The sequence below is a fragment of the Lathyrus oleraceus genome, chromosome 5 (assembly GCF_024323335.1).
Source record: "Lathyrus oleraceus cultivar Zhongwan6 chromosome 5, CAAS_Psat_ZW6_1.0, whole genome shotgun sequence".
In the NCBI taxonomy this organism is placed as follows: Eukaryota; Viridiplantae; Streptophyta; class Magnoliopsida; order Fabales; family Fabaceae; genus Lathyrus; species Lathyrus oleraceus.
The window spans coordinates 328,131,653-328,203,741 of record NC_066583.1 but is presented as its reverse complement, the minus strand read 5'-3'; positions in this window follow the sequence as shown (position 1 = coordinate 328,203,741).

The window sequence follows — 72,089 nt, the reverse complement described above, 5'->3', positions numbered from 1 at the left end:
CTGAAGATTTCATTATCACGTTCATTTCCACCCTGCTGGGTAAAGACAACCTTTGCTGGGGATGACCTTCATCGAACCCGAATTGCATGGGATTACTCTGCTAGAGGAGGCCACCAATCCTTACCTCTATTGGGGATAGCCCCGCCGAACCCGATCCTCTTGGGGACCTTGCTAGGGGAAAACCATCAACACAACCTCTGCTGGGAAGACAGCTTCAGACTTGGAAAACAATCACAACTCCGCTGGGGATATGGTAACTTTCAGGCTTGCTGAGGAGGCACCGATCTCGAATCTGCTAGGGAGATGACACTCTCAAACCCATTGGGGAAATATGGCCTATCAGACACGGGCCGCCCTTCGAATCGTCGAACACTGGCATTCATCATCCAATCGCAGTGTCGACTTTCCACTTTTGAGGACTCCCAGACTCATCTGGACTTTTCTGAGTCATCACCTTGTATTCCCGACCACTCTGTCCTTTACGGGGATCGACCCTCTGGGGTTCATACAAACTTTCAAGTCCTTAGGCTTCTTCTTGATTAGCTTTCAGGGATCGTCGTCATAACTCTGTCACGGGATTTTCACCGTTCGTCTGTCCATTGCCCCTGGTCGGGCTCTGCAGGGATCTCTTTTGTCAAAAGGTTTCATACCACTACCTGCGAGCGAATGAAGATATCTAACAGTACCTGCACAAGAGATTGTTAGATAAAAGCGTGCCCCAGGCGTGCCAACATTTCAACACCTAGATCACTCAAACTTCCGAATAAGATTTCACGCTTTCAATCTTATAAGCATGCATCGAAAGGGACCTCTATGTTTCAAAATGCAAATATTCTTATCAAAACGAACGGATGTTTTCGTAATCAAAGCGGTAATGAAAACAAAAACAAAACTATTTGACTGAACACGCATTTATTGACTGAAAAAAAGGTGGCTCTGAACTGAGCGACACACAGGAAGCAAACCCTGGAAAGAGGTGATTGCGCACAAAAGGAAAAAATCTATCCTAATGGCAATGTGAAACCGTGATCTCATCGGGTTCCAACTCGGTTACACCCCATATGTCCTCAAGACTTTCCGCACTTTCGGCCTTCTGAACCAGACGCTTCCGATCGATCTCTGTCGGAGATTAGCCGAGTCATCTAAAGCTCAAACGATCATGCTAGACGCAGTTGTTCGTTTCAATCCCTCTTTTGCCTGGACCGCCCCTTCGGGTTTCAGTCCACCGGGATACCCTTTTTTGCCCAAGTCGCCCTTGTGGGGTTTTCGACTTGTCGGGTGTACAGTTTTTTCCTTTTTTATTATCCCTAACTTTTGCCCGAACCTTTTCTCTTTTTTTTTCTTGGTTCGCCGGGATGCCCTTTTTTGCCTGGACTCTTTTTCTTTTTGTCCAGCGGGTCTCTTTATACGAAATATCTTCTAACTGCGTCCGCATCTGCAGGGGATGGAAAATCCTCGCCACTCATGGTCGTCAGCAATAAAGCTCTGTCGGAGAAAGCCTTCTTGACCATGCTGGGGATTCATGATTGGGTGTCCACTTGCCCCTACGATCGTTGAGGAGGAAGGATCCTCTTCAACACCACATCTCTCACATGGTACGCACGAGGTCACACTTCTCGGTTAACAACACGCTTCATTCACTGGGTACAACTGCCCCATGACAAGTAACTGTCAGCCCTTTTTGCAATCAGGCTCAACGCGTCATACTGAGTCCTTATCCACTCATCCTTTTTCAAGTTTACGTCCAACGGGAATCCATGACGAAACCAGAATCTCAAATGGTAGTACAGCCTTCATCCCATACCGGAGTGAGAAAGGCGTTGCCCCAGTAGATGCACGTACCGAAGTACGACACTCAGGATACCAACTTCGTACTCAGCCACCATCGTTGGTGCATTCAAATGTTATCGGGGAAGAACTAGCTCATTCACTTTAAACTCTCCCCATCAGACATCAGAATCCGTTCAGATTCAGGGTCAGGCCCCTCCTCCGGGATCGGTTCCTCACAATCCTTCGATTTGAGGACCTCGAGATGTCCTCATCAGGGAACTCAAACTTCCTTGGTTGGTAATCCTCAATGGTATACTGTATACCACGGATCGGTTAGAATTACTTTCCATCTTGCAACCCGTCCGGTCAATGCTGTCTTTTTCAAGCACATACTTGATCAGATTCATCTTAGAAATCGACAAAGTGGTATGAACCAGCATATATTGTCTCAGTCGGTGAGCAGCCTATGCCAAAGTACAGCAAGTTTTTTCGAGCAGTGAATGTATTGTTTCACAGTCGATAAACTTTTTGCTTAGGTAAATTGCATGCTCTTTTCAACCAGACCCGTCATGCTGACCCCATACGCACCTCATAGACCCCTCGAGGGCTGTCAATTACAGAATTAATGACCGTCTCTCTACCAGAGTCATCAGAATCAGAGGTTCCTGCAACTTATTTTTCTCAATGCCCCTTGGCAACCATTATCCACCTGACCGCTTGTTCTCTTTTTTCTTCGGTTCATGCATTTTTTGCATTTTTATTTTCTTTTCTTTTTTTTTCGCAGGATCAACCTCGATTCCTCTTTCGTTCACAATAAGCCTCGGCAACTTACCGGACGGCACTCCACAAGTGCACTGATTCGGACTCAACCTCAGTCTGAGTTGTCTTGATCTGGTCAAACGACTTGTCCTGAATCCACCCGATGCCCTCTTCTGCTTGGGACTTTGTCATCATGTCCTCAACATGGCATCTGATTCCACGATGAATCATATCATGAAACAAAGTCACTCTGATACGTGGCACTGGCGTTCTGCTTCACTCTTGACACTCGCCTCCAGGCGGAACCAACTTTCACTTCCTTTCTTACCTCTGCGATGCCTGGATTATCAATCTTGAATCGCTCCTCGTGCGGTTGAATCACCTTCTCCTCTTGTCTTGACATCCTCGCTAATTCCAGGAGATCACGATCTTCTTCGCCTTCTTCTTCAGCATGATAGATCGGATTGTCGAAGTCATACAGAGGTGTAACCGAATTGTTATCAATGAGATCAGGAGGATAATCACTTTTGAGGTTGGAACGAGACAAGTTCAAAAGAAGAGAGAATAAAAACATTGCCATTTTTATTTTTATTTTTTAAAACTGCAAAAAGTGAAAAACAGGGAACACCGCTTTAATCACAAAAACATCCATTTATTACTGATGCAAAATGTTGCACAATGAAACACATGAGATGGCCCTTACAATGGACCATTACGTTTCGGGCAAAACGTATGGCTATCATGCAAACAACAATTAAAACACAGAAATACTACCCTTCCGGATGAGTGACAGTGGTGATTTTGGAGGCCTTCCAGTTGCCTGGTACGCACGACTTTATCCACAACTCGAGCTCGCGGTCACGGTCGGTCTCTTCACTCACTGAACAAGCATGATCAGAATCCAACATTCCTGCACTGACAAAGATGTACGGCGGACGACGTCCTCTGTTTGGTCTAGACAACTCTTGATCTGGATAACCGATCCCGAACATGTCTGCCTTTACCACTATGTCAATGATCCTGCCCCAGCCTTGGGCCTCTTAGTTCTTCACCACCTCCAAAGCTTGTTTATAAGAAGAAATGGACAACTGTTTCTCCTTCTCAGTAACAACAACATTCTCCACCTTGACGGTTTCGATTGCTTGACTGGGTGTTTCAAATTTTTCACTGTCCATTTCTACTTCCTTCATCTTCTGGGTCATGTCTCTCATCAATACATGTTCCTCTATGGCGACGGCCACACAACAATTATCAACAGCAGGGAAAGCTCCATCCTGCATCAGAGGTTTTGGGACTGCAGGCATCGGACCCTTTAACTGATCTTCCTCAGTCACCTCCATTCCTTTCTTGACCCTTTTTACCATCTTTACTTTGACAGGACCCTGTCTGGGTACGGGGTTGACCTCGCCATTCATTATCTGTGTCAAGCTGATGGTCTTTGAGTCCACCATGTCCTGGACGACATGCTTGAAAGCCCGACAACCCTCAATACTGTGCCCGGGTGCCTCAGAATGGAACTCACACCTGGCATTCTCATCATAATGTGCAGGCCTCTTCTGCCGTTCTATGGGAATCAAAATCCTTGGTCGGACTAACCCCAAATCCCTCAATCTCCTGAACAACAGGGTATAAGTCACAGGTGGTTCCTCAAACTGACGATCCTCCTTCTTCTTCTTCACCTGGCTCCTAGCTCTCGGTGCTTTCTGTTGAGGTGGTGGTTGTTGCTGCGGTACAGGTGAATTACCAACAGGAGTGATTACAGCGGCAGCATAAGGGTGATAACGATCTTGACTGCGTTCCCTTTTTACCGGCATACCAACTGACTCAGCCTCCTTCTTGAACGGACCACTGTCAGAGGGTTTCTTGGCTACAGTGCCAGAGGGTTTATTCACTTTGGAGGACGGAGCCTTCCCCTGAACTTTCTCCTTGATTATCCAGCCTTCGATTCTTTCCAATCTCTCAGCCATGGCTTTCTGCCCCAGGGCAAGCCCTTGCACCGCACTGAACAATTCCCTTATCATCTCTTTCATCTCGAGAATATCGGCGCTGGGTGGATCCATCAGTTTGGATTTGTTGCCCCTAGCAGGAAATTTGAACCGACGAGCTATGCGTACCGGTTGACACCTACAAAACAACAAATGGGTTAGTATGACTCACACATGCAATGTCTACCCATACCAGGAATATTCTGTCCCTTGATTCTAGCGTCACTGAGACAAATAATTTTTCATCAACAACATTCTGACATCTGGCTGTCTCTCAACCAGAATCTTAATCAAAGATGGACCCCGAGTACGGGTAGACATGAGTTGAATGCAGGTGAATGCAGAATGGGAAGATGCAAATGCATGAATGCAGGTTACTGGGCCACCAAGTCATCTGAAGACCCATCAAGTCTCTGAACCAGTCACAGTCATCTGAGGGACTAAGTCACCATAAATCCGACTTGGGGAGTTCCGAAATAAACGGAACCGGAGATTACATCACTATCATCACAGGAACATCCACTGAACGGATGACGGCCAGATCCTCTGAACAGGTACTCTCAAATTCAACCCGAGGATCCGAAATAAACGGAACCCGCTGATAAACCACAGACAGAACTCCGGCGTCCCAGAAATAAATGTCCATAATTCACAGTCACCATCAGTACCAAGAATCACCAACAAGTCACCAACTGTACCTGTAATAATCATTCCCTCCCCACTCAAGGGTGTCATCTAGGTCAGGGTAAAGTCAAGAGAAACGCAGCATAAATAACCTTTCGCAGAATATCATCCGGTGCACACCCGATGTATGCACCGATAATATCCCACCAGGGTCTGAACTGCTCGTGATATCAATGTTCCGCTAAGTGGCGCATACCACCCGCTTCCCATGAATCACTCTATTCCTAGGTTTCCTAGATTTCACTCATAGCCTGGAAATTGGGCCTTTTACCTCGAGTAACTCCCACCCCAAACAGAGAAACACAGCACAGCCAGCAGATGAATATGAATGAATGCAAACATTAATGCAAACAATAAATGCAAACAATAAACAATGAATGCAATAAATAATAGCACAAAACAACCAAAGCCCTAACCTAGAGAGCGCTAGGAGAGACTCGCTCGGGGAAGATGGACCAGCAGAAGGTGAACTTCTCTTTATATCCCCAGCAGAGTCGCCAGCTGTCGCATTACGCGAAAAACCGGCGGGAATCAAGAACAATAGAGCCGCCGCCGTGCGTTATTTATCCCGAAAGAGGGAAAGGAAACGCTCAGAGTAAACCTGGATAAAGCATGGTCTCGCGACCAAAGAGAATGGGATCGGGAGTCGGTTATGCGAAGGGAAGGTATTAGCACCCCTACGCATCCGTCGTACTCGACGGGATCCATGCACAATAGGAAGGGAAATGGTTGCTAAAACACTGCTCACACACACACACACTGGCTGAAAGAGACACAAGAAAACAGACAAGACTGACTCGGCAGGACATCGCGTCCTGGGCCTACTTAGTCTATCAGGCATAGACATCAGAGTCAAAGTAGTTCGAACTAAGGGGGGAAACACATGCTCGCTAGGATGTCGCATCCTATGCATACGTATCTTCTTGGACGAAGAAGAATCAGAGCATCCGTAGCTCGTCTCACGCACACAAAACCACATAAACACGGGCAAACATGGAACCCGAATGCCAATCGCTGGACTTACATCAGCTTCCGAACCAAACACACCCACACTGGAAACCAGATGCCACTTGATGGACTTATACCGGACTCCAAGCACACAACAAGAGGATACGGAATGCCAATCGCTGGTCTTACATCCATCTCCTGACACACAAAACACAAAACAAAAAGAGCGCCTAGAGAGATCTGCTCATCTGCTGCCTACGTACCTCATCTGGTATGAGGATCAGGGCGACGTAGTTCCCCTACGAAGGGACACAGGGCTAGCCTAACCAGATAACAGAGGGAGACACAACTAGGGAGACTAACTCGAGCCTAGATGTTATCATGCAAAATCATCCCTAAGTCAAGGTTGCTACCTAACTTGCACAGGGAGCAAGCCTATCTTATTCAACACAAACAGCAAAGCAAACAATTACAGATAGCACACACTATATACACACCAAGTGGGGCTCAAACAAAGGTGAGGCTGCAAGAGCAAGCCAATTGGAAGGGTAATGTTAGCTCTTAACCTTGACATTGAGAGCCAAGGTGAAGCCAGATGAAAGGTGAGTGAAGATTAGACTTCACAGCTCTTATCCCTGGTCAGGGAGAGCTTCAGACAATGAAGTGTGGGTCCAGAAAGTGGGAACCCTTCTACACTTATGACACTGACTCAATGATCTTGGGTTAATGTCCACAAGGCATCAACATGTGATGTGAGCCAAGGGACGACTCAACAGAATAGCAGGAGGTGGACTACACACCTCTTGTGTCTGCCAATTGCCTTAACAAAGGTCTTTACCTGCTTGGGGACAAAAATAAACAAGCACAAACATTGCCTCTTAAGGAGGACTTCAGACAGGTGCCTGGCCAAGTAACAGGCAGGTCTTCCAGACTACATGGAGAAGAAGCTGCTATACCTCAATGTGATTGCTATCAAGCAAAGCAATGCAAGTTCTCAAAGAACTATTAGCAACTAATGTACCTGAAATCAATCAAATACAATCAGTATACCAATCACAAAGTCAAAACAAGCAAATAAGAACCAACAGTCAACACAATCAATCACATGTGAAAAGCACAAGCCCAAAGCAAGTGAGCTAAGCATCCTATAAAATAGAACAAGTTAGTTCATAACAATCAACCAAACTCAATCAACTTGCATTAATCTCCTTAAAGCATTGGCTTCTTAACCTGAAAAGGCAAACTCAAACATGAGAAACAAGACCACTAGGACAAGCCTAGGGTCAAAAGAAGGTCAAAAATCCAAAACAGCAAGTGAAAATTATCCAAAATCAAGATCAAACAATTAAGAATCCAACCCAAGTGGTTCCACTTTCATATCATTCATCATTATCATTTCATGAAAGAAAAAACACCAAACATGCAATTTAGAACCTCAAAGGACCAAACAGAATGATCACAACCAAATCAATACCAAAACATTTCAATAAATCCTCAAAAAATTCATGATCAAACAACATTCATAACATGTCAATCATACCAAATTTCAGCTCATTTGGATCAAGGGAAGCAGGTCAATGAAATTCAAGAAGTTCAGACAAGTTGAAACAAGTCAATACAAGGCATCAAAACATGCATTCACTTCAATCAATCATAAAACAGAGACAAATCATTATAAATGAATGGGACCAAAGCCAAGATGCACTTCAAGATGTCTACCATATACATGTCAAATTTCAAATCCATCCAATTAATAACCAGAATTTCACAAACCAAATACAAACATGTCTCACAAATGGTCAACAATTGGTCAAGCAGCAAATAAAATCCCAATCAAATAGGAAATGCCTTCAAATATTCCAGAAAAATTCACATGTATTCTCAACACTCACAAGTATTCTCATGCAAAAATCCAGCTCAATTCAAGTTCAAATGGCAAGGCAAATAAAATCAAGAAGATGCACAAGGAATGGCATGGCACAAAATGTAACACTCCAAAGATCATGTCATAACTCTCAATCCAGGAATTCAAAAATTACATACCACATATCAAAATGACCAGGAATGAGTCTAGGATATGCACAAAAAATTTCATGAATTTCTAATTAGGCATCAAGATTTTATGATCAAAAGAGTGAGCATGGTGCACAAAAGACACATTCAAACAAGCCCTAGCCAAATAATTTTTCCACACGTGAACAACATGATTAAAAATAACCAAAAAATAGAGCACATCACAAGGAGAATGGCACAAAATATTGCATCAAATTTGGATCAAAATTGAAGGAGTTATGATTTTTCTAAGATTGAAGATCAAAATGAAATAAAAAATTGAAAAGCAAATGAAATAAGTGAAATTAAATCTGATAATGGCAATTTCGTAAATATGCAGCAACAAGAGTGAAACGCTGCGTTTCACTTAATGCAGTGGCAGCACGCGATTGGCGCATGGGCGCGGTAAACACAAATTTGAAAATGAAAGCCAGGCAAACGGATCAAAACACGTTCTGGACGTGTTCTTGAGATTGTTCATCACATTCATCACCAGAAACTCAACAAGAACATTTGTTCACGAAACTTAGCAAATCATATATCAATGGAATCGTCTAATCAAGAACAACAACAATATCCACATGATTTAACCTAATTCGAACTACACAGCATGAATCAATCCAAAGAAGCTTTGACATCAAACATTCAATTCCAAATTTCTCACTCAAAACCTAATGAAATTCAATTCTACAAGTTGCAGCATGCTCTACAATCCACGATCTACATAAACCATATCACGATTTCATCAATTAAAGAATTCGAGATCTAACCTCTTGAAGTGGCAGTTGCTGAATTCGTGCGCCTCGAGCCTCCAATTGGTGAAACAGATGTTGATTGATGATGTGGAAGATGAATGAAGCAAGTAGTTCAGCTCAAATGTGCTCCAGATCCAAGAATGATCAAAATGCCATGGATGAACTTGATGATGACAGTCACGATTCTTCAAGTTTTTGGTCACAATTTCCTTCAACAGTCCTCTATTAGCATATGTAGGAGATGAATCACACGAGCACCAGCACAAAAGATGATGAATCTCAATGGAAATGGTGAAAAAAGCTTGAACACAATTGAGAGAATTTTGGTGATTTTCTGTTATGTCTGAGATTGTGATTGTGATTATGTGAAACAGTTATGATTAGAGACTTTATACCAAGTGCTTAATCCATTTGTTAAACAAGATTAGCAAGAATGATGTGAATTAGCAAAAGTGCAATTTTCATGTGATTTGGCAAAAATGACCTTTTCTAATTGCAGCCACTGTAACAGTGCAAATGCAATTGAGGCAAGTCCAATTTGCTGTTTATGATGTGTTAGAAGTGGTTTGGTATGCAAATGACATGTATTTCTCAAAATCACCTTCTTTCCCACCAAAATACAAATTAGTTCACTTGAAAAATGCCATTTTGATGTGTTGATTTTTGATGAAATGTAATGATGCAATATGAAAGTACATGTCAAATGTGACTTGCTCAAAAAAGAATCACCCAATTTGGCCTTTCCATTCAAAAGTTATGGCACTTTGAATTTCAACTTTTTCTGAAAATGATTTGATCATAACTTGCCAACCACACATGAGAAATGAGTGTTCTTGGACTTTTTGGAAAGGTGAGAGCAAGATCTTCAACTTTCATGTTGGACAAAATTCCATTTGAAGCTTTTATGATGATGTAAATTTGAGGAGAAGAACTTTCCATTTTTGGCAGTTTCCAATTACAGGTCACCTGCTATTTTAGGAAACTTTTGATCTGACTTTATTTTCTTCAACCTTGATCTTTGATATGTCAAATGAGACTTGTATGGACATGAATGAAGCCTTTCAAACCACCTCCCACCTTCAAATCCATGAAATCAGGCACAGTTGACCACAGTTGACCACAGTTGACCTCCTAGGGTTTCAGATGAAATTCAACCTGACTGATGACTTCTGAGCACCCAATCTTTGGCCAAACCACTTCACAATGGTCCCTAGGTCATGTGAACTTGATGAACCAACCATAGGGCTTTGTTTCCTTGAGAAATACACTTGCTTGCTTGCTTGACTGATTCTCCTGACCAGTTGACCTAATCTTGTCTGATGAACTTGCACTTGGGCAAAGGACAATGCAATGCTATGCAGTGGACTATGTTATGTTAATGACCTAATCATGAAAATGTATGTACAAAATGGGAGGTGCAAATTTGAGGTGCTACAACTAGCAGGCTTAATGATCAGAGCGGGAGAAGCCTTTTGCTTGCTACCATTGTACTTGATGATAACAGGCTCGGGTATCCGGAACACTAGGGAGATCACATTGAACTCAGGCTCATTTTCATCAACATTCCTGTTTTGAAGGATCTCAATGACTCCTTCGTCCAGCATTTCCTGAACATCCTTGCGCACCTGGCAACAACCCAATCGGTTAACAGAGCAGACTCGGCATCTATCATGGTCATGCTCATAATGACTGTAGTCACACAACAAACTATGCATCTGGACCAGAGACTGTCGAATATGACTGACATATTTGACCTTGTATTTTCCAGTGCAACCTTGGACCATGTTGACAGATTTCCCATGTTCGGGCAATGGGTTCTTCTTCACATTAGGGCCTACGTCCTCAAAACATAGAATACCACACCTCACAAGGTCTTGAACCTTGGTCTTCAAAGGGTAACAATTCTCCACGTCGTGGCCGGGAGCACCAGAATGGTAAACATAGTGCAATTCGGGCTTATACCACCACTGGGGGTTAACAGGTATAGTCGGTGGGTCTCTCGGAGTAATTAGCTTCCTTTCTATCAAAGAGGGATATAACTCTGCGTACGTCATAGGAATAGGATCGAAGGTGACCCTTTTCCTGTCGTAACTCGTGCTGGTTTAATTACTGTTTCGAGGCTGGTAGGTCTGTTGCTGCGGTCGGTGCTGTTGTTGCTGATATTGCGAATGTGGTTGCTGATTGTTACTATGTTGCTGATACTGTTGATTGTCTCTGAAAACAGGTGCTATATGAGCCACCTGGTGGTGGTTACTGGCGGGACGCACAGTCTTCCTCCTCACAGAGGGTCTTCTTGGTTTTTCATGGGAGATCACAACATGTGCCTCTCCATCTTTCTTCTTTGCAAACGCCCCATAACGTTTGGTAGAAGAGCCTTCTTCTCTATTTTACCGTCCTTCACGGACCCCTTCTTCTAGACGCATCCCCATATTCACCATCTCGGTGAAGTCAGAAGGAGCGCTAGCAATCATCCGCTCATAATAAAAAGAACTTAAATTCTTCAAAAAGATCTTAGTCATCTCTTTCTCTTCTAGCGGAGGCGCGATCTGTGCTGCCACCTCTCGCCACCTCTAGGCGTACTCCTTAAATGTTTCTTTATCCTTCTGGGACATGGCTCTCAATTGATCTCTATCAAGAGCCATATCCACGTTGTACTTGTACTGCTTGACGAAGGCTTCGCCGAGATCATTGAAGGATCGGATGTTCGCGCTGTCTAAACCCATGTACCAACGCAAAGCGACACCGGACAGACTGTCCTGAAAGTAGTGGATGAGTAGTTGGTCATTATCGGTTTGAGTCGACATCTTCCTGACATACATGACCAGGTGGCTGAGAGGACAAGTATTTCCTTTATACTTTTCAAAATCAGGGACCTTGAATTTCACAGGGATCTTCACATTTCGAACTAAGCAGAGTTCGGCAGCAGACTTGCCGAAAAGATCCTTCCCTCTGAGAGTTTTCAATTCCTTGCGAAGCTCAAGAAGTTGATCGTTCATATCATCCATCTTCTCATAAACATCTGGACCCTCAGTCGGCTCAGAATGATAGATGGTGTCGTCTACCCTGGGAAAAGTATGCACGACAGGAGGAGGAACGACAAGGACCGGGCTAGATGCCGGCAGAGAAGCAAAGGTAGGAACAGGACCCTCAGGCATGAAATTGGGAGGCATCCCCCACGGGAACCCGGTTGGCATGGTTGTTGGAACAAAGTGTGCACTGGCAGCGGGCACAATAGAGGAGACAATCTCGGAGATAATTGTCCTCTGGGGAGGAGTTGAAGGTGTCGGAGAAGACTGGCTCTGGGCAGCCATGAGTGACTCCATTAGGGCAGTCAATCTGGCCACTTCCTCTTTTAGCTCGCGGTTCTCTTGCTCTAAGTGATCCATCAGTCTTGAAATGTTGGCTCTAGTGTAGTACCGGTGGGTCAGCTTGTCTTCAAAATAAATGAAGGACACAGAGTTAGACCACAGGGCAAAGGACCGGAAACAAAACCTGTTTATGCATATGATGCATGCAATGCTTGTGCATATGATTTGTTTTTTTTTATTTCAAAGGAACTTTAGAGTTTTATTTGCAAATTCTGGAAATATTAAGCATTTTATCACATATGGAAATATCTCATCAAATAATATCAGGGAAAAGAAGTGTAGCATCGTCAATCATATACAAGAGAAAAGGAAAATAATCGTCTTATGGATCCCTAGAAACAATCATCTAAAGCTCGGGACACAGGAAGATAAGATGCGCGAAGCCTCTTTACCTCCCTCTCGTAGGCTTCCTCCATATCGGCCTTCTCTTTGGCGAGTCGATCATACCTCCTCTTCCAGAACTTAGAAGACTGAGGAAGTAGAGAAGTCCATACATCATTAGGGTCATCAATAAACTGATGCTCAAGAAACTCAATCAACGCATCCTTCTCCTTAATCTGCTGAAGAAACTCTTCACGTTCACGGATCCAGGCACGTGAACAGTCTTCGTCTCTCAACTCCTCTACTCCTTGATTAGGGAGGGTTGAAGGCCCAGCCATAATAATAAGTGTAGGTCTCGGATACTCGTAAGGCATGAGATACTCAGACGCCCTCTTCCTAACCCAAACAGTGTAAGGCTCCAAAGCGATGCAATTCTTAGGACCCAACTCTTTCCTTCCTTTCCTATGAATCTTGCGCCAAGCGCGGACCATCCTAGCTTTCAAGCCTTGGGGATCTTTACCATCCTGAAAGAATACACCTTCTAACAGAATGTTATTGGGTTTATCCTTTAGGGGGAACCCAAGATGCCGACGTGCCAAAACAGGATTGTAGTTAATCCCACCACATGTACCATGAAGAGGTACATTGGAGAATTCGCCGCAAGAATCAATAATCCGCACACCATCATACACACGGTTATACCAAGAGATATCATCATTAGTGAGAGACATAAGTCTCGTGTACCACCGTAGACATCCCTTGTTCTCCTTGAAAGCGACCGTCTGAGGTAAGTGAGAAATAAACCACTTATACAACAGAGGCAAACAACACACAATGGCGCCACCACCCTTTGCATTCCTCATATGCAAAGAGAAGTAGGTATCGCCCAACAGAGTTGGAACGGGATTAAGAGTAGAGAAGATCCTAATAGCGTTCACATCCACAAACTTGTCGATGTTGGGGAACAATATCAATCCATAGATGAGAAGTACAAATATGACTTCAAAAGCATCCTCACTCATGGCCTTCCCATATATAGTAGCTTGAGCAATGAGGAACTCAGAAGGGAGACCTTGAATTCCACCTTTGGTAGTCATATGAGCACCAACCAGAGATTCATCTATGTGTAACATATCAGCTATCTATTGAGAAGTAGGAATACTCTCCAAGCCACTAAACGGCAACTGGTCTAGAATAGGTATACCCACAAGGTAAGCATACTCCTCAAGGGTAGGCAAAAGCTGGAAATCCGGAAACGTGAAGCAACGGTACAAGGGATCATAAAACTGCACCAATACACTCACCAATCCTTCATCCACCTGAGTAGTCAGAAGAGGAAGAAGCTTCCCAAAATGAGCCTTGAAACCCAAAGGATCTAATACATAGGATGTCAGATTCCTTAACTCTTTCAAATCTGGTTGCCTGAAGCTGTACTTCTTTGTATTCCTTCTTTGTCTTTCCATGTCTGAAAATTTTGCAAATAAACCCCTTAAGTTCCTTGAAAATTTTCTTATTATTTTGATGATATGAATGCAAATGGGTGCATGAGTGCATGAATGCAACAATCACACTCAAGGATCAAGCAAAGTACACCAAACAAAGGTCATGGGATGGATCATGTTATCCTTAATATCAACCATCCATTTTGGTGGATTATGGTTTACACCTTATCAACACCCAAGTTCCATTGATATTAAGGATACCTGAACGGATCAACCATGAATCAAGGGTTTGTTGCAAGTCACGAGCATGGAGTTTAGGTTAAGAACCACCCAAAGGGAGTGTACTAAGGTTTAAACCTGCCAAACATGTTCTACAAGAGGTTCCCATAGTCATCATCCCATCTTTCGGATATTATTGGAGAAACGACTACTCGTATTCCAAAAATATTCTCAAGAGAGACTCTTATGAGTGTAGTATCGCGTAACAATCGTATCAAATCTTACACTTGAACGACTTTCGCACTACATCCTAAGAATAGGCCAAGATGGGCTTGGTAAACTAAGGTCCTTGGCTTCTAAGGTCTATATTGGAAAGAGTAATGTCTAACCACAACTTACTTGTGTGACATTATTGATCCCAACATAACCTCCACCAAGTGAATGGGCTTGTAAGTCAACTTGCTAAGGAATAACTCCACACAAGTCGACAAGACTATGCCATTCTCCTATCCTAAGTGCACTCGAGTTCGGGTATAGAACTCATCTCACAAAGATCACCAAGCATACAAGGAATTAATATTCAAGCAAATCAATCATTACAAACAATACAGTAATCCCAAATTGCACAAAAATATGTCACAAAACAAATACAATACAACAAGCATGAAAAGTCGGCAAAAACCCGCTAGGCAAATACACCGTCCCCAGCAGAGTCGCCACTTTTCTGTAGCGGGGTATTCGTTACCATTAGAGATATTGACTAAATCCAAGGTAAATCATACAAGTCGAGTCGCCACCGCACTTCTATTTATCCAAAGGAATGGTTAGAAAGCAAACAAAAACCTAAAAGTTTTATCGAATCAAAAACTAGTAAAAATGTCAGAGATCTGGGTAAGGGGGTTGGTTATGCAATGAGAAGGTGTTAGGCACCCAAAGCATCCTAGGTACTCCTAGGGAGCCCTTTTCACATTTGTTGCAAAGGTTGTTATTTTTTATGAAAATTTATTTGTGCAAACATGACTGAAGGGATGAAAAAAGCGTGTATGTTTATCTAATGTACTAATTACTAAAAGAAGGGTCAAAAGAAAATGACCCGCACGGACGTCGCATCCACTGCATACGTATCTCATTTGAATCTGAGAATCAGAGTCTTCGTAGCTCGGCTACCTATGGGTTAAAGAGGAGTGTGCTCGCTAAGACATCACGTCTTATGCCTACGTATCTCATCTGGGATGAAAATCAGAGCAAAACGTAGTTCGACCACCTATGGGGTAAGGGTTGTGTTTTGGGGTGAACGACGTTACTACGCAATCTACCGGATGCTCGACCTTTGGAGACTTACTCGCCTGTAGTAGAAGGAGATAACGTGTTCTTAGGAGAAGAAAAATCAATGAGTTTGGGGTGTTTAGGGATGCTCATGCAAAAAGGAAGTCCTAGATGAAGGAACCACGCTACCTTAAATGACATGCCACGAGAGGCTATACGAAACCTAAGAAATTGGTAACATGCGGGAAAAGTAAAGGGATCAGGAGATCTACCGTACGGATAAAGATCCGAAGTAACAGTAATTAAAGAGATAAGAAACCCAGAGATCTCTCAAGCTAGCACCATCAAAGAAAGTGAGTCAGTACAGGTAATCGGAATAAACCTCCAGGTGGTATCCCACAAATAAAGTGGAACACCAGGCAAGCCATCTCTGCAAGAGTCATATGAGCCCTCACAAAACAAAACTCAACAAACAGGTTAGAGAAACAAGATAGGGTAATCAAGAGTTGCCCCCAAATCAAAATGTAACCACATGAATCATGCCATTAAAATTCACAAAAAGCAACCAAGGGTAGGAGGCCTAAACCTCTTATCAAACACATGCATCAAAAGGGTATCAAATTCACCCATAATACCTCATACATTCAGAGCATTCAAATTAAAAGCATAAAGTAATGGGAATAAGGCAAACCTGACTGGAGAGATCGAATGAAATTGAATTGCCCGGTTGGGTTTGCAAAGCAATCTGAGGGTTTATATGAGAGGGAATTGGTTCTTTGCCGATGAGTTCCCTTCAGTCTCTGGAGGTTGCTCTGAACTCTGTTAGCTCTTCTCTCACTACCTTTTATTTCATTGAAACTCTGAATTTATAACCTGATTTTTGTGGACCTGTGGGCTCAAATGAGAGAGGCCTAAGTCCAAAAATTTTCTGTTATATTTTATTTATTTATATTTTTTTTTTGGTTTTTTTTTGTTTTGTTATTTATTTATTTATTTATTTTTTTCGTTTTTCGTTCTTTTTTTTCTTTTCGTTTTTCGTTTTTTTTAAACACGTGGGCTTCGCCTAGCGAGCATAACAGTTCAAGAAATTCCTCTGAGCGTAGGTGATTCTGGTGGCTTTTCTTTGGACTCGCTAGGCGACCCATTCTGCTCGCCTAGCGAGCATGACAACTCATGAACAAACTTTTGCTCCTCAAGATTAACGTTTTGACTGACGAATAGATCCCATTTGAACCTGTTGGAAGTATCTCAAGTCATTCCCTTGTGTTGACTGATCATCTAAATAGAACCCACAGAGTGTCTTGGATGATACTCAAGCTTCAAACAAAAGATGTTAGTGACACATTTTTGTGCTTTTGGTTAGTAAACAAAAGTAAGAGAAACAATGATGTATAATTCAAGCATGCTTGGTGAACTCAAACCAATCACAAGGAGTCCCACCCAAAGGCAAAGGCAACCAAGATGCTAAAGATCCTTGAGGCAATGCAAATGCAATGTTATGATGCCATGAGGGATCTTAGGGTCAAAATTGGGGTCTTACAAACTCTGCGGGGGATTTTAGGTCAACACCATATCAAATAGGGACAACCTTGCAGAGGATCGAAAATATTGCTCAAGAGTCGGGGCTAACAGAGGTTAGGGATAACTCTAATGGCGACTTGTGGGGAAACAAAATTCTGCTGAATTTGTAAGAACAAAGTTGGTTCTACAATATATCTCTAAGATTTTGATGATAACAAAGGATGAAAGAAAAATGGTACTCTAACGAGATTTTTTCTTAGTGTGCAAGACTCTGATCAAACATCAGATAGAGAATTACATCAGATACAAAATACTCGATTATTAGATACTACTCAGAAAGAATGTGTCCAGAAGGCTCTGATTCTGATCAACGCAGATACAAGCGCAACATAAAGAAGTCAGAAACTCTGATAAAAGAATACTGAATCCAGACTCTGAATCTGAAGAAGTCTAGAGCAATGAGAAACTCTGATATGGTCAGACATAATCAACCTCTGAAGACAAACTCTGATTTATTAAGACTCTGATGCAGACTCACAAGTTCAGAACAAGTAACCGAAAAGAAATCTTAACTTGGAAAGAAAGTATTTCTAGAAGGAAATAATGAGGAGCGCAAAACTATTTTAGAAAGAAACAAGGAGAGTAATGACATTAAACATTCCTCAATGACCAAGATCCGGTCATCACTCCACGGTCCTTCACAATAACTATATAAAGAACGGAATACTTCACAAGAAAACACACCTGAGACACACAAGAATATGAAAACTCTCAATTTCCTTCTCATCTTTCACGAGCTACTGCTCTTACGTGAAAAGCTAATGTTCTTACAATTCTGTAATTCTTGCTTGTTAGAAGCACATTACATTACAATTTATACTCTTGCTTAGAATACTTCCTCGAGTGACTCTGTTTAGTCTGAATACTTGAGAAGGCTGAGAGGTTATTCTCTTAGACGATTGGTTGTGTAATCTTTCAAGATTAGTAAGTCCTTTTTGAAGGCGAAATCACCTTGGTCGGGTGGACTGGAGTAGCTTTGAATTTCAAGCGAACCAGTATAAAATTTTGTGTCATCTCCTTTTTATTCTGTGTGTGTCTGATTTCTGAAAAAGTTTTTATTTCCAAAATAATTCAAACCCCCTTTCTTGTTTTTCTCAACCTTCAATTGGTATAAGAGCTACGGCTCTGTTATTGATTTTCTAATCAAACACTTAACAGTGTAGAGAGATCCAGCATGAGAAAAACTATGGCCATCACCAATGAAAGAGATAGTTACAATGCTAAACCTCCAATCTTTGATGGAGAAAATTTTGATTATTGGAAAGACAGAATCGAAAGTTTCTTTCTGGGCTATGACGCTGATCTATGGGATATTGTCACAATTGGCTACACACCACCTGTGTCAGACGTTGGCGTTGCTATTCCCAGAAGCAGAATGTCAGATGATCAGAAGCGTGAATTCAAAAACCATCACAAAGCCAGAACGATACTACTCAATGCCATTTCCTACAATGAATATGAAAAAATCACCAACAGGGAAACATCTAAAGAAATACTTGACTCCCTGAGGATGACTCACAAAAGAAATTCTCAAGTCAAAGAAACAAAGGCTCTGGCTCTAATTAAGAAATATGAATCCTTTAAAATGGAGGACGATGAAGTTGTAGAGTTAATGTTTTCTAGATTTCAAACTTTAATTGCAGGACTCAAAGTGCTGGATAAAGGCTACACAACTGCGGATCATGTCAAAAAGATTGTTAGAAGCTTGCCAAAGAAATGGAGACCCATGGTCACAACTTTAAAGTTATCAAAAGATCTGAACAATATCAGCCTTGAGGAACTCGTCTGTTCACTCAGAAGCCACGAGATAGAACTGGAGGAGGATGAACCTCAAAAGAAGATCAAGTCTGTAGCACTAAAGTCCAGATCCGAAAGACGCAAACCAGATAGAAACAAAGCCTTCCAGGCTGAAGAGGAAGACAATGACGACTCTGAGAAGGAAGACTCTTACGACGAAGAAGAATTATCCCTTATAACCAGAAGAGTAAAACAACTCTGGAGAAAAAGGAATAATAACTTCAGAAGACCAAGACCCAAGGGGGATCACTCAGAATCAAATTCCAGAGGTAAGTCAAACAAAGATATAACATGCTATGAATGTAAGGAAACAGGTCATTACATAAATGAATGTCCCAAGTTGAAGAAAGAAAGCTCTAGAAGAGAGAATTTCAAGAAAAGTTCATTCAGAACTAAAAAGGGACTGATGGCCACCTGGGACGATAGTGGATCTGATTCATCTGAATCAGACTCTGAAGAACAGGCAAATGTTGCACTCATGGCTATCACTTCCAAAAATACATCAGATAGAGAATCTGACTCTGAAGAGGTATTTTCTGAACTTTCTCGCTCTGACCTTGAATCATGCCTTTCTGAAACTCTAACCTTATATTAGAAACTTAAACAAAAATTTAAGGCTATAAAAGGAGTTCTTGAAAGAACAATCAAAGAATGTGATAAGCTTGAGATAACTGCTTCAGAACTAAAAGATGAAAATTAAACTTTGATAAAAGAAAGAGACTCCACAAATAAACAATGTTTAAAACTTGAAGAAGCACTATCTCAAGCCCTACAAACTTCTAACACAATGATATATGAATATGAAAAATCTTTTCAAAAGTTTCTGAAAAATGGGATAGAAAGGAGCAGAATGACATCCATGATTTATGGAGTAAGTCAGAATAATAAAAGAGGAATAGGGTATGTCCCCAATGAAGATAAATCTTCCACAGATGACAACCCTAAATCTCCTTTTTCTTATCACTACACACATACACAAGCACAACGTTTTCATAATGCTAGAAAACCCAAAGTTCTAAGAAACTCTGGGAAAACTAATCATAAAGGACCCAAAAGATTCTGTGTACCAAAGGATAAGATTGTTTATGTTGCAGATATCTTATGCAGCAGAGTTAAGACACCAATCATGGTACTTGGACTCTGGATGCTCGCGACACATGACGGGAAGAAAGCATATGTTCCAAAGCCTGGAACTTAAAGATATTGGCTTTGTAGGTTTCGGAGGAAATCAAAAAGGAAGGATCAGAGGCTTCAGAACTATTGGTAACGGAACTCTTCCCTCTATATCTGATGTTCTCTATGTAGAAGGATTAATGGATAACCTGTTATCAACAAGTCAATTAAGTGATAACGGCTATGATGTAATCTTCAATCAAAAAACATGTAAAGCAATTAATCAGAACAATGGACAATCCTATTCACTGGTAAGAGGAAAAACAATATTTACAAAATAAATCTTTCAGACTTAAAAGAACAAAATGTAAAATGTGTGATGTCTGTTCATGAAGAGCAATGGGTATAACATAGACGCTTGGGCCACATTAGCATGAGAAAACTCTCTCAGCTAAATAAACTCGAGTTAGTCAGAGGTCTACCCAAGCTGAAGTATTCTTCAGATGCTCCATGTGAGGCATGTCAGAAAGGAAAATTTTCTAAAACATCTTTTAAAAAGAAAAATATTGTTTCCACCTCTAAGCCTCTAGAACTTCTTCACATCGACTTGTTTAGACCTTGTAAGACCCCAACTTTGACCCTAAGACCCCTCATGTATTTCCCTCATAAGCATTAGCATTGGGATCGTACCTTAGCATTCTCCTTACCCCTCTTTCATTGGGTTTGTTTTGGGAGATATCACCAAGCACTATGTGATTATATCATACTTGTATATTATCATCTCACTAACCAAAATACCAAAACTGTGTCTTTGTATCTATATAACTCTTTTGTAGGTAGGGGCATGATCTCCTTGATTCATTAATCACATCTAGGGTTTGAGACCCTCATGAACAAAGAGCACAATTGATTCAAGAATGTTTATGAACATCATATATGAGTCCCAATTTTCTCTACATGTCATATTGATCAAGTTTGCTTCAAGAGTTTGAGGGTGATTTGCCTTGGAAACCCTAGTTTGACTGGGTATCTTGAGTAACTTCTCCAACAAGCTATCTAACCAATTGATCAAAGTTCTCAAGGAAAACTTAAAATTTCATCATCTTATCCATATATGATCTACCATGAGCCAAGAAAGTCAAGAGAATTGGAAATTAGCAAGTTGGTTGATGGTGGTTGGCCAGATGAATTCATCTGATCAAAATTGGGTCTCCCTAGACCCTATCTCCTACAATTTGCATCATATGAAAATTATTAGAAGAGAAAACTTACTCCAAATGACATGATGAACAACGTTTATGTTGATACCTAGAGCTATTTTTGCTTGGAAAATCATTTCCTATGTTGAAACATTATAGGTCATTTTGTCTAAAGCCTAATTTGAAAGTCAACTTCCCAAGGCCATAACTTGATCAGTTTTTATGAGATGAAAGATTTCCAAGTTGCACAATCAAATTCAATGTGTCTACTTCAACTTTGAGGTTTGGAGTGGGAGCTAATTCAACTTCTTTGAACATGTGATATGAGGCTACATTATAGGTCACTTTTGACCTATACCATTGATCAAGTGATTTTTCCAAACTTCAAAAATGCATAAATCTACCATTTCAAATCCAAATGACACGAAATTTATGACCATTTTAAAGGTATTTGAGAAAGCTACGACTTTGATGAAGACACGTTTCTCATTTGAAGCTCCCATAAAAAGTTAAGCAAGGTGGAAAATTGAGACATATGGCTTGACACTTAGAAAATTCTTGATATGCCAAATTTTTCCAAACTTCCACCTCAAATATCTCTAAGTTCCAAGCTCCAAATGAAAACGTTTTCAACATAAAACTTGTTCCTCTTGATCTCACCTTTCCAAAGATCTAAAATTCATGCATTTTGGATGAGAAATGCATAGGCTTCGCATGGCTTAAACAGGCTGATATCATTTGGCGTGGATCAATCTTCAAGTGACAATGCACATGTACCTTGCAATCCAATCCATCTCCAAAGCATTTGATCATTCATTTGGACATTCAAACTATCATTTTACCAAATTTGGAAAGTGGAAAGAGATGCAAATATCATTTGATTTCTCTATAAATTGAGGCCCTCATGCTCAAAAGTCATAGAGACCTTGCGCCAACTTTGAATCCCCATTGAAAACCCTGCACTTTGAGAGGATAACCCTGATAAATTCATTTGAATTTGAGCTTGAATCTCCACTGTTTAGGAATTCAATTCTCCAGGAGTCCATTGATTCTAATCCTTTCCATTCCTCTCCTACAAGCAATTGAAGTGAAGCCAAGCACGATTCAGATCAAGATCTAGCAAGCTCAGACCTCCATTGAAGGTAATTTGCAGAAATTTTAAACTCTTCGATTCTATTTGATTCTTGCTCAATTCCATTGATTCTTGAGTGGTCTAAAGTCCTACCAATGTAGGCAAGAAGATTGAGTTGCTTTGAGGCCAAATAGAAGCAACTCAGATCAGGAACCTCATTTTTCAATTCAATATATCTCTCAATATAGTTGGAATTGGATGAATTGGAGGTGATATTCGTGCTCAGTGATGTTTTCTCTTTAAAATCATGTCCCTGTTTGGAATTTTGGTGATGGTTCATGTTGACCAGTCAGGTCAAGCTCAACGGAGAAGACAACCAGAGCTCTGGCTCCGGTGATGATGTGTCTTAAGTTTGAGCCATGGGATCCAACTTCCACGTTTTAATCTTAGCCGTCCCTTGTGAATACCACGTTTGCAGTGCGTTTGACCAGGACATTGGTGGAACGTGTGTTGTGGATCATCAGATCTTCCACCTCAATTAATGAGGGAGATCTGATGGTCCACGTATTTTAGCATTTTCTGAATTTCCATTTAATTCCATTTTCTTCAAAAATTCATAATAAATCAAATATTGATCCAAAAAAATGAGACTTTCACAAAAAAAATTCAAATATTTTTCTCTTTCATATTTTGAATTAAAATTATTTTTTGGATCATCATTAATATTTTTCATGAATTAATTGCTTTTTCATTTGTTTTTAATTGTTTAAAAATATTTTGAAGTGTCCAAAAATTATGAAATTTTTTCTCCAAGGTCCTTTGACCTTGTTTGACCTATGATAAGTCTCATGGCCATTTATTTGGTGTTTTGATGAGATTTTAGGATTTGGACAAAACATATTTGAATTTAATGAATTATTTTACTATTTTTAATTGAATAAATGCCATTTTAATTGTGTTGACCATTTGGATTGACTTAATTGAGTTTCTCATTTGTTGTTGGGCCTTGCTCAAGGTTGATTTGACTTTGTCAAGTTAATATTATTGGATTTAGGGGATTGATAGAATGTACATTCCATCTCCCAAAATGAATGAATAATATTAATTTGGTAAAAGTCCTCCTTTGACCAATTTGTGATCTCATTCATCCCTTTCCCTCTTCATCTAACTCCCCTTCTTCATCCATTCATTTCAATTGGCCAATGACATCTCAAAATCCTAATGCTAGTTTATTGAATGATTAACATGAGTGTGGATGAGATTAGGCCACACCTTTGCATATTTTTTGTGTGTGGTATGTTTAATGAGCATAGTTCATAATACTATGTCTCCAACATCCATTAACACCAAAAGTCTATTACCCGGTCTCAAATAGTTATGACTTCTACATAAGTCCAATTACGATTGCTTAACATAGCGCTAAATTTGTGACATAAAAGGCATAAGCATTCTAGTTAGTGAGATTGTAAGTCTCCCCTCTTCCATGGTATTGTGTGGAAACTTGGCCTTCTTCCCTTCCTTTGGAAGATGTTCTGGTTCAAGGATCAATGCTTGTCGCAAGTGGGTTGAGTGTTCTCCAAAGAATGTCTTGAAATCAAAAAGCAAAACAAAACTAACTACTAACTCACTAATCATTAAATTTTAATTTCAAGTCTTTACTTTAATGCAATTTACTTTTAGTATTTTTTTATCATTTGCCATTATACATATCATTCTAATTGTTTATGTTAATGTAATTTTCACTTTGCTTATTTGGACCATATTGTGTGATATTATTTTGTTTGTGTTATTTTGTTTGCTTGTTTGGTCTTTGACCATGAATGTTAATAATAATAACAAAAACCCTAAAAGACTTTTGAGTGGACTGTTGTTTTGATCTCCCCCAATTAGACTTAGAACTTAGGTAACATTCCTTTGCTAATGGACTTGGCCAATGCCAATTTGTTGAAGAACTAAGTACTTGCAATTTGAATTCATCTGATACATCATTCAAGATCTCTCCAATTCATCTGCAACATTGGTAATTGTTAAGCTGTTATGTTGAACTTGTGACTTGCGGAATTCATCTGCTACATAGGTTATTTTGAAGAAGATCATGAAGTGGATAAGCTTGGATGAGGCCATCTTTATTTAATGCCTTTTCTCTTCAAGATTGATATAATTGTGAATTTGTGTGTTTCCTGATTCTAAAAAGTCCCAGGGAATTCTGGATTTCTATTGACATACTTGTCTATTGGATTACTCCCATTTGGTCAGATCCTTTCAACTTTAAACTTTTAAATTTTTGTGCATAGGGTAGTCTCTTCATCTTCTCCCCATTTCTTTAATTTCAAAATATCTCTCTCCATTTTCAAAACTTCTTTGTGTGAGCTACTTTTGTTCTAAACTTAGACCACTTTTGCAAGAGATAGAAACCTTGGCCTTATGCCATTGCATTTTCAAACTTATTTTCTTAAACCAAACTTGTAAATAAACTTAACTATAATTGACTTAAATTTTCAAAAAGTCAAAAAAGAACTAACTCATTCAAACCATTTTTTTGGCCTTTGTGCCTTTCAAGCTTAAATTTTGTTAAAAACCAACACATCCACTTTGAAATTTATAGCACGAACTACGAGGTTTTGATCCGTCATTTATATGTTAGTACGTAGGCACAAGACCGAAGGTCTTGTCAAACACAAAAATATAATTAATGAATCCTTTTCTCATCCCCTCATTCTATTTGTTTGTAAACATCACTTTATACAAAATACATATGCACACAAAAAGGGCTCCCTAGGAGTACCTAGGACACTTTGGGTGCTAACACCTTCCCTCTGTGTAACCAACCCCCTTACCTGTGATCTCTGACTTTTATTAGTTTTTATTTGAAAACATATTACTATTTGGGTTTTGTTCATACTTTTTCCCTTTTCCCTTGGAAATAATAAAAGCGCGGTTGCGACTCTTGTTAATTGATCTCTAGCTTGTCAATAGCTTGATGATCATGAATTTCCCACTACAGACCTGTTAAGACAGCGTCAATCAATGGAAAGAAGAATGGACAAGTTATTGTTGATGATTTTAGTCGCTGGACATGGGTAAAATTTCTAAAGCACAAGAGTGAGTCTCACTTTGTATTCACTAGCTTCTGTTCCAAAGTGAAAAATGAGTTTGACTCTAAAATCATCAGAGTCAGAAGTGATCATGGTGGCGAATTCGATAATAAATTTTTTGAGGAACTATTTGACTCTAATGGAATATCCCATGATTTCTCCTTCCCTAGAACTCCACAATAAAATGGAGTTGTAGAGAGGAAGAATAGGACACTCCAAGAGATGGCTAGAACCATGATCAATGAAACAAATGTGGCTAAGCACTTTTGGGCTGAAGTAGTAAATACATCGTGTTATATTCAGAATAGAATCTCTATAAGACCTATTCTAGAAAAGACTCCCTATGAACTGTGCAAGGGAAGAAAACCCAACATTTCATATTTCCATCCTTTTAGATGCTCTTGCTTTATTCTGAATACTAAAGAACATCTGAACAAGTTTGATTCAAAAGCACAAAAAGGTATTCTGTAAGGATACTCAGAACGCTCTAAAGTATACAGAGTATACAACACAGAAACCAAAATTATGGAAGAATCAATCCATGTTAGATTTGATGATAAGCTTGACCCTGAAAAGTCAAACTAGTTGAGAAACTTCCAGATCTGGAGATTACTCTTGCAGGTTCTGACGAAAACACAAAAGCACCAGAAGTATCTGATAAACAAAGTCCAGATGCAACTGAAGCCTTAACTATCCAGAATAAATCAAGAAGCCTATCCAACATATCTAAAGATTTGATTCTGGGAAACAAGGATGAACCTGTCAGAACTAGGTCAACATTCAAAGTATCTGAAGAAATTCCTCTAGGACTAGTATCTTTGATTGAGCCTACTTCCTGTGATGAGGCACTTCAATACAACGACTGGGTTCTAGCTATGAAATAAGAGCTAGATCAATTCTCAAAGAATGACGTCTGCGATCTTGTTCCGAAGCCTAAAGGAACTCATATTATTGGAACCAAATGGGTGTTCAGAAACAAACTGAACGAAAAGGGAGAAGTAGTCAGAAACAAAGCACAACTGGTGACATAAGGGTACAATCAACAAGAAGGCATTGACTATAATGAAACCTTTGCCCCAGTCGCCAGGTTAGAATCTATTCGCTTACTTGTGTTCATTTGCTGTAAATCATTCTGTCAAACTATATCAAATGGATGTCAAGAGTGCATTTCTTAATGGTTATATATCAGAAGAAGTTAAGTCAATCAACCTCCAGGTTTTGAAAACTCTAAATGTCCAGAACACGTTTTTAAACTCAAGAAATCACTGTACGGTTTAAAACAAGCCCCTAGAGCTTGGTATGATAGATTAAGTAACTTCCTTATGGAACATGACTTTATTATAGGAAAGGTTGACTCTACACTCTTCTGTAAAAACATTAGAAATGATCTCATGATATGCCAGATATATGTTGATGACATTATTTTTGGTTCAGCTAACCCTTCTGTATGTCAAGAATTCTCTGAGCTAATGCAGGCAGAATTTGAAATGAGCTTAATGCAAGAACTAAAGTTCTTTCTAGGGATTCAAATCAATCAAGCTTCAGAAGCTACCTACATTTATCAAAGTAAATACATAAAAGACATTCTGAAGAAATTCGAAATGGCTCAATGTAAACCTGCTAAGACACCTATGCATCCTACCCGCATTCTGGAAAAAGAAGAAATTAGCCTGAAGGTTTGTCAGAAGCTCTCTCGTGGTATGATAGGCTATCTTCTCTATTTGACTTCTACACATCCTAATATTCTGTTTAGTATATGTCTATGTGCCAGATTCCAATCAGATCCTAGAGAATCTCATTTAACAGTTGTTAAAAGAATACTCAGGTATCTGAAAGGAACCCCTAACTTGGGCCTGATGTATGAGAAAACATCAGAGTATAGATTTTCTGGTTATCGTGATGCAGATTACGCAGGGGACATAATGGAACGTAAAAGTACATCTGGGAACTGTCAGTTCTTAGCAAAGAATTTGATATCCTGGGCCAGCAAAAGGCAATCAACCATAGCTCTGTCCACTTGCAGAGGCAGAATATATATCAACATCACTATGCACTACTCAGATGCTCTGGATGAAGAATCAACTTGAAGACCTTCAGATCTTTGAGAGTAACGTTCCTATCTTCTGTGATAATACTGCCGCCATCTTTTTAAGTAAGAATCCTATTTTGCATTCCAGAGCTAAGCACATAGAAATAAAACATCATTTCATTAGACACTGTGTTCAGAAAGGGGTAATAATCTTAAAATTTATTGATACAGACCATCAATGGTTGCTGATATTTTTACCAAACCCCTTGCTGAAGATAAATTCTCTTTTATCTTGAAAAATCTAAACATTCAAAATTGTCCAGAATGAAATGTCCCTCTGAAATAGCAAAATAAGACTATAAAGTAAACACTTGGAATCTGCATCTGAATCTGATGCTACTACGAGTTAAGAAGTCATCTGAGTCAGAAATCCTCAGGATCCAAACCTTTGGTCTTCTTGAAGATCAGATAGAGTAACACGTGGTACATCTTGCGTCTGACCTTGGAACTTCTAGACAACTGTCTAGCAGAAATCAAGAGACATACGCTTGATATTTCTTCGAGCAGTGTGCTGATTTGGGGATTAGACCTCCATCATGGGCTGTAATCATTCTCCTCCAAACGTGCTTACTTGGTTAACGTGCTGCATTCAATTTCTTAACTGTTAAACTCACTTTCTATTGTCGTTTTGCATGCACCCTAAATGTGTATATATTCATTTCACAAACTACACTTGCACACTTTACACCCACGAGCTCACAAAACCCTCTCTCTCAGTTCTTTATCTCCTTCAAAGAATCTCTGCAATATTCATCAAACTCTTCAAACATTCATCATCATTTTCAAATGTTCTTCATGGATTCTCAGCAACAATTCATTTACAACATCTCCCAACAAATGAACTCAACGGAGCAAGCACCCAGCTCAAGCCAACAAACTAATGCAACCACCGACGTCGTCTCAACCCCAGTCTACCGGGAACCCCACATCCTTAATCGAGAGCCCCACATACATCTAGAAACTCCCTTTGAGAAGCTTGAAGATCTATGTGAATCTTTGGTTGATTTCAAAAACATGAAGCGAAATGGCATAGACCTTACTAAAGAATTGAAAATGCAAGGGTGGAAAACCTACTTTCAACGCCTATATGGCCCTGTGTACATGAATCTGGTGAAGGAGTTCTGGCATTTCGCAGACTCAGATGATCACTACAGTGTCTCCTACGTTCTGGGAGTCAAGATAGTCATCACTGAGAAATCAATTGCCTCCATTCTGAACATGGAGAAGACAGGAGGAAGATGCATCTACAACATAAACCCTAGGGAAAAATACTTGTCCTAGGAAATCAACCCTACCATCTTCCAACAGAGTGTTGAAGGTAAGCATTCCAAGAACAATGAGCTACGTCAGAACCTCCTGGTCTGGCTGAAGGTCATCTTAGGCACCATTCATCATCGCCCTGCTTCAAACTCTTCTGACTACATCTACACAAATTAGAAGTGTATCTTGTACTGCATTCACAAGGGTCTGAAACTGTGTCTACTTGCACTCCTCTTCAAGTACCTCAAAGATTCAGTCAAAGACACCGGAAACAACATGAAGAAAAGGAACTACATCCCTCTAGGGAGACTCGTATCATATGTATTGCAGAGTCTTCATACCCTTGAAGAAGCAATCCAGGTTTTTGCAGAGTCTTCAGTTGAGAAGGTCAAGTCTCTGACCATCAATTCTGGTATCAGTGATGATCCCTCTGCTGTAAGGATCCTCTGGAACAGAGTGATAAGTTGGATGACCTTTGAAGCCTTCAAGCTGAAAGGCATATCTTAACAAGTCCGCAACGACTTCATCAAAGACGCTGGTATTAGACTTCAAGAGCGCTTAGCCAGAGAAGTTGAGGAACGGGCAAGGAAGGAAGCTGAAGAGAAAGCGCACTAAGAAGAACTTCAAAGAATTAGAGAAGCTGAAGCCAACGCTGTTGCTGAGGCTGAGGAAAAAGCTAAAGTCGACGCTGAAGAAGCAGCTCGTATTGCTAAAGAAGTTGCTGCCAAAGCCAACGCTGATGAACTGACTCAAGGGGAGAACTCCAACTATGGGTTCGTCCCTCTGGTCTTGAAGACTCTAGAGGAGCTGCAGAAAAAACAACAGGTAGTTTGGGCCAGGCTGGATCAACAGGACTCATTCAACGTCAACATTCAGAACATGCTGTGCCAGCTGCTCCAAAGGATGCCTCCGCCTCCAAACCCTTAGGCACCTAGGATATTTGCATGTTGCTTTCTCTGTTTTGTTGTTTTCTACTTGCTTTCTGCTTTCTGACATAGGTGTTGCTTATCTGTAAATGCCTTTTTATCAATATCAACCTTTTTTGCTATGTCTTTTTGATTCTGACAAAAAGGGGGATTACTAAAATAGCTCTGATGGAAACATAACTAAATCCTCTCAAGAATTACAAACATCATTAATAAATTATTACTAAATTAATGACTAAAGATATGCAGGAAAGTAGCTAAAGCACTAAATCAAGGAAGGTCCGGTAAGAACTTCTGAGTTATCCAAGGATCTAACCTAGGGGGAGCCCACTTTCCGATCTGATCTAAGATTTTCTTTAATGTTTCACCTTTACTCTATATTGTTTTGCCATCATCAAAAAGGGGGTAATTGTAAGAACAAATTTGGTTCTACAATATATCTATAAGATTTTGATGATAACAAAGGATGAAACAAAAATGGTACTCTAACGAGATTTTTTCTTAGTGTGCAGGACTCTGATCAAACATTAGATAGAGAATTACATCAGATACAAAATATTCGATTATTAGATACTACTCAGAAAGAATGTGTCCAGAAGGCTCTGATTCTGATCAACACAAATACCAGCGCAACATAAAGAAGTCAGAAACTCTGATAAAAGAATACTGAATCCAGACTCTGAATCTGAAGAAGTCTAGAGCATTGAGAAACTCTGATGTGGTTAGACATAATCAACCTCTGAAGACAAACTCTGATTTATTAAGACTCTAATGCAAACTCAGAAGTTTAGAACGCGTAACCGAAAAGAAATCTTAATTTGGAAAGAAAGTATTTCGAGAAGGAAATAATGAGGCATGCAAAACTGTTTTAGAAAGAAACAAGGAGAGTAATGACATTAAACATTCCTCAATGACCAAGATCCTGTCATCACTCCAACGGTCCTTCATAACGACTATATAAAGGACAAAATACTTCACAAGAAAACACACCTGAGACACACAAGAATACAAAAACTCTCAATTTCCTTCTTATCTTTCACGATCTGCCGCTCTTACGTGAATAGCTATTGTTCTTACAATTATGTAATTCTTGCTTGTTAGAAGCACATTACATTACAATTTATACTCTTTCTTAGAATACTTCCTCAAGTGACTCTGTGTAGTCTGAATACTTGAGAGGGTTGAGAGATTATTCTCTTAGTCGATTGGTTGTGTAATCTTTCAAGATTAGTGGATTAAGTCCTTTTTGAAGGCAAAACCACCTAGGCTGGGTGGACTGGAGTAGCTATGAATTTCAAGCGAACAAGTATAAAATTCGGTGTCATCTCCTTTTCAAACCCCCTTCTTGTTTTTCTCAACCTTCAGAATCTACGCCAACTGCTACAATAACGTGCCTACAACTCGAGAGAGGCGATTACGAAATCAGCTGGGGAAACCAACAACTCGGCTGGAGGTGCTGAAAATCTGTTGGAGATTGCACCAACTGCTTGGGGAAAACCAATAATGCTTTGTATTTTAGGGCTTACCTGTTCACGGGCCGCTGTGGTCATCCCTTAATGAGATCGATTGCTCTTAAAGTAACTGCCTTTATTATTTGAGAAAACATGATTTTTATTTTAAAACTTCAAAATGATAATAATAAAATTTAATTCTATTTAGCTGAATAAATAAGAGAAGAAACAATTGGATAAAAAGCTCAATTTTATTTAATAGAATGGTAGTCTATAAATGACAAGACTCCATAGATCTTTAAAAAAGTTGAAAAAAGGTAATTTACATGGAAAAGGGCTACATTGAATATAATGATCACTAATCCTTCTACCAACTTTGATATCCATTGTGCTATTGGCTTTGGCTAAAGATGAATCAGGACCAAGAATTTTTCTAAAGAAAGTCTTCGAGACTGGGGATCAACAACTTGCAGTTACTTGCGATAATCCTTAATTTTTTCATAAATAGCCCCAAGGTGGGGTATTCAATTTATTGGGATAATTTTTCTGTTTTATGTCTCTAAATTTTTCCTGGATCGCCCTTTCAGGTTTTCAATCCACCGAGACGCTCATTTTTTCCTAAGCCGCCCTTTCGGGTTTTCAACATTGCGAGATGTTCTTTTCTTTTTTAGGAGAAGTATTTCTTGACTGCAATAGCGTTCACATGACACATGAACTCTTCTCCATCCATAGTTGTAAGAATCAAAGCGCCGCCTGAAAAGGCTCTCTTAACAACATACGGGCCGTCATAATTAGGAGTCCATTTGCCCCTAGAATATGGTTTGAAAGATAGAATCTTCTTGAGCACAAGGTCACCTTCTCTGAACACACGAGGTCTGACCTTCTTGTCAAATGCTTTCTTCATTCTCTACTGATATAACTGACCATGACACATGGCAGTTGTAAGAACCCAATTTTGACCCTAAGATCCCTCATGCTACCTCATCATATGCATTGGCATTGGGATCACATATTGGCATCCTCCTTTCCCCTCATTCATTTGGGTTTGCATTGGGAGAGATCACCAAGCATCATGTGATTGTATCATACTTTTTATTTTATCATTTTACTAACCAAAATACCAAAAATATGCCCTTGTATTTGTCTAACTCTTTTGTAGGTAGGGCACATGATCACCTTTGATCTATGAAGCTCATATCTAGGGTTTAAGACCCTTATTGATAAGAGCTTAATCAAGAATGATCTGTAATGGATCTAGGCACCATATATGGATCCCCATGATCCTCACATGTTATTTTGATCAAGAAATCATCAAGAGTTTGGAATTGGTTTGCCTGGGAAACCCTAATTCATCTAGGTATCTTGTGTAACTTCTTCAACAAGCTTATTCAACAATTGATCAAATATTTCAAGGGATACTTCAAATTTCATCATCTTATGCATATATGGTCGTCCATTAGTCCCAAAAGTCAAGAGAATTTCAAGCTAGCAAGTTGGTTCATGGTGGTTGACCAGAGGAATTCATCTGATCAAGACGGGGGTTCCCTAGACCCTATATCCTACAATTTTTGTCATATGAAAATGATTCCAAGATAAATTTTACTTTAAATGACATTACAAAAAACTTTTATGTTGAGGTCTAGAGCTAGTTTTTCTTGGAATATCATTTTTATGGTGAAAGATTATAGGTCATTTTGTCTAAACACTAATTTGGAGGTCAACTTCCCAAGGCCATAACTTGCTTAATTTTTATGAGATGAAAGTTTTCGAAGTTGCACAATCAAATTCATGACGTATACTTTAAATTTCATGTTTTGAGGAATAGTTAATTCAACTTTTATGAGCATGTGATATGAGGATACATTATAGGTCATTTTGGACCAATACCATTGAACAAGTGAATTTCCTCAACTTCAAAAATGCATTACTCCTTCATATTAAATCCAAATGAGGTCAAATTTGTAACCATTTTGAAGGACATTAAGAGAGATACAACTTTTATGAAGGAAATTTTCTCATTTGAAGCTCACATAGAAAGTTAGCCAAGGTGGAATAAGTGAACATATGGCTTGACACTTAGAATTTGTTTTGATATGTTTAATTTTCCAAACTTCCACCTCAAAATTCATCATGATACAAGCTTCAAATGAAAAAGTGTTCAACATGAAAATTGTTCCTCTTGATCTAGCCTTTCTAAAAAGTTCAATTTCATATATTTTGGACAATATTTGAATGGGCTGCACATGGCTTGAACACTGCATCATCATGTGGCAAGATTGAACTTCACACTTCCATGCACAATTGCCTAGCATTCCAACATGACTTCAGCAATGCTTATACATGATTATGGATCAGATGGAGAGATTTCATGGGCCTGCACACACCCATACACCACACATTGCTAATTTTGGAAGATCACTTCAAGTGTGCAAATATCAATTGAATTGGCTATAAATAGAGGCTATATGGATCAGAAATAAGGACCCTGTGTGCCATCTTTGAATCCACACCTTCAAACCCTTCCATTTGAGAGGATAAACCTGAGAATTTCCATTGGAAATTGAGTTTGAATCTCACTGTTTTGAGATTCAAATCTCCAGGGATCCAAAGCCTTTTGATCATTCTAATCTACTCCTTCAAGCATCCTGAGTAAGATCAAGGACAAGCAAGAGCAAGATCAATCGAGTTCAGACCTACATTGAAGGTATTTTCCAGAAAATTTCATCTCTTTGATTCTCACTCAATTCTCCATAATTCTCTTGGATCTTTAGTTGTCTTAAGTCCTACCAATGTAGGCAACAAGATTGAGTTGCTTTGAGGTTAAATCGAAGCAACTCAGATCGTGCACCTCAAATTTCAACTCCTTGTATCTCTCAATATACTTGGAGTTAGGATGAATTGAGGCCTAATTCAAGCTCAATGCCATTTTTACTTTAAAATCATGTCCTTCTTTTTAATTTTGGTGATGGTTGTGACTGATTCAGTCCGATGAAGCTCACCGAAGAAGTAGACCGGAGTTGTAGCTCCGGTGGTGAGTTGGCAGGCTTAGAACCATAAGATCCATTTGAAATGATTTAATCTTAAGCATTGGTTTAAATTACAATTGTTGTGGTGCGCTAACTCAAGACCATCGTGGATTGCACGCTCGTGACAACTTGATCTGCCACCTCAATTAATAAGGGAGACCAAGTGGTCCACGTTTTTTCTGATTATTTGATTTTCATTTTATTTGTTTTATTTTCATTAATTCATATTAATTTTAATATTGATCCAAAAAATATGAGAGTTTCACCAAATTTTTTTAAATAATTTCCTCTTTCATTTTCTGAATTAAAATTATTTTTTGGATTATTATTAATATTTTTCATGATTTAATTGATATTGTGAATATTTTTAATTTTTTAATTATAGTTTTAAGTTTTCAAAAATGATAAAAAAATTCTCCAAGGTCCTTTGACCTTGTTTGACCTATGATAAATCTCATGGCCATTTCTTTGGTGTTTTGATGAGGTTTTAGGAATTTGATAAACCATAATTTAATTTAATGCATATTTTAGTTGATTTTAATTATTTAAATTCCAAATAAATTGTGTTGAGCTTCGAATTTTGACTTGTGGAGTTTGACTTGTGTTGTTAGGCCTTGGTCAGGGTTAATTTGACTTTGTTAAGTTAAGATAATTGGATTTAGGGGATTGATGAAATGTATATTTCATCTCCCAAAATGAATGAATGATCTTAATTTGGTAAAAGTCCTCCTTTGACCAATTTGTGTTGATTCCATTTCCCCTCCCTCTTCATCTCATTCCCCTTCTCTATTCATTCATGTCATGGACCAATGATATCTCTAGATCCTAAGGCTAAGTTGATTGCAAAATCAATATGAGTATGGATGAGATTAGGTCCACACTTTTGCATATTCTTTTTGTGTGTGGTATGTTTTAGGAGCATAGTCCATTATACTATGTCTCTAACATGCATTAACACCAAAATTATATTGCCCGGCCTCAAATAGTTGTGACTTCTACATAAGTCCAATTACGATTGCTTAACATAACGCTAAATTTGTGACACAAAAGGCATAACATTCTAGTAAGTGAGATTGTAAGTATCCCCTCTTTCATGGTATTGTGTGGAAACTTGACCTTTTTTCCTTCCTTTAGAAGATGTCTTGGTTCAAGGATCCATGCTTGTAATAAGTGGGTTGAGTGTTCTCCAAAGAATGGCTTAAACAAAACAAAAGCAAAAGCAATACTAACTTCTAATCAACTAACAATTAACATTTAATTTCAAGCCATTTACTTTTATGCACTTTAATTTTAAGTCTTTATTCATTTTCCATTATTCATACCATCCAATTTGTTTACTTAATGTCATTTTCACTTTTCTCACTTGAGCCATACTTTGTGAATATATTGAATTTGTATATACTTGTTTGTGTTTGTGGTCTTTTGACCTCAATGTACATAATAAGAACAAAAACCCTAAAAAACATTTTGTGTGACTGTTGGATTTGATCTGAGACATTGGACTTAGAATTAGGCAACACTCCCTATACAAAAGGACTTGGCCAATGCCAACTTCCATGAAAATCAAGTGATTGTGAAGTGAACATTTATCTGATACAAATATTGAAGATCCATTTGAGTTCATCTGTAACATATCGAAGCTGTTATTTTGAACCTGTATCTAATGCCTATCTTTGAAGTCATCTGATACATGGGGGATTATGAATAAAGATCATGGAGTTGCTAAGATTGGACGTGGCTATCTTTATTTTATGTCTTGCTCTTCACCTTGCTAGTTTTGTATTGATATTGCTTGATTCAAAAAGTCCAAGGGAAATTTGGGTTTCTATATGACATTCTTGTTTATTGGATTGCAACCCATTGGTCATATCTTTTCAACTCTTAACTTTTAAATTTGTGCTTAGGATTAGTCTCTTCATCTCCTCCCCACTTCTTTAATTTCAAAATCTCTCCCTCCTTTTAAAATCTTCTTTGCTTGTGTTTTTTTAAACTTAGACCATATTGCAAATTAGAAACTTTGGCCTTATGCCATTGCATTTTAAAAACTCTTTTCTTAATCAAACTTGTAAATGAACTTAACTATACTTGACTTAAAATTTCAAAATAAAAAAAGAACTAATACTCATTTAAACCTTTTTAGGCCTTTTGTGCCTTTGTTAAACTTAAATCTTTGTTAAAAGCAACTCATTCACTTTGAAATTTATACCACGAACTACGAGGTTTTGATCCCTCATTTTATGTTGGTATGTAGGCACAAGTCTGGAGGTCTTGTCAAACACAAAAATATAATTAATGAATTCTTTTCTCATCCCTCCACTCTATTTATTGAAAACATCTTTTATACCAAAAGACATATGCACACAAAAAGGGCTCCCTAGGAGTACCTAGGACACTTTGGGTGCTAACATCTTCCCTCTGTGTAACCAACCCCCTTACCTGTAATCTCTGGCATTTTATTAGTTTTGATTTGAAAACTTCTTATCTTTTGGGTTTTGTTCGTTCTTTTCCCTTTTCCCTTGGAAACAATAAAAGCGTGGTCGCGACTCTGGTTTTATTGATGTCTAGCTTATCCATAGCTTGATGGTCATGAATTTACTGCTACAAAAATTTAGTGGCGACTCTGCTGGGGAGTAGTCTCCAGTGGGTTTAGCCTACTTTTTGTGTGTATATAATTGTATATTTGATGTTTGTATATTTGTTTGTAAGATATAATCTGCTTGTTGTGCTTGGTGATCTCTGAGTGGTGAGATAAGTTTTAACCCGGACTTGAGTGCAATTAAGATAGGAGGATGGTATAGTCATATTCGACTTGTGCGGAGTAGTCCTTAACAAGTTGGCTTGAGACCCATCTACCCAGTGGAGACGCTTTTGGAGCTATTAATGTCACCCAAGTTATTTGTGGTTAGGCATGACTTTCTATGATTTGGGGTCCGAGAAGCTAAGGAATGTAGAACATTTAACCCCACTTGGCCTATTTACGACGTAGTGGGGAGACTGTTCAAGTTAGACTTGATAACAGTTGTTATGCGATACTACACTCAGACGAGTTTCTCTTGAGAATATTATGGGTTGATGAGTCAGTCATCCTAACCTGTAATATCCGATAGATGGAATTAAGACTCTGGGAACTTTTTAGAACATGATCTACAAGTTTTTATCCTTAGTACACTCCTTTGGGAAGGTTTTTACCCAGGCTCCATGCTCGTGACTCACAACAAACCCTTGATTCTTGGTTGATCCAATCAAGTCTTGTCAATATCAATGTAACTTAGGTGTTGATAAGGTGAAAACCATGATCCAATCAAGTCTTGTCAATATCAATGTAACTTGTGTGTGATCCCTTATTTATAATTATTGCATTCATGCATATCATAACATTCATCAGACCAAAATTTTTAAGGAACTGAGGTCTTATTTGCAAATATTTTCAGACCATGGATTGTGGACGAAGGAACACTAAGAAGTACAGTTTAAGATATCCCGACCTGAAAGAGTTAAGGAAGCTAGCATCCTTTGTATTAGATATATTGGACTTCAAGCAACGTCATGGGAAGTTTCTATCTATTTTGTCTGCTGATGTGGTTGAAGAACTCTTGAGTGTATTGGTTCAGTTCTATGACCCTCTCTACCGTTGCTTCACTTTTCCCGATTATCAACTTGTGCCTATGTTGGAGGAGTATGCCCATCTCTTGGGAATATCTGTTTCTAGCAAAGTGACCTTTAGTGGATTGGAAGAGATTCCCAGATCTCATCTTATAGCTGAAGCTCTTCAATTTAAGAAGTCTGAGATAGAGGCTCATTGGGTGAAGAAAGGAGGATTGTTTAGGTTGACTTCTGAGTTTCTCATCAAGGAAGCTACTGTCTTTGCTCAAGCCGGTAGCGTGGATGCTTTTGAAGCCATCTTTGTGTTGCTCATCTATGGGTTGGCTTTGTTCCCTAACATTAACGGTTTTATTGATGTTAACGCCATTAGAATTTTCTTGATTGGGAATCCTTTGCCTACTTTATTGGGTGATATGTACTTCTCTTTGCATGTAAGGAACTCTAAAGGTGGTGGAACTGCCGTCTGTTGTGTTCTTCTTCTGTACAAGTGGTTTATTTCGCACTTGCCTCAAATGCCTACTTCTGTGGAGAAAAAACAATGTCTAAGGTGGTCTTAGAGACTTATGTTTCTCACTAATGATGATATAGTTTGGTATGATTCTTCATTGAGTAGCTTGGATATTATTGATTATTATGGTGAATTCTATAATGTGCCTCTCATTGGTACACAAGGAGGAATTGACTACAACCCTGCTTTGGCTCGTCGTCAACTTGGATTCCCCTTGAGAGACAAACCTAATAAAACTTTGTTAGAAGGTATTTTCTATCAAGAGGATAAAGATCCCCAACATTTGAAGCAAAAGATTGTTCATGCTTGGCATAAGGAAGATCCGAGCTTGGTCCGTGCAACTGTGTAGCTTTGGATGCTTACACTCTTTGGGTGAAGAGCTTTGGAATTGAAGATGCCTTATGCTTGTGAAAGAGCTATGTCTATGGTTGTGGCTAAGCCATTAACTCTCCCTAACCAATATGTAGAGGAGTTGGAAGACACGCTCGCCAAGATGAAGCAAAAGAAGGATATGTGGGAAGAGTGTTTCCATGATTTGAGCAGAAATCATGAGGAGTTGCAGCTTGAGTCTAAAGACAAAGATGCACTTATTGAGCTTCTTGAGGACCAAGTAATGAAGAGACAGAGAGAACCATAGGTTTTATCTTCCTCTAGTATGCCTCAACCTTCCATTGCTTGGAAGAAGATTGTTGATCAGCTTGTCCTTGAGAAGACTCAGATGAAGACTTCTTTTGAGCCCGAGATACGACACATCCGAAGGAAGTACGCGCCTGCAGCCCGATCCTATGATGCTGTTGTTAGGGATCCTTAGGATGACTAGTCTCCTTTTCTCTTGTATTTTGTATTTTGGTTTCTGAAATTGTAATCAGTATAATCCTCCCAATTGTATCAATAAAAGAGATTTTCTGGTCATATCAAATTGTTGCAATTATTGTTATATATATATATATATATTTGCAAATAAAATAGTAAGTTCCTTGAAAAATAAAAACAATCAAGCATTGCATTTCACGCATCATTTGCATAGCAGGTTTCTCTTTCGCCAGATGTCTTATTGGTATTTCTTTTGTGCTTCAGCCAAGCTGACTCATTGATACAATACTCGCGCCAATCACTCAAGAATCATGGAACATCTAGATCAAGAGAACAAAGATTTGAAGGACGAGATTGCCCGTCTGACTGCCATGATGGAGTCAGTGTTAGCTGCTCAAAGTCAATCTTCTCCAACGCCTGCAACTCCTCCTCCTCAGAGGACTATCATTTCAGAGGTTGCTACCTCTACCATTCCTGCTACTTCCGCTCACTTTGCGCCTGCCATTCCTGCCGGATTCCCGTGGGGAATGCCGCCCAATTTTGTGCCCGAGGGTTTCGCGCCTACCTTTGCTTCCATTCCGACATATAGCCCGGTCATGTCTGTGCCACCACCGATTATTCACACTTTACCCCGCGTTGATGAAACTGTTTATCATTCTGAGCCGTCTGAGGGTCTGGATGTTTATGAGAAGATGGATGAAATGAAAGACCAATTCCTTGAGGTGCGAAAAGAGTTGAAGACCCTGAGGGGAAAGGATGTGTTTGGTAAGAGTGCTGCGGAACTTTTCTTGGTTCCAAATGTCAAAGTCCCGATGAAGTTCAAAGTTCCTAACTTTGAAAAGTATAAAGGGAATACATGTCCACTCAGTCATCTCGTCACGTATGCTAGAAAGATGTCGACGCAAACTGATAATGATCAGTTATTGATTCATTATTTCCAAGACAGTCTGACCGGTGCCGCTTTGAGGTGGTACATGGGTTTGGGTAGTACGAGTGTCCGCATGTTCAACAATTTGGGTGAAGACTTTGTAAAGTAGTATAAGTATAATGTGGATATGGTGCCAGATAAGGACTAGTTAAGGTCATTGTCTCAGAAGGATAAAGAGATGTTTAAAGAATATGCTCAGCGATGGAGAGAGCTTGCCGCTCAGATTAACCCTTCTTTGGAAGAAAAGGAGATGACCAAGATTTTCCTCAAGACCCTGAGCTCATTTTACTATGAGCGCATGATTTCCATTGCCCCCAGTGACTTTACCGAAATGGTAAACATGGGGATGAGACTAGAAGAAGGTGTCCGAGAGGGACGATTATCTAGGGAGGAAGGTTCATCCAGCAAGAAGTATGGCAGTGGGTTTGCCAAGAAGAAAAAGAACGAGACCAATGCAGTATCTGTTGGGAGGCATAAGAGGCCTCATGTAAGAAAAAGTCAACCACCCCGTCAACATCATCATCAAGTATCATCTATAATTCCGGTATTTTCTAACAATCAATCAACACCAATTCAACAACAACGCCAACAACGGCCACAACAACGGCCACAACAACGAACAAACACCTACAACAACAACAATGTCAACAATCGCCAACAACCACAAAACATTGAGAGGAAGAAGGTCTCTTTCGACCCGATTCCTATGAATTATGCTAAACTGTATCGATCATTGGTTCTCAAGAAACTTTTGCAACAGAGAAATCTGCCTCAGATTCTTGAGCCACTTCCATGGTGGTATAAACTGGAACTTCGTTGTGCCTTTCACCAAGGAGCTCCCGGTCATGATATTGAGAACTTTTACCCCCTGAAGTATGAAGTCCAAATGCTGGTTAAGAGCGAAATGGTGTCCTTTGAAGATCTTGCTCCAAATGTCAAAGCTAATCCACTACCTGCTCATGGTAACCCTTTTGGCAATATGGTGGATGGCTGTCCTAGGGAGTTCAAGGTATTTGATGTTCGCTTTATTAGAAGGTCCTTGGTGACGATGCACAAGGATATCTGTTTGGTAAGCGATTGTGAGCATGACCATAATGGTTGTGCAATTTGTAGTGTCAATCCTAGAGGTTGTATGGTTGTGAAGAGAGATATCTAGAGGTTGATGGATGAGGGTATGGTTAAGATTCTCCAGTCCCGTCACGTGGATGATGATGTGAATGTAATAGTTCTGGTGTTCAAGATACCAGAGAGAGTAGTGATCCAGTATGATAGCAGTAGCAGTAATAGTGTCAGCAATAAATCAGTATCACCGTTGGTAATACGGTTAGCGGTCCCCGTCCTATATGAATCCGATAAGGCTATCCCATATCAGTACAATGCTACCATGTTGGAGAATGGTCAAGAGGTTCCTTTGCCTACAACCAGTTCTGTTGTGAGTATAGCTGATGTTACTAAGGTGACCCGTAGCGGTCGTGTCTTTGGGCCGGTGTTCCCTAAGAAACTAGAAGGTTGTTCAGTTGGTAAGAGTGTGGAAGTGCTTGTAGTAGATCCAGTTAGCGCTCCGAAGTGTCAGTCTGGTGAATCCAGTGGTTTGAAGCCTAACAATAATGATGAGGTACTGAGATTAATAAAGAAAAATGAGTTTAATATGGTGGATCAGCTGCTCGAAACCCCCTCCAAGATTTCAGTGTTGTCCCTGCTTATGAACTCTGAGGTGCACAGAGAAGCACTACCGAAGGTGTTAGAACAAGCGTATGTGGAACATGATGTTACGGTGGATCAATTTGATCATATTGTGGCTAACATCACTTCCTACAACAACTTGAGCTTTTGTGATGAGGAACTCCCTGAGGAGGGTAAAAATCACAACTTAGCATTGCACATTTCAATGAACTGCAAGGAGGAAGCGCTGTCAAATGTTTTGGTTGACACCGGTTCTTCATTGAACGTACTCCCAAAATCAAAATTTTCAAGGTTGTCATACCAAGGTGCTCCGATGAGATATAATGGTGTGATCATCAAAGCATTTGATGTTTCTCACAAAACTGTGATCTGTGAAGTGGACCTTCTTATGAAGATAGGTCAGAGTGATTTCCAGATTACTTTCCAGGTAATGGATATCCACACAACCTATAACTTCTTGTTAGGAAGGCCATGGATACATGAGGCAGGAGCTGTTACTTCAACATTGCATCAAAAATTGAACTTTGTCAAAAATGGAAAGCTTGTTATTGTTGGTGGGGAGAAAGCTTTGTTGGTAAGCCACCTGTCATATTTCTCTTATGTGGAAGCTGAGGATGAGGTTGGAACTCCGTTCCAAGACTTATCTATTGCTGAGGAAAAGGGAGCCGAGGCACCTATGTCCTCATTCAAAGATGCGCAAAAGATTGTTGAAGATAGTAAGTCTGATCAGTGGGGACAGATGGTAGAGGTCACCGACAACAAGAACAAAGCCAGTTTGGGTTTCCAAGGAGGATCATCTGTGATTAGAGCTGAAGATGTGCAACCCGTTTCTGTAGCGGAGGGTTCATTCATAATGAACAACACTTAGATGTTGTGATCGAGGGTGATGATGACAAAGACTGCACCAATTTTGTGACGCATGGAAAAGCTTGCAACAATTGGACCGCTGTTGATATTCCTGTTATTGTGCATCGATCTAAGTAATTTCTTTTATTTGTTTTCGAAAATCCTTCTCCTATGCCTAAGGGAGAAGTGAACATTGTTTGGGCATTTTCAAATTTGATCATCAATAAAATATAATTCTATTCATCCACATCTATGATGTTTTAATTTTTAATTTCTATTTTATTCTGAAAAATGGTAATCACAAAAAACATAAATCAATAAATAATAATTTGTCCATCTGCATAATATTTGGTCACAATTCACTTCTCTAAAATCAAAATACCAAATCATTATGCAGGTTGGTTTCTAAAATCATTGAATACAACGATCCTACTCCTTCGCCAAATTTTGAATTCCCTATGTTTGAGGCTGAGGAAGGAAGTGATGAAGAAGTCTTTGATGAATTGTCTCGTCTACTTGAGCACGAGGAAAAAGTCATTCAGCCATTCGAAGAGCAGATTGAGCTAGTCAACTTGGGTTCCGAGGATGATGTGAAGGAAGTCAAGATTAGGTCTCGACTGAGTCTAGAGGTTAAGAAGGGGTGATTGATCTTCTTCGAGAGTATTCAGATGTGTTTGCTTGGTCCTATCAAGACATGCCTGGTTTGGATTCTAAGATTGTGGAGTATATATTGCCGTTGAAGTCAGAATGCCCGCCAATCAAAAAGAAGTTGAGGAGGACTCATCCTGATATGGCAGTGAAGATCAAGGAAGAAGTACAAAAGCAGATCGATGTCGGTTTCCTTGTGACTACCGAGTATCCGCAGTGGGTGGCCAATTGTGCCTGTTCTGAAGAAGGATGGAAAAGTTCGTATGTGCATTGATTATAAAGATTTGAATGAAGCTAGTCCGAAAGATGATTTCCCTCTACCACACATTGATATGTTGGTAGATAATACAGCTAAATTCAAAGTCTTTTCATTTATGGGCGGATTTTCCGGATATAATTAGATCAAGATGGCACCCGAAGATATGGAGAAGACCACATTCATTACACCTTGGGGAACATTCTGTTATAGAGTGATGCCTTTCGGTTTAAAGAATGCTAGTGCAACTTACCAGAGAGCAATGATTACTCTTTTTCATGATATGATGCACAAAGAGATCGAAGTCTATGTTGATGATATGATTGCTAAATCCATTGATGAAGAGGAACACGTTGAGCATTTGTTGAAGTTATTCCAGCGTTTGAGGAAGGATAAACTCCGCTTGAATCCCAATAAGTGTACTTTTGGTGTTCGTTCTGGTAAGTTGTTGGGCTTTATTGTCAGCAAGAAGGGTATTGGAGTTGATCCTGCCAAGGTCAGAGCAATACAAGAGATGCCTGCGCCCAAAACTGAGAAGCAAGTCAAAGGTTTTCTTGGCCGCTTGAATTATATCTCAAGATTCATTTCACACATGACTGCCACATGTGCGCCCTTATTCAAGCTTCTTCGGAAAGATCAGTCTTGTGATTGGACTGAAGACTGCCAGATAGCTTTTGATAGTATCAAAGAGTATCTTCTTGAGCCTCCGATTTTGTCTCCGCCTGTTGAAGGAAGAATGTTGATCATGTATTTGATTGTGCTTGAAGGGAGTATGGGTTGTGTTCTTGGTTAGCAAGATGAGACTGGAAAGAAAGAATATGCAATTTACTACCTCAGTAAGAAGTTCACCGATTGTGAGACTCGGTATTCTATGCTAGAGAAGACTTGTTGCGCATTGGCTTGGGCTGCTAAGCGTCTGCGTTAATATATGTTGAATCATACCACTTGGTTGATATCCAAAATGGATCCAGTCAAGTATATTTTTGAGAATCCTTCTTTAACTGGGAGGATTTCCCGGTGGCAAATGTTGTTATCAGAGTATGATATTGAATATCGATCTCAGAAAGAAATTAAAGGTAGTGTCTTGGATGACCATTTGGCTCACCAACCAATTGAAGATTACCAGTCAGTGCAGTTTAATTTTCCTGATGAAGAGATTTTGTACTTGAAAATGAAAGATTGTGATGAACCATTGCTTGAAGAAGGGACAGAACCTGGTTCCCATTGGGGCATGGTATTTAATGGAGCTATTAATCAGTATGGTAGTGGCATTGGGGTAGTGATTATTACTCCTCAGGGCACGCATTTTCCGTTTACACCTAGATTGACTTTCAAATGTATAAATAATATGGTTGAATATGAAGCTTGCATTATGGGGCTTGAAGAGGCCATTGATCTCAGGATCAAGTATTTGGACGTCTATGGAGATTCAACTTTGGTTGTGAATCATATCAAAGGTGAATGGGAGACGAATAAACCCAGTTTGATACCATATATAGACTATGAGAGGAGGATTTTAGCTTTCTTTACAAAGGTTGAGTTTCATCATATCCCTCGAGATGAAAACCGGATGGCAGATAGTCTTGCGATGTAAGCTTCAATGATTATAGTGAAGTATTGGAATGAAGTTCCCAACTTAACTGTGATGCGTCTTGATAGGCCAGCTCATGTGTTTTCTGTAGAAGAAGTCGAAGATGAGAAGTCGTGGTATTTTGATATCAAGTGTTTTCTCCAAAGTCTTATTTACCCGTCTGGGGCATCTTTGAAGATAAGAAGACTTTGAGAAGATTAACCGACAATTTCTACCTGAATGGTGATGTGCTTTACAAGAGAAATTTCGATATGGTTCTGCTCAGATGTGTGGATAGACACGAAGCAGACCTGTTGATGACTGAAGTCCATGAAGGTTCCTTTGGTACTAATTCCAATGGACATGCTATGGAGAAGAAGATGTTGTGAGCAGGTTACTATTGGCTGACAATGGAATCTGACTGTTGCAAGTTTGTGAAGCAATGCCACAAGTGTCAAATCTATGCAGATAAGGTTCATTTTCCTCTGACACTTTTGAACGTCATTTCCTCCACATGGCCCTTCTCCATGTGGGGAATTGATATGATATGCATGATTAAGCCCAAAGCTTCGAACAAACATTGTTTCATTCTGGTGGCTATTGACTACTTCACAAAGTGGGTTAAAGCGACATTGTATGCAAATGTAACCAAGCAAGTTGTAATGTGGTTTATCAAGAACCAAATTATATGCCTTTATGGTGTGCCAAGTAAGATCATTACTAATAATGGTTCGAACTTGAACAATAATATGGTGGAAGCTCTTTGCAAAGACTTCAAGATTTGACATCATAATTCTTCACCCGACAGACCTAAGATGAATGAGGACATTGAAGTTGCAAAGAAGAACATCAAGAGAATCATCCAGAAGATGGTTGTGACATACAAGGATTGGCATGAGATGCTCCCATTTACATTGCATGGGTATCGTACATCCATCCGCACTTCAATAGGGGCAACCCCTTTCTCACTTGTTTATGGCATGGAAGATGTGCTCCCAGTAGAAGTTAAGATCCCATCATTATGTGTGCTGATGGAAGCCAAGTTGACAGAGGTTGAATGGTGTCAGACCAGGTTTGACCAGCTGAATTAGATTGAAGAGAAGAGGTTAACTGCCATGTGTCATGGTCAGTTATATCAACAGAGGATGAAGAAAGCTTTTGACAAGAAGGTTAGACCTCGTGTATTCAGAGAAGGTGACCTTGTGCTCAAGAAGATTCTATCTTTAAAGCCAGATTCTAGGGGCAAATGGACTCCTAATTATGAAGGCCCATATGTTGTTAAAAGAGCCTTTTCAGGTGGTGCTTTGATTCTTACAACTATGGATGGTGAAGAGTTCACACGTCCTGTGAATGCAGATGTAGTCAAGAAATACTTTGCCTAAAAAGAAAAGAACAACTCGCTAAGTTAAAAACCTGAAAGGGAGACTTAGGCAAAAATGAGTGTCTCGGTGGATTGAACCCGAAAGGGCGATCTAGGCAAAAGTTAGAGACATAAAACAGAAAGAATTATCCCGATAAATTGAGTACCCCACCTTGGGGCAATTTATGAAAAAATTAGGGATTATGGCAAGTAACTGCATCCTGCTGACCTTAACTTCTGAAGACTTGTCTTGAGCACATTCTCAAATTCTGGTTCGTCATCTCCGACCGTTGCCAAGAACACAGTGGATATCAAGAGTTGGTAGAAGGATTAGTGATCATTATATTCAATGTAGCCATTTTCCATGTAAATTACCATTTTTCAACTTTTGTAAAGATCTATGGAGTCTTGTCATTTACAGACTATCATTCTATTAAATAAAGTTGAGCTTTTATCCAATTGATTCTACTCTTGTTTAATTCAGCCAAATAGATTTAAATTTTATTATGATAATCTTTTTTTGAAATTAAAATTTTAATCAAAATCATATTTTTCTTAAACATATAAAAGCATTAATTTTAAGCAATCGATTTCATTTAAAATGAATACCAATGGTGGTTTGAAAGCAGCAAGCCCTAAATGCGGAGCATTATTGGTTCTCCCCAAACAGTTGGTGTGACCACTGTTTCATCCCCGACAATATGTCAACACCCGGTGTTTGTTGATTTCCCCAGCGGATTTCGTCCTCATCCTCAGGTGTGTTTGTTGTCCTTGCTCGGGTTGTAGGAATTTTATTGCAGCAGTTTGCATGGTTTCGGCAGAAGTTCGTTTCCCCACAAGTCGCCATCATATTCGTCCCCAGTCGGAGTTTCAGAGCAGCTATTTGTGTTCATCCCCTGCAGGGTTGTCTCCTATGTGATATGGTGTTTACCTAAAATTCCCCGCAGGATTGACAGCAGTTTCCTCAACAAACTTTCTCCTTTCTTCCCCAGCTAGGGTTGAGCCTTTGAGATGTTTGGTCTCTCTCCAACAGTTGTTTCCCTCCTGTGAAGATTGGCTAGGAATTGTATCGATGATTCAAACCAACAATCTGTTGTATCCTTTGTGATTGTTTTGTCAGCATAATCATCATATATGTATACACATATACATATACATATACATATACACTCATATAGCTTCCATTATTGCATTATTGTATTTTGTAGTCCTCTGCTATGGTGGTACTTTATCCCCATGCAGGTTCAGTGTGTCTATCCTCCTTCAACTGTAGAGTGTCACCCCCTAAGTAGAAAGACTTTAACCTTTGTCCCTTCCCCACTAAGTTATTTCCTCCTGGATGATTATTATTTCAGTTTCCTTCTCAGTTGATAATCTGGATGGAACCACTCCCCTTGAGTTATATCCTTACTAGGTTAGTCTTTGGTTGACCGTCTCTTTCTAGATCTTACCTAGATAGATGTCCTTGGTCCTTTAAGAGTCCATTACCCATTAACCGGTAATATTCTTCTTAGTTTGCAGTTTGTTACTTCTTTCCCAATACCCGGCAAAAGTAACCCCCTTTTTCCCCCAGCGAGTTTGTTTTCGCGTTCCTAGGAAGTATATCCTTGATATGTTCATCCTAACTGATGACAAATATTTTCTTCCCCTTTGTTGAGTTTATCCTTGATATTTTCATCTTAACCGGTGACGGATATTCTCCTTGTAGTGTTCTACCCAGTAAAAAGGTAGTCGTAATCCCTATTTTGTTCCCCAGAGAGTTAATCCTTCATATGTTCATCCTAACCGATGACAGGTTTCCTTCTCTTCGCGGTCTTCTGCCCAGTAACCGATAGTTGTAAATCCTGTTTTTCTCCCATTTATAGAGTTTATCCTTGATATGTTCACTTTAACCAGTGACAAATATTCTCTTATGGTTTTCTATCCAGTAACTGATAGATATAATTCCCATTCTTCCCCTCTGAATCTATCCTTGATATGTTCGTCCTAACCGGTGACGGATATTCTCTTTCTGGTATTCTATCCAGCATTTGATAGATGTAATTCCTACTTTTTTCTGGAGGTTTATCCTTGATATGTTCATCTTAAACAATGACAGGTATCCTCCTTAACATCCCCAGGCAAGACTGTCCTTGATATGTTCATCTTAACCGATGACAGAATTTCTTTCCTTTGAGTTTATCCTTGATATGTTCACTTTAATCAGTGACGGATATTCTCTCCCTTTGGTCTTCTACCCAGTAACTGGTAGTTGTAAATCAAATTTTTTTCCTCAACAAGTCTATTCTTACCCAGTAACTGGTAATGAATACGCCTCTTGGCGGCCCTCAGCGAGTCATCCTTGATATGTTTACCCTAACCGGTAGCGGATGTCCTCCCTGCCAGATTTTGTTATCCCCGTACCCTGTAACCGCTAGCGGATGATATATTTCTGCTCCTCCTGTGTTAAAGATATTTTCTTCCCCAGTTGACTTCGAGTGCGCATCTCCTTAGTGAAATCATTGTTCCCTGCTTGGTTTGAGTATTTCAGCTTTGTTCTGATTTACGCGTTTCCCCTGCAGATGTTCCTTTTGTCCTCTGGCTGAGTCTTTCCATCGATTTATTTTCATGGAATCCCCCATGTTCCCCAGCAACTTTAAGTTGTAGCCTGGCCTGCACATAACCCTTTTATCCCCAGAGTCTCTGTCTCCCCAATGAGTTTTCCTTGCGGAATGCATTATACTCTTGTGGACTTTCAGTCTCTCCGGATTCTTTTCCTTTGTGGCAACATTTCCCCACAAAGATTATTTTTAACATTCATATCATATGCATCATGAGGTCTCTTAGGGACCAAATTTGTTTCTATATGTTGTTATTTAAGCCCATTCTACTGAGTCGATACGAAGATTATACTCTTAGGGTTTAGACAAAATAACCTATAATCGTTTACCATACCAAATGACTTTCCAAGCAAAACTAGCTCTTGAACTCAACATGAAAGTTGTTTGGAATGTCATTTGGAGTAACTTTTATCTTGGAAACATTTTCATATAACAAACATTGTCGAAGATAGGGTGTAGGGAACCCCAGTTTTGATCAGTTGACTTCCTCTGGTCAACCACCATGAACCAACTTGCTAGCTTGATATTCTCTTGACTTTTGTGACTCATGGAGGATCATATATGCATAAGATGATGAAATGTGAAGTATACCTTGAAATATTTGATTAATTGGTGAAGAAACTGGTTGAAGAAGTCACACAAGATACCTAGATGAACTAGGGTTTCCAAGGCAAACAAACTCCAAACTCTTGATGATTTCTTGATCAAAACAACATGTGAAGATCATCGAGATCCATATATGATACTTAAAGCCAATGTAGACCAATCTTGATTAAGCTCCTTGCAATGGGGGTCTTAAACCCTAGAGATGAGCTCGATACATCAAAGGTGAGCATACACACTACCTACAAAAGAGTTAAACTATATAATGACATATTTTTGGTATTTTGGTTAGTAAATAAAGAAAAAATGAAGTATGATACAATCAAATGTGCTTGGTGATCTCTCCCAATGCAAACCCAATAAATGAGGGGTAAGGAGGATGCCAAGGTGTGATCCCAATGCTAATGCATATGATGAGAATAACACGAGGGATCTTAGGGTCAAAATTGGGGTCTTACAGCTGCCCTTATTTAAGGTTAAAATCTTCGCATCGACTTAGTAGAATGGGCTTAAATAACAACATATAGAAAAAAAATTTGGTCCCTAAGAGATCTTATGATGCATATGATATGTATGTTAAAATAATCTTTGTGGGGAAAATGTTGCCACAAATGAAAAGAATTCGGAGAGACCAAAAGTCCGCAGGAGTGTAACGCATTTCGTAAGGAAGACTCACTGGGGAGACAGAGACTCTAGGGGGAAAAAGGTTGTGCTTAGGCCATGCTACGACTTTAAAACTGCTGGGGGACTCGAGGGATTCCACGAAAATAAATCTATGGAAGGACTCAACCGGGGAAGACCTGACATCTGCAGGGGAAACAGGTAGATCAGAACAGAGCCGAAACACTCAGACCAAATAGCGAAAGGCGATTTCACTGAGGAAATACACACTCAAACTCAACTGGGGGAAGAAATGATCTTCAACATAGGAGTAACAGAAGTATATTATCCACTACCAGTTACTGGGTAAGGAGATAACACAACTCTAACAGGGAGGACATCTGTTACCGATTAGGGTAAACATATCAAGGATGACTCCTTGGGGGAAATCAGGACGTGTATTCAATACCAGTTACTGGGTAAGAATAACCTGTTGGGGAAAAGTCAAATAGGATTTACAACTAACAGTTACTGGGCAGAAGACCAAAAAGAAGGAGAATATCCATCACTGATTAAAGTGAACATATCAAGGATAAACTCAAAGGGGAAGAATATTCGTCATCGGTTAAGATGAACATATCAAGGATAGACTCACCTGGGGACATTAGGAAGGATATCCATCACCGTTTAAGATGAAGATATCAAGGATAAACTGCCTGAAAAAGTAGGAATTATATCTATCGGCTATTGGATAGAATACCAGAAAGAGAATATCCGTCATCGGTTAAGATGAACATATTAAGGATAGACTCTGAGGGAAAGCAGGATTTACAAATACCGGTTACTAGGCAGAAGACCGTAAAGAAGAGGAAATTTGTCATCAGTTAGGACGAACATATCAAGGATTAGCTCTCTAGGGAAAGAAATAGGGATTATAACTACCTTTTTACTGGGTAGAATACCAAAAAGAGAATATCCGTCATCGGTTAGGATTAACATATCAAGGATAGACTCAAAGCGGGGGAAGAAAATATCTGTCATCGGTTAGGATGAACATATCAAGGATAGACTTCTTGGGGAAACGTGAAAAAATGAATCCGGTGGGGAGAAAAGGGTTACTTTTACCGGGTATTGGGCAAAAGTGAAATACTTGCAATTTTGAGAAGAATATTACCAGTTACTGGGTAATATACTCTCAAAGGGACCAAGAGCATCTATCTAGGTAAGATCTAGAAAGAAACAGTCAAACAAAGACTCAACCCAATGAGGATATAGTTAAAGGGGAGTGGTTCCATCCAGACTATTAACTAGGGAGGAAACTTAAATAATGATCATCCACGAGGAAACAACTCATTGAGGAATGAGAAAGGTTGAATTCTTTCTGCTTAGTGGGCTGACACTCTACAATTGAAAGAGGAAAAACAAACCAAATATGTGTGGGGAAAAAGTATACCACTGTAGCAGAGGATCAGAGAAACAATGGATCACAAAATGCATGCAAATAAAGAAATCTTTGAATATATATATATATATATATATATATATATATATATATATATATATATATATATATATATATAGAGAGAGAGAGAGAGAGAGAGAGAGAGAGAGAGAGAGAAAGAGGGAGAGAGAGAGAGAGATATGTATATATGATGATTATGCTGACAAAACAATCACAAAGGATACAAATGTCATTGGTGTGAATCATCGATACAATTCTCAGCCAATCCTCATAGGAGGGAAGGACTTGCTAGAGAGAATCAACCACCTCAAAGGCTCAACCCTGGTTGGGGAAAAGGAAAAGGTTGTCGAAGATCTGCACTATCAACTCTGCATGGGATTTTTGGTCAACACCATAGCAAATGGGAGATAACCTTGCAGAGGATCAAAAATATTGCTCAAGAGTCGGGGCTAACAAAGGTTAGGGATAACTCTGATGGCGACTTACGGGGAAACGAAATTCTCTTGAATTTACGCCAACTGCTGCAATAACGTGCCTATAACTCGAGGGAGGCGATTACGAACTTAGTTGGGGAAACCAACAACTTGGCTGGAGATGCTGAAAAGCTGCTGAAGATTGCACCAATTGCTTGGGGAAAACCAACAATGCTTTGTATTTTAGGGCTTACTTGTTCTCGGACCGCTGTGGTCATCCCTTAATGAAATCGATTGCTCTTAAAGTAACTGCCTTTATTATTTGAGAAAAAAGTATTTTTATTTTAAAAATTCAAAATGAGCATAATAAAATTTAATTCTATTTAGCTGAATAAATAAGAGTAGAAACAATTGGATATAAAGCTCAACTTTACTTAATGGAATGGTAGTCTGTAAATGACAACACTCTATAGATCTTTACAAAATTTGAAAAAAGGTAATTTACATGTGTAAGACCGCAATTTTGACCCTAAGATCCCTCATGCAATTCCATCATAAGCATTAACATTGGGATCATACCTTGGCATCCTCCTTACCCCTCTTTCTCTGGGGTTTTTTTGGGAGAGATCACCAAGCACTTTGTAATTGTATCATACTTGTATTTTATCATTTCATTAACCAAAATACCAAAAATATGTGTTTGCATTTGCCTAACTCTTTTGTAGGAAGGGTATGATCTCCATTGATCTATCAAGTTCACATCTAGGGTTTGAGACCCTCATGAACAAAGAGCACAACCAAGAATTGATCCAAGAATGATTATGAGCATCATATATGAGTCCCAATGTTCTCTACATGTTATTTTGATAAAGTTTTCTTCAAGAGATTGAGGGTGATTTGCCTTGGAAACCCTAGTTTGACTGGGTATCTTGAGTAACTTCTCCAACAAGCTATCTCACCAATTGATCAAATTTATCAAGGGACACTTCAAAATTCATGATATTATGCATATATGGTCTACCATGAGCCTAAAAAAGTCAAGAGAATTGGAAATTAGCAAGTTGGTTGATGGTGGTTGGCCAGATGAATTCATCTGATCAAAACTGGGTCTCCCTAGACCCTATCTCCTACAATTTTCACTATATTAAAATGATTCCAAGATAAATCTTACTCGAAATTACATTCCTAACAACTTTCATGTTGATACCTAGAGCTATTTTTTCATGGAAAATCATTTTCTATGTTGAAACATTATAGGTCATTTTGTCTAAACCCTAATTTGAAAGTCAACTTCCCAAGGCCATAACTTGCTCAACTTTTATGAGATGAAATATTTCAAAGTTGCAAAATCAAATACAATTTGTGTACTTCAAATTTTATGTTTGGAGTGGGAGCCAATTCAGCTTTTTTGAGCATGTGATATGAGGTTACATTATAGGTCACTTTTGACCTATACCATTGATCAAGTGATTTTTCCAAACTTCAAAAATGCACAACTCTATCATTTCAAATCCAAATGACATGAAATTGGTGACCATTTTAAATTTATTTTAAGTAGCTACGACTTTGATGAATACACTTTTCTCATTTGAAGCTCACATAAAAAGTTAAGCAAGGTGGAATATTGAGACATATGGCTTGACACTTAGAAAAATTTTGATATGTCAAAAATTTCCAAACTTCCACCTCAAATTTCTTCAAGTTACAAACTCCAAATGGAAAAGTGTTGAACATGAAATTTATTCCTCTTGATCTCACCTTTCCAAAAAGCTCAAATTCATTCATTTTGGATAAGGAATGCATAGGCTGCGCATGGCATGAACATGGTGTCATCACTTGGCAAGGATCAAACTTCAAATCCAAATGTACAATTGCCTTGCAATCCAAGCTGAATTCAGATCATCTCACACTCATTTGTGGACTTAAGGAAATGATTTTATGGGCCTGTATGTGCCCATGCACCCATGCATCATCAATGACAAAATTTGGAAAGTGAATTCAAATGTGCAAAAAGCAATGGATTCAGCTATAAATAGAACCTCATATGCTCAGCATTTCACACACATTCGCTCCAGCTTTGATCCCCTAACTCTAGCACTCACATTACAAAGGATAAACCTGAGAAATTCACTTGAATTTGAGTTTGAATTTCCACTGTTTTGAAATTCAAATCTCCAGGAATCCACAGCCTTTTGAGCATTCAATCCTTCTCCTACAAGCATTTGGAGTGAGATCAAGCACGAGCAAGAGCAAGATCAGTTGAATCCAGACCTCCATTGAAGGTATTTTCCAGAAATTTTGATCTCTTCAATTCTCTCTAATTCTTGCTCAATTCTATTGATTCTTTGGTTGTCTGAAGTCCTATCAATGTAGGCAAGAAGATTGAGTTGCTTAGAGGCCAAATCAAAGCAATTCAGTTCATGTACCTCAAATTTCAACTCCATGTATCTCTCAATATACTTGGAGTTAGAGTGAATTGAGGCCAGATTCGAACTCAATTCCATTTTTACTTTGAAATCATGTCCTTGTTTTTAATTTTGGTGATGGTTGAAGGTGGACCAGTCCGGTGAGGTCCACCGGAGAAGAAAACCGGAGCTACAGCTCTAGCCATGCGCTGACATGTCTCACAACCACATGATCCTCTTGATTTGTTTTAATCCGGAGCGTGCATTTGAATTACCAATATTATGGCGCGCTGACTAATGTCCATCGTGGATAGCGCGTTCTCCACCACTTGATCTGCCACCTCAATTAATGAGGGAGATCAAGTGGTCCACGTTTTTTCTGATATCTTAATTTTCATTTTAATTGCATTATTTTCAATAATTCATATTAAATTCAATATTCATCCAAAAAATATGGGACTTTCACCAAAAAATTTCAAATATTTTCCTCTTTCATCTTTTGAATTAAAATTATTTTTTGGATCATTATTAATATTTTTCATGAATTAATTGATTTTGAATTTGTTTTTAATTGTTTATAAATATTTTTAAATGTCCAAAAATTATGAATTTTTTTCTCCAAGGTCCTTTGACCTTGTTTGACCTATGATAAATCTCATGGTCATTTCTTTGTTGTTTTGATGAGATTTTAGGAATTGGGCAAACCATATTTAATTTAAATGCACTATTTTAGTATTTTTAATTTGAATAAATGCCAAATAAATTTGTTAACCAATTGTGATGACTTGTTTATGTTTGACTCTTGTTGTTGGGCATTGGTCAAGGTTGATTTGACTTTGTCAAGTTAATATCATTGGATTTAGGGGATTAATGGAATGTACATTCCATCTCCCAAAATGAATGGATGATATTAATTTGGTAAAATTCCTCCTTTGACCAATTTGTGTTTTGATCCATTCCCCTCCCACTTCATCTTATTCCCCTTCTTTATGCATTCATCTCATTTGGCCTATGATATCTCAATGTCCTAATGCTAGTTGATTGAAAAATTAACATGAGTATGGATGAGATTAGGCCACACCTTTTGCATATTCTTTTTGTGTGTGGTATGTTTCATGAGCATAGTTCATAATACTACGTCTCTAACATGCATTAACACCAAAATTGTATTGCCCGACCTCAAATAGTTATGACTTTTACATAAGTCCAATTACGATTGCTTAACATAGCGCTAAATTTGTGACATAAAAGGCATAAGCATTCTAGTTAGTGAGATTGCAAGTCTCCCCTCTTTCATGGTATTGTGTGGAAACTTGGCCTTTTTTCCTTCCTTTGGAAGATGTCTTGGTTCAAGGATCCATGCTTGTGATAAGTGGGTTGAGTGTTCTCCAAAGAATGACTTCAAAGCCAAAGCAAAAGCAAAACAATACTAACTTCTAACCAATTAACTACTAAATTTTAATATCAAGCCCTTTACTTTAATACCATTTAATTTTTGTTTCTATTCACTTGCCATTATTCATATCATTCTAATTGTTTATGTTAATGCAATTTTCACTTTGTCCATTTGGACCATATTGTGTGATATATTTTGTTTGTGCATACTTTGCTTGTTTGTATGGTCTTTGACCATTAATGTACATAATAACAATAAAAACCCTAAAAAACTTTTGGGTGGACTGTTGGCTTGATCTTGGACAAATGGACTTAGTATCTAAGTAACCTTACTATGCTAAAGGACTTGGTCAATGCCAACTTGTTGAAGAACCAAGTGCTTGCAATTTGAAACTTCATTTGATACATCATTCAAGATCCTTTTGAGTTCATCTACAACATGATCATTGTGAAGCTGTTATTTTGAACGAGTGACTTGTGGAATTCATCTGTTATATGGGCTACTTTGAAGAACATCATGGAATGGATAAGCTTGGATGTGGCCATCTTTATTTGATGCCTTGCTCTTCAAGATAATAAATTATGCATATGTGTGTTGCTTGATTCTAAAAGTCCAAGAGAATTCTAGGTTTCTATTGACATTCTTGTCTATTGGATTGCTACCCATTTGGGTAGATCTTTTCAACTCTAAACTTTTAATTTTGTACATAGGGTAGTCTCATCGTCTTCTCCCCATTTCTTTAATTTCAAAATCTCTCCCTCCATTTTTCAAAATCTTCTTTGTGTGAACTATTTTTGTTCTAAAACTTTGACCACTTTTTGCAAAAGGATAAAAACTTTGGCGTTATGCCATTGCATTTTCAAACTTCTTTTCTCAAATCAAACTTGTAAATAGACTTAACTATACTTGACTTAGACCTTCAAAAACCCAAAAAATAACTAACTCATTCAAACAATTTTAGGCCTTTGTGCCTTTCAAACTTAAATTTTGTTAAAAGTAATGCATCCACTTTGAAATTTGTATCACGAACTACGAGGTTTTGATCCCTCATTTTTATGTTGGTACATAGGCACAAGTCCGAAGGTCTTGTTAAACACAAATATAATTAATGAATTCTATTCTCATCCCACCATTCTATTTCTTTGTAAACATCATTTTGAACCAAGTACATATGCACACAAAAAGGGCTCCCTAGGATTACCTAGGACACTTTGGGTGCTAACACCTTCCCTCTATGTAACCAACCCCCTTCCCTGTAATCTCTGACATTTTATTAGTTTTGATTTGAAAATTTCTTACTTTTGGGTTTTGTTCGTACTTTTTCCCTTTTCCCTCAGAAACAATAAAAACGCGGTAGCGACTCTTGTTATTTGATCTCTAGCTTATCCATAGCTTGATGATCATGAATTTCCTGCTACAAAAATTAAGTGGCGATTCTGCTGGGGAGTAGTCTCCAGTGGGTTTAGCCTACTTTTTGTGTGTATATATGTGATGTTTGTATATATGTATGTATGATATAATATATTTGTTGTGCTTGGTGATCTCTGAGTGGTGAGATAAGTTCTAACCCGAACTTGAGTGCAATTAAGATAGGAGGATGGTATAGTCATGTTCGACTTGTGTGGAGTAGTCCTTAACAAGTTGGCTTGAGATCCAACCGCTCAGTGGAGACTCCTTTGGATTTGGAAATGTCACACAAGTATTTGTGGTTAGGCATTACTATTTCTAATTGGGTCCGATAAGCTAAGGACCTTAGAACATTTAACCCATCTTGGCCTATTTAGGACGTAGTGCGGAAACTGTTCAAGTGTAGACTTGATAACAGTTGTTACGCGATACTACACTCAGACGAGTTTCTCTTGAGAATATTATGGGTCGATCAGTCAGTCATCTTAACCTGTAATATCCGATAGATGGAATTAAGACTCTGGGAACTTTTTAGAACATGATCTACAGGTTTTTATCCTTAGTTCACTCCTTTGGGATGGTTCTTACCCAGACTCCATGCTCGTGACTTACACCAAAACCCTTGATTCTTGGTTGATCCAATCAAGTCTTGTCAATATCAATGGAACTTGGGTGTTGGTAAGGTGTAAACCATAATCCACCAAAATGGATGATTGATCTTGACAAAGACTTGATTCATCCCTTGACCTTTGTTTGTTTGCCTTGTGTGTGATCCCTTATTTGTGATTGTTGCATTCATGCATTCATGCGCATCATAAGATTCATCACACGAAAATATCAAGGAACTAAGGTATCATTTGCAAATATTTTCAGACCATGGATTATGGACGAATGAACACTAAGAAGTACGGTCTCAGATGTCCCGACTTGAAAGAGTTAAGGAAGCTAGCATCTTTTGTATTAGATCCCTTGGACTTCAAACAACGTCATGGGAAGCTTCTGACCATCTTGTCTGCTGATGTGGTTGAAGGACTCTTGAGTGTGCTAGTGCAGTTCTATGATCCTCTCTACCATTGTTTCACTTTCCCAGATTTTCAGCTTGCGCCTACCTTGGAGTAGTATTATCATCTTTTGGGGATACCTATTTCTTGTAGAGTACCTTTTAGTGGATTGAAGGAGATTCCATGATCTAGTATCATTGTTGAAGCTCTTCATTTGAAGAAGTCTGAGATAGAGGCTCATTGGGTGAAGAAAGGAGGATTATTTGGGTTGCCATCTATTTTCCTCATCAAGGAAGCTACTAAGTTTGCTCAAGATGGTAGTGTGGATGATTTTGAAGCTATCTTTATGTTGCCCATCTATGGATTAGCTTTGTTCCCTAACATTGATGGTTTTATTGATGTTAACGCTATTAGACTTTTCTTGATTGGGAATCCTGTGCCTACTCTGTTGGGTGATATGTATTTCTCTTTGCATATAAGGAATTCTAAGGGTGGGGGAGTGATTGTCTGTTGCATTCCTCTTCTATACAAGTGGTTTATTTCGCACTTGCCTCAGACACCTGCTTTTGTGGAGAACAAATAATGTCTAAGGTGGTCTCAAAGACTTATGTCTCTCACTAATGATGATATAGTTTGGTATGATCCGTCTTTAAGAAGTTTGGAGATTATTGATAGTTGTGGTGAATTCTCCAATGTGCCTCTCATTGGTACACAAGGAGGAATTAACTACAAACCTGCTTTGGCTCGTCGTCAACTTGGGTTCCCCTTGAGAAACAAACCTAATAACATGTTGTTAGAAGGTCTTTTCTATCAAGAGGGTAAAGATCCCCAACCTTTGAAGCAGAAGATTGTGCATGCTTGGCATACTGTACATAGGAAAGGAATATCCGAGCTTGGTCCGCATAAATGTGTAGCTTTGGAAGCTTACACTCATTGGGTAAAGAAGAGAGCTATGGAGTTGAAGATGAATTATCCTTGCGAAAGACCTATGTCTATGGTTGTGATTGAGCCATTAACTCTCCCTAACCAAGATGTAGAGGAGTTGGAAGACGCACTCGCCAAGATGAAGCAAGAGAAGGATATGTGGGAAGAGCATTTTCGTACTTTGAGCAAGAGGCATGAAGAGTTGCAGTTGGAGTCTAAGGAAAAAGATGCACTTATTGAGCTACTTGAAGACCAAGTGACGAAGATACAGAGAGAGCCAGAGGTTTCATCTTCCAGCATGCCTCAGCCTTCCGCTGCTTGGAAGAAGATTGTTGATCAGCTTGTCCTCGAGAAGACTCAGATGAAGGCTTCTTTTGAGACCGAGATCCGTCGCATTCGAAGGAAGTACGCGCCTTCAGCCAGATCTTCTGACATTGTTGTTAGGGATCCTTAGGATGACTAGTATCCTTTTCTCTTGTATCTTTTTATTTTGGTTTCTGAAATTGTACTAAGTGTAATCCTTCCAATTTATATAAATAAAAAGAGATTTTTGGTCATAGCAAATTGTTGCAATTGCCATTTAAATATTATATATATTTGCAAATGATATAGTAAGTTCCTTGAAAAGTAAAAATAATCAAGCATTGCATTTCATGCATCATTTGCATAAGCAGGTTTTCGCCAGATGTCTGGTTGGTGTTTCTTCTGTGCTTTAGCCAAGCTGACTCACCGGTATAATACCCGAGCCAATTAACTAAAAATCATGGAACATTTGGAGCAAGAGAACAGAGAGCTGAAGGACGAGATCGCCCGCCTGACTACCATGATGGAGTCAGTTCTTGCTGCTCAAAATCAAGCTTCTCCAACACCTGCAACTCCTCCCGCGAGGACTGTTACTTCAGAGATGACCACCTCTACCATGCCTGCTACCGCCCATTTCGCGTCGAATATGCCTACCGGATTATCGTGGGGAATGCCGCCCAACTTTGTGCCCGAAGGCTTTGCGCCTACATTTTCTTCCATGCTAGAATCTAGCCCGGTCATGTCCGTGCCACCTCCCATTGTGAACACTTTTCCTCGCGTAGAGGATACCATCTATCATTCCGAGCCGTTTGAGGGTCTGGATGTTTATGAGAAGATTGACGAGATGAAAGATCAGTTTCTTGAGCTGCGCAAGGAATTGAAGACGCTAAGAGGCAAAGATTTGTTTGGAAAGAGTGCTGCTGAGTTGTGTTTAGTTCCCAACATCAAGATCCCAGTGAAGCTCAAAGTGCATGACTTTGAAAAGTATAAGCGGTACTCTTGTCCACTCAGTCATCTTGTGATATATGCCCGCAAGATGTCTACTCAGACCGACAATGATCAATTGCTTATTCACTACTCCTTTGGAGGAGAAAGATGGAGGGAGTTCGCTGCCAAGATCACTTCTCCTTTGCAGGAGAAAGAAATGACGAAGATCTTCTTGAAAACTCTTAGTTCATTATATTATGAACGCATGATCGCTAGTGCCCCCAGTGATTTTACCGAAATGGTAAACATGGGGATGAGACTTGAGGAAGGAGTCCGTGAGGGACAATTGTCAAAAGATGAGGCGTCAACAAGCAAGAGATATGGTAGCAACTTTGGTAAGAATTAGGATAGTGAGACCAACGCAGTAATCAATGGGAGGCAGAGGAGGCCTCAGATCCGAAGGAATCCACCACCCCATCAAAATCATCATCATCATCATCAAGTGTCATCAGTAATTCCAGTATTTTCTAATCCATAAGCAACACCAATTCAACATCATCAACCTCAACAACAACAACCGCAACAAAGAACGAACACCTACAACAAGAACAATACCAACAACAATCATCATCAGCAGAACTTTGAGAGATAGAAGGTCTCTTTTGACCTGATTCCTATGTCATATGCAGAGTTGTATCCCTCGCTAGTTATCAAGAACTTAATTCAACCGAGGAACCCACCGCAGATCCCAGAACCACTTCCCAGGTGGTATAAACCTGAGCTCCGTTGTTCTTTTTTATGAAGGAGTACTCGGACACGATATGGAAAACTACTATCCATTGAAGTATGAGGTTCAAAATCTTATGAAGAGTGGTATGGTGTCCTTTGAGGACCGCGCGCCAAATGTGAAAGCAAACCCTTTGCCCGCTCATGGGAACTCTTTAGTGAATATGGTGGGCGGTGGTCCTGGGGAATTCAAGGTTTATGACGTTCGGTTTATTCGAAGATCCTTGGTGCAGATGCATAAGGATGTCTATATGGTGAGTGATTGTGAACATGACCATGATGGTTGTGTTGTTTGTAGTGTGAACCCAAAAGGGTGTGTTGTAGTGAAAAGGGACATCCAACGTCTGATGGATAAAGGCATGATTTAAATTGTTCAATCTCGTCAGGTAGAGGACGACGTCAATGTCATAGTGCCCATTTTCAAACAACAAGAGCGGTTGGTAATTCAATATGACAACAGCAACAATAATAATGTCAGTCAAAGATCAGTATCGCTGTTGGTAATACGGTTAGCGGTCTCAGTCCCGTATTCATCTGATAAGGTTGTATCGTACCAGTACAATGCTACAATGATAAAGAATGGTCAAGAGGTATCGTTACCTACGACTAGTTCAGTGGTGAGCATTGTTGATGTTACGAAGGTGACCCGCAGTGGTCGAGTGTTTGGGTCGGTGTTCCCAGAAAACAAAGAAGAAACGATTGTTGGTAAGAAGGTGGAGGTGCCTAATGTAGATCCGGTTGGTTGTTCAAAAGATAAGTCTGGTGAATCCAGAAAATTGAAAGCCAATGATGATGATGAGGTACTCCGATTGATAAAGAGAAGCGAGTTTAATGTGGTTGAGCAACTGCTCCAAACCCCCTCAAAAACCTCAGTGTTGTCTCTGCTAATGAATTCCGAAGCGCATAGAGAAGCACTACAGAGAGTTCTTGAGCAAGCATAAGTAGAGCATGATGTTACTTTGGATCAGTTTGATTACATCGTGGCTAACATCACTTCTTGCAATAATCTGAGCTTCTACGATGAAGAACTCCCTACGGAGGGAAGAAATCATAACCTGGCTTTGCATATTTCAATTAACTGTAAGGAAGATGCTTTGTCAAACGTGCTTGTTGACACCGGGTCTTCGCTGAATGTACTTCCAAAGTCAACTTTGTCAAAGCTATCTTACCAAGGAGCGCCTATGAGGTATAGCGGTGTAACCATCAAAGCCTTTGATGGTTCGCGCAAGACATTAATTGGTGAAGTGGACCTTCTAGTCAAGATAATGTAACACCTCAAAATTTGCCCTCCTCTCTTGGGACTAGCATTAACATATTACATACATTTTTAGGTCATTAGGCATTGCATATTGCATATCATGTGGTTACATTGTGCAAGCCATCCTCTCAAGTCTTGTTCAGAAGATGAGGAAGTCAAAGTGCAAGCCTAGGGTTTATTGACTGATCATGATCATCTGAGGATTGGGCTGTGAGTTAGGGTTTTGTGATTCTCAATGGATGTTGATCTTCATCTTGATTGCAATGATTCATCATCATCATGTTTGGATGTCATCAGAAGATTGAAGCTCATTCCTTGAGATTAGGGTTTTGACCATTGGTCAACCCTAATCAGTTGCATTGGGCCAATTAGGGCATAATCAGGAGATGGGGTTTATGATGGATATGGGGTTCATTCTTTGGTTATTTTGTGCTTATTGAGGCTAGGGTTGCACCTTTGAGCCATTTCATCAGAAGATTGGGGCTCAGATTGATTAGTGTATTGCCATATTCATCTATCAGTTGAAAAGTCAACTGTAAAGTCAACTGAGGGCTAGGAGATGGAGAAATGGTTGGAGATACTTCATTCATGTCCAAAAGAGGTTTATTCATCATGTCAAACATCTACCTTGAGGTTTTTGAAGCCGGATCAAGAGTTTCCCAAATGGAAAGTGATATGTAATTTGAAAGTTTCCAAAGAATGGCAAGTTTTAGACCAACTTCAGCGTGACTTTCCAACGTCAAAAAGGCTTCAAATGAAATTTTGTTGAACATGAAAGTTTTAGATCTTTCTCTCCCATTTCCAAAAAGTCCAAGATCATGAGAATCGGATGAACGGTTGAGGAGATATGATCAAATTACCACCGGGCGTGCATGGCAAAATTTTCCATGTATCGATACATACGAGTTTCGCATCGATGCATGCAAGGCAAAAAGTGCTATGTATCGATGCATACGAGTTATGTGTCGATGCATACTGTTGAAAAGTGCTGTGTATTGATACAAACAAGTTACGCATCGATGCATACTGTTAAAAAATGCTATGTATCGATGCATACGAGTTATGTATCGATGCATACTGTTGAAAAGTGATATGTATTGATGCGTACGAGTTGTGCATCGATGCGTACTGTTAAAAATGAGCTATGCATTGATGCAGGAGCTTTTGTATCAACGCACAACTCTGTTTTGATCTTGCATTTGCCTCTAAACATCAAATGTGACTTGCTTGAGCTGTCATGAGCTGTCATATGGCAATAGTTGGCAAGGGCGTTTTGGAGCTTTCACAATTAAACCACATTATGCTAATTACATTTGGTTTGGTTAATTAAGGTGATTAAGTGTGGATTAAGTTGAAGTATATATTCCTAATCCTAACAAACTCATAACAGAATGCACCAATCCCAAAATCAGATCTCAAATTCCCTCCAAATTCTCAAGAATTCTCAAGAACACCAAAACCAAATTGACAAGAACTCTCTCATTTCTTGATCAATCTTCGAAATTCTTTGTGCTGCAAACTCCTCTCATCATCATCTCCATCTGTTTTTGGACATTGGATCAAAAGGAGCTGCCATTCTCGACTGTACCTACAAGCTCTATCAATGGTGAATTCTAGTTTCATGCACTAGGAGCAAAAGCAAGTGAACCTGAACGCATCAATCACCTTCCACAAGCCTCTACTGCATCTGTTTGAGGAGAAATTGCTCGAAGAACATCAAGAACATCACTGCAATTTCCAGGTGTGCAAAATTCGAATATCACGATTCTTCAATTGCTTGTATGCGTTTTGTAGAGTGAAGGACATAGATCGTAGTGATGCTTTTAGTTTTAGATATGATGAACCGTAGGTTAAGAAATCTGGATTTGAAGTTTCAATACCAAACCCTAACTCAATCGATTCAGGAGATTTAGGAATAGTTAGGTTAAATCATGTTCGTATTTGGATTCTACATGCTCAGACGGTTCCAACGAGTATTGATTTGTTCATTTTGATTGAGATTCGTGGATCATCATGTTCTTGCTATTTCTGGATTTTTTTGAAGAGAAGGCGATGATAATTGAGTGTTTGATCTTCATTTTGGTTTGAAAATTTGAATACAGTGTTTGCCGCCCCGCGCCATGTATTTACAATTTTGCCACTGCAATTTCATTTTAATTAATTTAATTCTAAAAAATTCATTAAAAATTCATAACACTTTAAAAAATTCACCAAAAATCATAGAAAATTCAGAAAAATATAGGATTTTTTTCTTTGACTTCCTTGTTGACTGTAGATGTTTTTTGACCTATTGGTTGAAGTTGTGCATGGTAATATTTATGTTTGACTTAGGGATCTTTAACATGTACTCATTTTTGATACCTTGTACCAAATCCATTGTGAAATGCTCATAGTGTAAAAGAAATTCTTGAAAATTTTTGTGATGATTGTGGACTGGCTGAGGGTGATTTACATGTAAATTTTATGAATTTTTGATACCTGGTCATTGAGTTATGAATTTTGGAACTTAGGTGTGACAATTTGTGTCACACCTCATTATGCCAATTTGCTGGATTTATTTGAGTGACCTATACTTGTTGGATTAATGTGAAATTTTGCATGATGGTTGATTAACATGTTAGGATGCTATGTGAATTTTTGTGGAATTTTATGTGGCATTTTCAATTTGATTAATATTTTTCATCTCTGGTGGTTGATTATACAAGTTCATGTGACATAGGTTGGTAGAATCAATGTGAAATGCTCATATGGTATTGTGTGATCATGAAATTTGATATGCTTGTAATAGACACATGATGTGACATCCCTGTTTTGGTCTCATCCATTTCTTTATTGTTTTCATTAAGTTATGAATTTTTGAAGTGGAAGCATGTGTTGATGTTGTGATTTGGAGCATATAATTGTATCTGTTTTTGTTGATTTTTATTGACATGGTTCCCTTTGCCCAATTAAGCTGAAATTTGGTGTGCCATACCTGGATTAGGTCCTGTTTAGGTGTAATTTATTTGAGATTTTTTGGATTTGTTTTGATGTGGATTTGAATGCAATAGTTCTGTTTGCATGTTTGGTGCTTCATTTGAACTAATTTGCCTTGTTTTGCGCATAACATGAACATGATGAATGATATAAACATGAGACTAATGGTGTTTGCTCTTGTTTGACATTAATTTGACTTTGGTTGGTGAATACCTTGCTGTTTAGGAATTTTTCTTGCCTTTGGACCCTAGGCTTAGCCTAGTGGTCTTGTTGCTAATATTTGCTTGATTTTTCAGGATCAAAAGCATAATGCACATGGAGAATGAATCAAGTTAAATGCAATTGATGTTGTTTGATGTTTGTACACTAACATAACATTGTTTTGTAGGTTGTGAAGTTTGGGATTGAGCTTTGAGCTTGCTTTGTTGTGCATTGATCTGTATAGATTAATTGGTTGATATTTGCTGTTTAGTTTGTCTGTCTGAGTACTAACTGTGTTTGACTGTTTCCAGGTACTTTTAGTTGCTCAGTTCCTTGTGAACTTTTGCTTTGCTTTGGTTAAGCAACTTGCATTGAGGTATAACTTCCTAACTTCATGTAGTCTGGAGACCCGGCTGTTACCGGGCCGGGCAAATAAATGTCTGAAGTCCTCCTTAAGAGGCGATGATTGTGATTGTTTAATTTTGTGCCTAAGCAGGTAAAGTCCTTAATCAAGGCAATTGGTGGAAGGTAGGGATATGCAATCTATCCCCCACTATTCAGTTGAGTCTTCTCCTTGCTCCCATTACATGGTTGTAGCATTGAGATTACAAGCCCAAGATCCGTGCAGTGCACATTGTGTCAGAGTCTCTGAGTATAGAAGGGTTCCCCCATTCTGGACCCATGCTCATTTGTCAGAAGCTCTCCCTGGTCAGGGATAAGAGCTGTGAGGTCTGATCCTCACTTCACCTCTCATCTGCTTCACCTTAGCCTCGTAATGGCAAGGTTAAGAGCAAACACAGCCCGTACAGATGACTTGCTGAGGCAGTCAAACCTATTGTGTGAGCCCACTTGTTTGGTTATAGTGCGTGCTATGTGGATATCTGTTTGAGATGCTTGTTCTCATTTGATGTATGCTTGAATTATTTTGTATGCTTGTATGCTTGCTTCTTTCCTGGATAGGAGTAGTTTGCTTATGCAAGTAGGATAGAAAACCGAACTTAGGGTAACGATGCATGACAACACTAGGCTCGAGTCCAGCTCCCTGGTAGTGTGTCTTCCCCTGGTTTCTGGCTAGTAATTCAGTCCCTTTCGGGGGAACTACATCGCCCTGATCCTCATGTCCAGATGAGGTATGTAGGCAGGTGGTCGTGCGAGACCACTCCGGGCAACCTTTTTCTTTTTTGCGTGTGTTTACTTGTTATCTGTGTGTTTGGTTCGGATGCCGACTTAAGTCCAGTGATTGGCAGTCGGGCTCCACGTTTGCCGTTTTGTGCGTGTTTTGGTTCGGATGCCGACGTAATTCCATCCAGTGGTTGTCGGGCTCCATGTTTGCCACCCTTGCTTGTTTGTATGTTTTGTGTTGTTTGGCGTGCGTAAGCCGAACTACAGTGGCTCTGATTCTTGTTCCAGACAAGATATGTAGGCATAAGGTGCGATACCTTATCGAGCCCGTTTCTCCTAACCCCACCTGCGTTCCCCGTGTGTGTGTGTGATGTTTAGCAACCTATTCTTTATTCTAGGACGTGGATCCCGTCGAGTACGACGGACGTGAGGGGTGCTAATACCTTCCCCTTGCGTAACCGACTCCCTTACCCTGTCTCTTTGGTCGCGAGACCATTTCCTTTCCAGGTTTCTCTGAGCGTTTCCTTTCCCTATCTTGGGATAAATAACGCGCAGTGGCGGCTCTGTGTGTGTTTTGTTTTCGAGCCTCGCCGGTTGATTTTCGCGGATGCGACAGCTGGCGACTCTGCTGGGGAAACATAAGATGTTGACCTGTGCTGGTCCATCGTCCCTAAGCGAGTCCTTCCTAGCGTTCTAGGATTAGTTTAGGTTGCTTGTGTGTGCTATTTATTGCATTTATTATTCTAACCCTCCATATTTGCATTAAATATTTGCATGCATCATACTATCATGCTGTTGTCGTCCTCTGTGCAGGTGGTTCCTCTGTGTGGGGTGGGTGTTCTGAGTGGGGCTAAAACCCAGGCCCGAGTATACACCTAGGATTAGCGTGGTCTCGCGTCGCTCACATGTCGGTTGGGCATGATGTTGCGACGTGACATACCACAAGCCGGACGAGGTTCATCTGAGAAATGCTCTTCCAGTGGGATTTTCCACTTTGGTTGGGTTATCTCTTTTGGACTGTTGACTCTGGTGACCGATCATTTCCCGGATCTTTGGTTTAGACGATCTCAGGAGAGCTACAATGGCACACCCGAAAGGGCAAACCCATTGAGTATCTCTGCCCGATTGTCGAGACTATTATCCGCCTTAGGGTGACCTGATTAGAATTTACCTGTGAGGGGAGGGTGATTCTTACAGATGCATGTTATGTTGGTGACTCAGATGGTGACTGTTTGTTCCGTGGATCAGAGTACTATTTATGAGTCAGATTTATGGCCATTTATTGCCGAGACGCCGGAGTGCTGTCCGTGATTTATCAGTGGGGATCCGTTTATTTCAGGATTCCCCGGGCCGAGTTATTTATCAGTGGGGATCCGTTTATTTCAGGATTCCCCGGGCCGAGTCAGATGGTTGAGAATGTCTGCTCAGAGATTGTCAGATGATGATGATGATGTATCTGTCTTCCGTTTATTTCGGAACCCGTGGGTCAGATTTGTGATGGTACATTCCTCAGATGGTTGTGATCAGTCCAAAGATCAGAGGCTTCAGTACAGTTGATGATCAGATGACTTGGAGGATGGCAATGCATTGCATTCATTCATCAGCATCATTCCCCATTTTGCATTCATCTGCACCAAACCTACGTCTAGCCATATGGGGAGCATTATGGATTGAGAATCTGGTTGAGAGACATCTTGAATTTCAGAATGTGGATGTCAAAATATTAGTTGTCTCGATGAAACCAGAATCAAAGGACAGAATCTTCCTCATATGGACAGACGTTGCATTCATGCATATTAACCCATTCGCTGTTTTGTAGGTGTCAACCAGTGCGCATAGCTTGTTTGCTTAGATATCCTGCTAGGGGCAACAAATCCAAACTGATGGATCCTCCCAACGCCGACATCCTCGAACTGAAAGAGATGGTGAGGGATTTGTTCAGGGTTGTGCAAGGGCTTGCCTTGGGGCAGAAAGCCATGGCCGAGAGATTAGAAAGGATTGAGGGCTGGATGATCAAAGAGAAAGTTCAGGGAAAGGTTCCGTCGTCCGAAGTAACAAATCCCTCTGGCTCTGTGGTGAAGAAATCCCTTGACAGTGGTCAGCCCAAGAAGAAGGTTGAATCAGGTGGTGCGCAGACTAAAAGAGAATGCGGTAAGGATCGTTACCACCCTTATGCTGCCACTGCAACCATTCCTGTTGGTGGTTCATCTGTACCACCGAGACATCCGTCACCTCGCCCGGGAGCACAGAGAGCTGGGAATCAGGTAAGAGGAAAGGGGGTTGATCGTCAATTTGATAGGCCACCCATACCGTATGCTCTTCTGTTGAGGAAGTTGAAAGATCTCGGAATGGTACAATTGAGGACATTAGCTCCATTAGAACCTGATCAGAGGCCAACCAGCTACGATGAGAATGCTAAGTGCGAATTCCATTCGGGGGCGTCTGGGCATAACATTGAGGGTTGTAGAGCTTTTAAGCATGCTGTCCAAGACCTGGTGGATTCCAAAGCCATTAATTTTGCACAATTTCCCAATGTTAATGCTAATCATATGCCCGCGCATGGTGAGGTGGAGATGAATGCAATTTCTGAGGATAGGAAGACGATTGGGTTGGTGAATGGGGATCGGTTAAAAAGGCCGAGGCCTGTGGTCCCAAAACCTCGGAAGAAGGAGGGAGCCTTCCCTAGTGTTGATACTTGTTGTGCGGTCGTCGCCGCAGAGAGGGGTGTACTGATGGGGGATATGACCCAGAAGATGAAGGGGGTGGAAATGGACGGTGGAAAATTTGAAACACCCAATCTGGTAGCTGGAGCCATCAAGGTGAAAAATGCCATCGGTGTTGGAAAAGAGAAAAAACCGTCTGTGTCTTCTTATAAGCAGGCATTGGAAGTGGTGAGAAATGGAGGGATCCCAGGCTGGGGACAGATCATAGGCATTGTGGTAAAGTCGGACATGTTTGGGATTGGTTATCATCCAAGTCAAGACTCGTCTGAGCAGAACAGAGGACGTCGTCCGTCGTTCACCTTTGTCAGTGCCGGAATGCTAGATTCAGATCACGCCTGTACAGTGGGTAAAGAAACTGACAGTGACTAGGAGATTGATCAATGGATAAAATCGTGTGTACCAGGAAGCTGGAAGGCTAACAAGATCATCACCGACACTCGTCCGGAAGAGTAATATTTCTTGTTTCTTAATTTTATTTGCATGAAAGCCATATGTGTTGCCCGACACGTAATGGTCCATTGTAAGGGCCACCTCATGTTCATAATTTGCATTTTCTGCATCATTAATAAATGGATGTTTTTCAGTCAAAAAGCGGCGCTCCCTGTTTTTCATTTATTTTTGCAGTTTAAAAACAAATAAAAATGGCAATGTTTGTTTTCATTTTTCTTTTTTGATTTGTCTCGTCCCGAGTCGAAAAATAATTCTCCGGATCTCGTTGACAACAATTTGGTTATACCTCGTATGACTTCGACAATCCGAGCAATCAGGCCGAAGAAGAAGGCGAAGAAGATTGTGATCTGCTGGAATTAGCCAGGTTGTTGAAACAAGAGGAGAAGGTGATTCAGCCGCATGAAGAGCGGATTGAGATTGTTATTCCGAGCACCGCCGAGGTCAGGAAGGAAGTGAAATTGAGGCCGCTTCAGAGGCGAGTCGAGAGCAGAATGGTAGCCCTATCGAAGGGACACGTGGATACCTTCGCCTGGTCATGTCAGGATATGCCAGGGCCGGATACCGATGTCGTTGTGTACAAGCTACCATGGAAAAGAGACTGTCCTCTGGAGAAGCAGAACGCCAGTGCCTGTATCAGAGAGTCATGGTGACTTTGTTTCATGATATGATTCAACAGGAAATCAAATGCTATGCTATGACATGATAGCAAAGTCCCAAGCAGAAGAGGGGCATCTGGCTGACCGGGGCAAGTCGGTTGACTGGTTGAGATAATTCAAACTGAGGTTGAATTCAGATAAGCGCACTATCAGAGTGCAGGCCGGTAAGCTGTTGGGGGTTCATTATAAGAGAGGAATCGAGGTTGATCCTGCTAAAAAAAAAAAAAAAAAAAAAAAAGAAATGCCTGAACCGAAAAAAGAGAGGTTCGTGGTTTCTTAGAAAGATTGAACTACCTGTCATGGTTCACATCTCATCTAATAGCCACGTGTGAACCCATATTCAGGATGTTGAAAAAAAAATCAAACGGTCAGGTGAAATAATGATTGCCCAGGGGCATGGAAAGAATAAAAGAAAAGTGGCAGGAACCTCTGATTCTGATGCCTCCTGTGAAAGGAACAATTGTTAATCTGGTACTTGAGAGCCCTCGAGGGGTCTACGAGGTGTATTGGGTCAGCATGACGAGTCTCGTCGAAAAGAGCATGCAATTTACCTTAGCAAAAAGTTTACCGACTGTGAAACAATACATTCACTGTTCGAAAAAAACTTGATGTACTTTGGCATAGGCTGCTCGCCGACTGAGACAGTATGCTGATTCATACCACTTTGTGGATTTCCATGATGGATCTGATCAAGTACATATCTGAAAAGCCAGCAATGACCGGACGGGTTGCGAAGGGGTCAATGATTTTGTTTGAATACGATATTCGATATACCTCTCAGAAAACAATCAAGGGGAGTGTATTGTCTGATTACATCGCTCCGCAACCCATTGAGGATTATCAACCGAGGAAGTTTGAATTCCCTGATGAGGACATCTCGAGGTGCTCTGATCGAAAGATTGAGAGTAACCGATCCCGGAGGAGGGGCCTGACCCTGAATCCGAACGGATTCTGATGTCTGATGGGGAGGTTAAGGTGGATAAGCTTTTGTTGCCTAGATGACAGTTGAATGCACCAACGAGGGTGGCTGAATATGAGGCTGGTATCCTGAGTATCGAACCTCAGTGCGCCTACTGGGGCAACTCCTTTCTCATTGGTGTATGGAATGGAGGCTGTATTACCTGTTGAGGTTCAAATCCCCTCTTTGAGAGTCCTGAGGGACGTGAAATTGTAAGAGGCTGAATGGGTAAGGACCCGATACGAAGAGTTGAGCCTGATCGAAGAAAAGAGGCTAGCAGCCATCTGTCATCGGCAATTGTACCAGTAGAGAATGAAGCGTGCTTTTGACAAGAAGGTGCGACCTCGAGTATATCACGTGGGTGATATGGTGCTGAAAAGGATCCTTCCTCCTCAAAACGATAGAAGGGGCAAATGGACACCGAATTATGAAGGTCCATTCGTGGTCAAGAAGGTTTTCTCTGGTGGAGCCTTGTTGTTGACGACCATGGATGGTGAGGATTTTCCCTCCCCTGTGAATGCGGAC